At 45.8% G+C, this 71,564-nt stretch overlaps 1 protein-coding gene across 1 annotated transcript; it reads left to right on the forward strand.

Moving 5' to 3' along the window:
- Positions 1-12,961: 12,961 nt before the first annotated feature.
- On the forward strand, positions 12,962-29,527 carry LOC141462855 (carbonic anhydrase 3-like). The gene is made up of 7 exons (XM_074144935.1): positions 12,962-13,123; positions 14,089-14,286; positions 21,340-21,458; positions 22,285-22,377; positions 23,299-23,364; positions 24,275-24,430; positions 28,351-29,527. Exons 1-7 carry the CDS (start codon positions 13,078-13,080, stop codon positions 28,468-28,470), a joined length of 798 nt encoding a protein of 265 aa, XP_074001036.1. The 5' UTR covers positions 12,962-13,077; the 3' UTR covers positions 28,471-29,527.
- Positions 29,528-71,564: the final 42,037 nt, after the last annotated feature.

The following is a 71,564-nucleotide window of genomic DNA, read 5'->3' on the forward strand; positions in this document are numbered from 1 at the left end:
AGAGGTCTCTTTTTTTTTTCTTTTTTTTCCCCCTCTTTTCTTTTTTCCTTGTTGTATTGAAATGTTTTTAATCAGGAAATGAAGCCCCATGATTCAGGTTTGCCTGGAACAGCCTCGCAGTTAACATTTAGGCAACACTGCACATAGAACCATACAACGTCAAGTTAAACAGTGGATCTATTTCTTAATACTTGCATTTATATCTTCATATTATAGGATTGTAAGGTCCAGTTCGTAATGCACCTGTTCAAGTGAGTAGCCTCTTCACTTGGCAATATTTACTGTGACTGAGCTGTTGAATAAAAGACATCCTCTAAAACTTGTTGTCTGGGTAGACATCAAGTGCACATATTCAGCAAAGGAACTCAAGAATACCTTCTGTGGCAGGAAAAGGAGTAGATGAATTCCATTTATGGATGCATAGAGAAGAATTTGCAACTGGTAAATTAAGCATCATAGCAATGCATGGTTATAACCAGTCAGAAGAAGACAAGCTGTTGAACGTCTCCTTGCCTTGGCTTCTGACTCACTGTCTGGTCTGTCTGATGCACAAAAACTGTCAAGCTTTCCTAGTTGGAACTGGTGGAAGGAACATGTGAGAACATTCACATAATCTTAAACCAGGATGTGGGGTTTTGCCAAACAGCCCAGATGGATAGGGCACAAGGCAAGTACTACCTGCAGAAAGCTTTCCCTTCTACTCCTTGTCACTGGGAATCTCTGTGTAATTCATCTATCCTGTTAGCGTTTGCTGGAATTTATGATCTGATTCTGTTTTTTCCACCACTGTATGGGCACCTACTTAAAGCATACAAATAACTGTGTTATTTACACTTTCTCCATTTAGAATGTGCCTCAGATTGCAACTGGGGAAGGAAATGGCATGACCTTCACCATAACAGAAGCTATAAATCCAACTCCAGGTATATAATTACACTGGCCACAGCCCAGAAACCCCACTCTTATGTTTCCAAAATAATTTATGGCTTAGTGTTACGTATCCAGCATCAGGTCTTGCTGTGGACATGATTCGTCCTCATACTTCTCTCCATATATGTACTTGATAAGATCTACAGAGTATTTCGCCAGCCTGCCTCAATGGCTATCTTTCTTACTGCTCAACTTGTGCCAGGGCTGTCTCTAGTAGCGGGATCTGTTCTAGAGTTTGCTCTAATGGTTAGATTTTTTCTCTAAATTTTGACAGGATTTTGGGGAGACCTTCCATCATCAATCTTTCTCCCGGTGATGCTTTCTTGCTTACCTATGGCTGTCCTAGGAAACCACGCTTCTCTTTGCACAGGAGATGGTTGCTGCAGGCTGCAAACTGTACTGGTGTAGCAAACGTGGACTTGTTCTATTTTTTGTACAAGCAGGCTGACAAAGAGTTGCCAAACTTGTTGGAGCACTTTATTGAGCTCCCTGCATTAGGCAGCAGTCTGGTTGACCCATGTCTTGAGCAGCAGGTAGACTTTTGCAGACGAAAATCTTTCTACAGGAATGCATGTTTCTGGTTTCTCTTGCACTACCATCGCCACTACTGTAGAGATACAAGCTGTTACCCTCGACCCAATGCAGTCCTCTGCCCATCTAGTAATACACTTCTGGAGCATGTTTTGGTTGGTTGTTCAACTTAGGCCTGCTGTATTTTCAATGAAGGAAACCTGTTGGCTTTGACAATTAAGCATGGGTGATGTGTGTGTGTGTGTGTGTGTGTGTGTGTGAGAGAGAGAGAGAGAAGATGCAGAAGCAAATATTTTCCAGGGCCTTGAAAGGAATTGAAAGGTAGCAGGCAAAACAATGCAGTCGACAGAAAGGGCTGGATGGCATTCAGAAAGTATCCAAATGAGCTCACAATTATGTGTTGTAGCTGCACTGCATTGCAAAGCGGGTTGATGGGAACATATGCTGAAATACGGCAAGTGTTTCACCCAGCGTGCCAGCCAAGAGTGCCAACACATTTTTAACATTCACCTAGTTGTGTTTACTTGGGTTTTTTTGGTAGTTCATCCACATATAGAAACCTTTACCTAAGAATGTGACAGAATTACTGATACTAACAAAATTTGCATTTTTTTCTTGTTTCAGTATAGACTTCTCTTCATGCAGACTTTTAAATAAGGTAAGTGGTGTGCCACAGCAGCTATGGGATTTTGTAGATCAGTAGCTATAGAAAGAGAACAAATTCTGGCAGAAGGATATCTTATAGAGCTGTAAGAGCCTGTAAGTACCAGATTCTGCTCTTTGACAACAGAAACTGTAGGAAAAAAAACGGGGACTGTGACATAATAGCAACATAATTTAACTCAGCATGTTATTCTTTTTATTTTGGCAGACAAAGATCTGGCTGTTGATAGGTTTCCATTCATACCTACCATGTTTTCCATAGCCTGGCACGAATTTCAGTGAATTGGAAGGCATATGACAAACTGGCGTCTTGGCTGTGACATGTCCCACCAACTATGGCATGCTCAATGAAAAGCACCGTGTGAATGCCTTTTGCGCCCTGCCAGGCGGCTGCAAAACAGCGTGGTGCTTTCTGCAGCTTCTTTTCCGTTGTATGATTTTCCACAAATTCCTAATTAAAATAGAGGGTACGCTATATTAATATTTGCACTAGGCACAAAGCAATTGTTCCAAAACTGTTCTGTAATATGGTGCCACCATTCTGCAGTCAGGCACTGAGGCGAAACAGAATTAAAGCAGGTGTATCTTAGCTTCTCCTTGCCTGTCATGGGCTCCAGCCCACCGACTGCCTCGCCAGCCCTCCACTGCACTCGCAACACTTATTCAGTGTCTTTCTTGTTCTAGCAGGCTCAAAGTTGGATGCCAGAACCAGTTGTATGAGTGTTAAAAGACTGGGAAACCATCACTCCCTTCAACCTGCTGGCTATGCTCTTGCTAAGGCAGCTCAGCCTGTACCAGACTAAGAGGACACCACTGACTCAAGTTCCATTTGTTGTCCAGCGGGATCTCCATGTCCTTTTGCACAAAGCTGCCTGCTGGCCAGTCAGCCCCCAGCACATCCTGGGGAGGTTGTTCCTCCCCAGGTGCAGGACTTTGCACTGCCTTTGTTGAAGTGCATGAGGCTCCCATCGGCCCATTTCTCCAGCTTGTCTGGGTTCCTCTGGATAGCAGCCCGTGATTTCATCCTTGAACTTGCTGAGGTGTTTTTTGTGCCACTGTTCAAGTCATTAAAGTTCTGCCAGTAGGTAAAGCAAATGAAATTTCCTGCCAGCACAGTAACGGATGCTCTACTGGACCAACTCTTGTTCATAGTATCTGAATAAGTAGCTACCTTAATTTCATTTAAATTAGCATAATCTCTTTGACTTGCCTTTCTCCTTTTGATCATAGATGTACAAAATTTCTGTGTATACTGGAGGATTGTACCAACGCATTATTGCTTTTACTGGATGTATTTATTGATCTTGCCATTGGCTCTTTTTGCTTCTCCACTCACAGACACTGTAAGCTGCCTTCCTTTTCCCCTTTCTGCTTTATGGAGTCCTGGCAACTAGCCTATCTTCTATTATGCAAATAATTCTTGTGCCACAAATCTTTTTACATCTTTTTCTTTACTGCTGCCCTTTCTTTTTCATAGAATCATAGAATCATAGAATCATCTAGGTTGGAAGAGACCCTTGGGATCATCGAGTCCAACCATCTACCCTACACTACAAAGTTCTTCCCTATATCATATCCCCCAACACCACATCTAAATGTCTCTTAAACACATCCAGGGATGGTGACAGTCCCCTTTCACTTTTCTGCTTGTCCCAGGAATTTATATCAGTCTCTGTTATCCTTTTCCCATATTCAGCTCCCATTCTCCATATGTCCCTTGCCCAGGCTATTCTCTCTGTCACACAATAGAGGCTTCGTATCCCTCTTCTTCCCTTTATTTCCCTCTTCTTTTTTTTTTTTTCTGCTCAGCCCATAAATCACTCAATGATTTATCAGTAAATGTGCCTGATTGGGAAGATGAACGGGGAAAACACTCAGTTTATAGCTGGGCAGTACGGTATTAACCGGCGTGACCAGCTGGCTGTTTATTTGAAAACTGCAGAGGTATTTAAGCTGCTAGAGTGCGATAGTGGTACCTGTTCCACAGTTATCACATTACTTCCAAGCAGACAGACAGACAAATGTCACCAAGATGATGTCATCATGGCCAACTGGCTTATGTGATGCCAATCCCAATACATTTTTGAAATATACCGCAGTCCTGAGGCTGGATCTATCTAGGCTAGTTTTAGACAAGCTTATTGGCATGTCCTAAAGTGCCTCCCTTTTGTCAGCAAGACATCTCCCTCATTTTTTCATTCAATTTCTTATGTGCTTATGTGTTATTTACTGAATAACATGCCTAGTGTGCAAATACCTGTAGCACAGTAGCTCAACATCAGTTCAGTAAGAAGGCTCTCCTAGTAGCTAAAAAATACTGGGATTTTATCCCCTTTGGACCTTTTCCTGTATAGATATGAAACTAATATGACACTTTCTGACTATATCCTTTTGCAAAGCAGTGCTTCATTCACTCCCTTAAAAGATCATGTAACTGCCAGCACCAATACTTTCAATTATTTTTGAAGACAAACTATGAAATCCTTACGGTATCATTTCTATCTACATTTTGTCATCAATACACAACTATACTGAGTTACAATAATGAAATGACAAAAGGGAAATATTTTCTACTTAATATTTCTTAAGCCAATTACTTTTCTGGGTGTGACCAGCTGATTTTCAAGATTTGGGGTGGGGTGTGTGTGTGTTTAAATTCAATAAAGGTCAAACAACTGAAGTATTTGTGCATCTTCCTTTAAATAAATTTATGGATAACTTTGCCAGCTTTCTTTAGAAGCAGAGGACCTTCAGCTCTCAATTCTTTCTGCTTAAGCTGTTATGTATCCTTACCACCAAAGTTCACATTTAAAGGCTCTGGATGCCACCTCTGAAGATGGTGTGAAACACCTGCTTACAAGTGTCTCATGGCTTACAATTTGGGAACGAGAGATAGGTTAGATACCTTTCCCACAGATCTCTTACCTGTTCCTGCTGCTCTGTATTCCATTTTCTAAATGCTACATTAAAAGTTTATTTGGGGGGTGAAACAGTTGTAAATGGGTGCATTAGCATTCTCAGTCTCTTGCAGAAGCAATTCAGTATTACAAATATAGATATAAGCCTGGAGAAGTAAGCATGGCCATGGTAAGCATAGCCTTTTGGCAAAGGTTCAGCTCGTAAAAGCAATGCTCTTCCATTGCCTTGTTCTCCCTCGTACAAACAACGTAGGGATAAGGAGGAAGAGGCAAAGAGTAAAGGAAATAATTACTGCTGGGCAAAAATAGCTAAATTAAAGATGCAGTATGTATCAGTGTTTATATGAATAATCCAAAACTGGGGTTGGGGTATGCTACATAAGTGGCAGCATGTGATGAAAGTTAAATCTGATCTCACTTGTAATTGCTATTGATCTGCCTTGTAATGGAAGAAGGATTTTTTCTGTTTTAATAGTGGACTTTCTCAAGCTCTCTTTATATTCCTTTCTTCACTGAGTTCTAAAAAGAAAACATGCAAGGAACAAGATTCTTTGAATGAAAATCCTGTAATAACCTAATGCAGCAGGAGCTGGTTCTTTCTCGACCTCATAACAGGAATTACAAAAGTACCACAGGAATTACCCAAGCTTTACTCTTTTTATTATGAAAGAAGGCTAGCAATGGCATTAATTTCTATGGTTATACATTAAAAATCTTTCAACTGGCTCTATAGTTTGGCCCTCTGTGTGGCTGGGTAGCGCCATAGCTTCATAGCTTCTTTCTCATAGTCCCAGCAAAATGTCAATATGGGAAATTTGCTGCGATTTCTGTGAAATATGTGAATAGCTTTACATTTATAATGAAAGAAAAATCATACATTGAGATTTGATGAGTTCAGGAAATGCAGATGTCTAGATCCAGGAATGAAGACACAATTATACTACTGAGAAATAGAGTAATTCTTAGGTTGATACTTTGAATGTCCGTAGCCTTTTATTAAAACATTTTTTTGCATGCCTTGGACCCAAATGAATAAGCTTCAAATAATTTCTTCACCCTTCCTGACAAAGCCCTAGTTTCAGTGGTGATTAGTATAATGTGGAAAAATATCTAGCTGAAGTGTAAAGTCCAAGCATATGTATGAGAAGTAAATAAAACTGCCCAACCTAAATCTGTTGGCCAACTATGTGCCTTTAGCTCTTTGAACTGGAATTATTCTTGTACTTGTTCAAAATGAGACTACACACTCTTGGGTTAACGATCTTTTGCCTTATGGATCTGTAAGAAAAAGTGAATAACCATGAGTGATGGAAACAATATCTGCAGGTGACAGTTTGATAATCAGTCAAGGATCTTGCACTAATTCCTGGTCCCTTGAGCAAAGCTTAAATAAAGTCATTTGGGAGGAATCGCTATGTCAGGATTGCTAGAAATGGCAACCTCCTCCACTCTCTAGAAGTGTGTTATGAAACATGAGCAAACACAACCCCTTATCTATTTCTGGAAGTAATTTTTGTGTCTTTGTCCTCACCACCACCAGCAGCATCAAGGTTTTGGCTGATGGATCCTCACAATTGCAGATATACCCTCCCACCATGTTCCTCAGAGTTTTTAGTTTACTGACACAGAGGATGCTTTTGTTGAGCACTTCTCCATGACACGTAAGGAATGCAGATTCATGCTGTGCTTTTTGTCCCAGGACTTTGCCTCTCGCTAGCTATTGCAGAACTATATTCAGGTCTGATATATTTCAGTCCTTCTGAAAAGGTAGGTAAGGGGCAGGATCTGGAGCATAATTCTAAAAGTGCTCAGGTTAGTCTTACATCCAAACCATTTAATGGAATATTTAAAGGCATTTAACCATAAATGCCTTCTGATAAAGACATGCTATAGGAATCATGGTCAGAGAATGAGTGAGAGCTGGGGCATTTTAGACTGTGAAGTGTGACTGCTGTTTAAGTTTATAAAGATTGTGGATTTCTCTTCTAGATTTTCCTTATGTGTATTTGGATCCTAAGACTAAGAATTTTATCACATCAGTTAATACCAAGGATTGAGAATAAATGGTTTGTAGAACATTTAGAAAATTATCCTGGTAAACTTAATTACCTGTTTAACATTTGACTAGTCCTTTTCACTTTAGACTTACAGTTTAAGCTCAATGTAAGCTAAATATAAAGTATACATTAGTAGAGAGGAGCCACCAAATTGTGGGAATTTCACAGCAGACATGTTCAGATTTTGCTTTTATGAAGAGATGAAGTCAAATTCTTACTCTTCTAAGCCTCAGTGCCAGAGCACACATGAGCAGATTGCTCCACTCTTGAATGGAGACTTATATTTCAGTGTATATGCCATCTGGGCAATACTTACAGTAACATTGCAATGCTATATAACTAGAAAATTTATAGGATTCTGTGTGTTGAATTTGCCTTTTTTATTTTTTTTTTTTAATGGATAAATGTTGCCTGGGGAATTTTAACCTCACTTCTTGACTGCTTTTCCTCTCTAAACTCGACTATTATTCTTAAAATCGATTTTAAATTAGAGACCAAGTCTGTCTTATATTTTTTGTAAGCCTGATTTTACCGTTATCTAAAGCAGCAGTGGATTTATTAGTTACAACACACAGATGGGACCCACCAAACTGAAACCCATGGTCTGCCCTGAAATAAATTTCTGTATCTCATCAAAAAATTAGGACAACAAAACTTTTCGGAAGTGATTTTGTGCATGGGAGGAATCATCAAGAATCCTGAAATTCTATTTCTAACTGTCTCATATATTCTTCATAATTATGAGCTACTCTCAGCGTTCCTCTCTGCCTACCTGTTTCCCATCTGTCTCTCAGACCTTTGAAGAAGGCCTCATTAAATGTTTGTACAATATCTAGCATGATAGGTCTTCTGACTGCTACTATTATATAAGAGCAAATACCAACAATAATAACTTTAAGATGTAATACAACCTATAAATATATGGGTGGATAATACGCATTTTCAGAAGAAAGAAGGAGCCTCACTGGGATCCAAAGGAACTATCTTCTGTTGTCAAATTTGAAAGCATCCTTTTTAAAAATGACGAAGTAATGTTAGTCTCAGCAATGCACGTAGAGAAAATCTGTGGTACAGGAACAAAAAACCTGAATGGCTACTCAGAATTTCACAGGGAAGACACATATCTGAGCATTTTGCTCATTGAAATATTAGGGAGGAAAACCTTTCTTCAAGTGCCTTAGAGATCAAATAGAAAACATTTTAATATATATATATAACGTATTTGCTTATTTTTCTACTTTAAAAGCATTTATTGACATATTGCCTGAAAATGTATTTCAGTGAATCCAGTAGTCTCTGAATTGGAAACATAGCTGAGTATATCGTGATGTGGTTTGTGGCAGTTTGGGATATGTTGTTGTCCAGTGGTGAATATAACTTTGCTCTGTGAAAGCTTTTTTATTTCAGCCCCCACTTTAGAACAAATTTAATTTCGACTGTTGTCTTCTACGCCATCTGTATATTTGCTTAAAGCACTTCTCTTGTCTGTAGCATGCAGGGAACTTAGGCCATGTTCAAGAATTATTTGATTTAAAGGTCTAAGTTAAAGTGTCTAAGGTTAAATCTTTTTCTTAGATTGCTTCCTCCTTCCTTCCACAGTCCCTTTCAGGTTGTCTAAATGTCAGGGAGTTCAGAACAAGCAGTGACTCTGGAAAAGTGCTACTTCTTAGAGCTCAGGACCGAAATTTCAGTATCTACTGAATCTTCCTACCCAAGCAGTAAAGGACAACCTCAAATGTGTCCATTTAAGTAGGTGTAAAAGATACAGTGCTTTACATTAGACTATTCATTAACAAAATTGGATGAGGCTATAGCTTAGAAAATACTAATGGCTCTAAAACAATGAAAGCAAACACCTACTGTGGGTAGCTTTGATTTTTTTTTTCCCTCTTTCTTTCTTTACTGTTGTCCTTATCATCAAAATATTAATTTTCAGATACGGATAAGTAACTATCAGTGAACAGTGTTTTTCCTCTAAGTGCAACTACTGATAGTGGGAGGTAGAGTGTTAAAGGAGACTAGCTTTAAATGAATTAGCACTGATACTGAAAACAATCTTGGTAGCTAAGGTAACATGTTAAAATAGCCCACACCGAGCCCCAGATTAGTTTCTATCATTCACTACTTTTATTTAAAAATACTCTAATCTCTGTCATTGCTTACCCATGATGTTTGCTAGTTTCCATACTCACTCCATTGCAGATCTTCTTGGTACTAATGCCTCTCCTCCATGTGGAAGTCTTCCAGGATTTGGCATGCATAAGTGATGCCTTTATGCACAAAACTGGCTTATGTCCTGCCAGGCTTTTAAACTACCTGCCTTGTGGTTGATATGTCACTGGCATGATTCCTGTCCTGATGTAGGTGTGAAATTGTGATAAGCCTTCAAATTTGATTTGGGGGAGTTTTAACGATTCAGTGACATATTCATAAAATCTTTTTTAAAAATCATTCTGGGAGGAGTTCATCTAGAACAGTCCCTGTTTAAATTGGAGTGAATTTAAAAGATGAGATGAGATGAGATGAGATGAGATGAGATGAGATGAGACGAGACGAGACGAGACGAGACGAGACGAGACGAGACGAGACGAGATGAGACGAGATTTGCCCAGGGCTTTGTCTTCTTGCCATCCTTCTCCTTTGGGCTGGGCAAGGAGGTTCTTTCGGTGGGTGTAGGGTACATACTGGAAAAATGGGAAGAGTGGGAAAGCTTTATATGTCACAGGCGAGACCAACTGATCAACTTCAGTGCATGAGCAGAGGAGGAACCAGAACTCAGTTTCTTATTTCTTTTCATCTCCTCTTCCCAGAGACATTTTCTCATTATGATTTCCCTGACTTAACACTAATGTGGTTTTCAGGAGCAAAAGCAAGCCGGTTTTATAAAAATATATTGAGAAACTGGAAAAAGTGAAGGAGAGCTGGATTCCATCTGAACAAATGTTGGACTGGAAATGGAGGTGCATAGTCCTGGGCTACCACAGATAGGCTGTGGTCATGTTTGCAGCACAGCTCCATCTGGAACAGTGGCAAGTGTGCTGAGTCCCTGGGAGAGGCTCTGGATCTGGAGATTTGTCTGTGGGTCATGGCAGTGAGAAGGTGGTGGGAAATGGAAGTGAAAATTGAGGAAGAGGTGGGAAATAGTATGTGCTCTGTAGGGCATGAATACACAGCTTTTGTCTACCTTGTTGATGTCTCCAGTTTTAATATTGCAAAGTTACTGGAGTGCCTTGGGTAGTTATTCCTTGGCTGACATTGCTCTTCAGCTCTCTTCTGGCTTCTTGGTGTTTACTTCTCTGATGATTTGTGTATACAGACAGCTGTCACTTCCCTCACCGTTTGTTTGCTATGCAAAGCACACTAAGCCTTTATAGTCTCCTCTCGTAAAAGAGGCTTTTTAGTTCCCCTTGTCTCCCCTGCACCTGTTCCAATTCATCCTAATTCAGCTTTACGAGGACAACAGACCTGTTTCAGAGGAGGTCATACCAGTCTCTCCAGCTCCAGTGACATGCCCATGGCTTCTGCCTGTTTTTTTGTGAGCAGTTCCTGCCTGGTAATGCTTATTGACATTTTATGACCAACGAATCCCACTCTTCCTCCTCTTTCACTTCCATTTCAGATCAGAAAAAATATACCAGCCAAGACCATGCTTCAGGACCACCATGTTGGACTTTCTGCTACTGAATCTCACCCACTGTAGTTCACACAGTGTTCAGGGGTACAGGACTTTTCTGTACGACAACCCCACACTTCCAGCCTGTGCCATTTGCATTTTTCTTTAACCGTCTTGTACTTTTGTCCCCACTTCATTACTGTCAAATTAAATAACCTCACTTCTTCTTATTCAGAAAGTCTACTAAAATTTAAACCACAGTAATTCACCTTGCAGTCCAACGTCTTCTCTTCTGCCTAGTCAGTCCGTCATCCATTTTACACCCCTGGTGCTAACACTTGTCTTCTCTAACTCGCCTGGCAATGCTCTATGTGTCAGCACAAATATATTTTAGAAGCCATTTGATTTCTGTGTATCACATGGGAGCCACATAAAGAACGCGTGCACGCTAACAAGTATGCAGACCATTTTAAGTGCAATTCGATGCATAACACCCTGCTAAATGAGAGAATTAGAGCTGAACCAAAACAAACAGATCCTGTGCTTAACTTGATAATAAAGATTTTATCTGGAGCTGGCGGGAACTGGATCTTCAGCTAGTATAATGGTTTCCAGTTTCCAAGAATCCCTGCAGTAGGAAGCAGCACCTTTTTAAAGGCTGGGGCAATTCAAGCTACTGAATTTTTGCAGGGAAGCTGTTTATGAAGGCAATGGGAGATGGCACAGCAGGGAGCGGTGCTGGAACCCAAGGGTGTATGTGGGAATTTCATAGGGAAGGGTGTGAACCTGTGACAGCCATTCCCAGGCAGAAGCTGTTGGACGCGTCCCCTCATCCCCAGCTGACCTCCGGACCAGGGCTGCGCTGCACAGCGCGTGGGAAACACATAGCCGCGGGGGGTTTCTCGGGGGGGTGGGGTGGGGTGGAACCAGCCTCTTCTAACCCGATGTAGTCGCAGGGCTACCAGACTTTCTAGAAACAACCACAAAAAGTCAGAATCACAGAATCTTCAGAATCTTCATGGTTGGAAGGGATCTTTGAGATCACCGAGTCCAACCACAAAAAAATCCAACCAACCAACCAAAAAAAACCCCACAAACAGACAGAAACCAACAATCTTGAGCGCTAGAGCATGCCCTGAAGTGCCACATCTACACACTTCTTAAATACCTCCAGGGATGGTGACTCCACCACCCCCCTGGGCAGGCTGTTCCAGTGCCTGACCACCCTCTCAGGAAAGTAGTTTTTAATATCTAATCTAAACTTCCCCTGCCCCAACTTCAGACCATTTCCTCTGCTCCTGTCATTATTCCCTTGGGAGAAGAGGCCAACACCCACCTCTCTACACCCTCCTTTCAGGGAGTTGTAGAGGGCAATGAGGTCTCCCCTCAGCCTCCTCTTCTCCAAACTAAACATGCCCAGTTCCCTCAGCCTCTCCTCATAGGACTTGTTCTCCAGACCCCTCACCAGCTTGGTGGCTCTCCTCTGGACACGCTCCAGCAGCTCAATGTCCTTCCTGTAGTGAGGGGCCCACAACTGAACACAGCACTCGAGGTGAGGCCTCACCAGTGCCCAGTACAGAGGCACCATTACTGCCCTGCTCCTGCTGGCCACGCTGTTCCTGATACAGGCCAGGATGCCGTTGGCCTTCTTGGCCACCTGGGCACACTGCTGGCTCACGTTCAGCCGGCTGTCCACCAATACCCCCAGGTCCTTTTCTGCTGGGCAGCTTTCCAGCCACTCTGCCCCGAGCCTGTAGCGTTGCCTGGGGTTGTTGTGACCGAAATGCAGGACCCGGCACTTGTCCTGCTGCCCAGCCACCCTACCTGTAACCTGTAAATTCAGTCTCTGAAACCCTCCAGGTTAAGCTTCCTGGTTTGTGTGTACGTCCGTCTCTGTGTGCATGTGCACATACCTCATTAGAATTTGAAAAATATTCCTACATCACCTGTGGCTAGCTCATTCATGCTTTTCCATATCCCCTTTCCAGCAGCCCCTTGCCCCTCACCAGGCCTTCCCCAGCACCATCCCGGCTGGGCTCCTTTCCCTGCACCCCCAGAGCCCATGCCGGCAGCTCCCCCTCCCCACACACACACACACAGCGGGAGCCCCGCACCCCTGGTCCCCCGGCGGGCAGCTCTGAGGAGAAGCTCCGCGCAGCCGGAGGGGCCGGGGGGCGGCGGGGTGACCTGTCAGCGGCGGGCGGTGTGAGGCGGCGCGGCTCTCCCCGCCCCCGAGCGGCCGGGACCCTGCCGTCCCTCTGGGCATGGAGTTGGCGGGAGTCTATAAAAAGCCGCCGTGAGAGGAGGCCACCGTCCTGCCAGAGCCGCCGGCGGAGGCTGAGGCGCGGCGGTGGCACCACCCACCATGATCAACCCCAACTATTACCCGTGGGGCTACGACGACGACAACGGTGAGTGGAGCCCGGCCCGGCCCGGTTTCCCCCCCACACCCCCTCTCCCCGACCCGGCCGCAGCGGCTCCGGGAGAAAAGCCCCGGGCAAAACGGGAGTCCCCCGCTGCCTGAGGGGAAGAGGGGGAAGAGGGGCTCCCGGGGTCGGCGCTGCCGGCTGGTGGCCCACTCGCCGGTGGGGAAGAGGCAAAGCTGGTGGAAGGGGAGGCGGCGGCTGAGGTCTCCCAAGTGAAAGGAAGCGGGTTTTCCTGCTGTTAATATACTCTAAAATGCGGCGGAGCTTTAAAATCCGGCTTGAGGCCAGCCAGCCTTCCGTGTGGCAGAGGGTGGGTAGCCTGGGTGGCCTGGTGTTCCCGCTCGCCACAGCACGGCCTTTTTTCCCCAGGCTGTTTCCACGCGGAGTTCCTGGTAAACCGTGACGATAATTAAATCCGCGTTTCATCTTCTTTATCAGTGGCCTTTTCTCTGGCCAGATGGGTAAGGTGATGCCACAGTTGATTCATAGAATGGTTCGGGTTGGAAGGGACCTGAAAGAGCATCGAGTTCCAGCCCCCCTGCCCCTGGGCAGGGACACCTCCCACCAGACCAGGTTGCTCAAAGCATTTTTGGGTATATCCCGTTATATTTCTAGCCACTGCTGGACTTGGGAGTACCCACCTCTAGTTTCCGTCCTTGGTGTAGTGTCAGTCACCTCACAGTTAAAGTCCTGAGGTTGCTGTGAGAGTTTAGGTTCAGCCAAATGACTTGCAGTATCTAGTATTCCAACTGCAAGGATCTAGTTGCTTTTTATACAATGAAACTCTTGACAGGTCATGACTGACAACCAGGTGATTAGTAACCTACTTGTTAATACGTTTTATTGATGGCCTATAGCTAAGCAAAGCCAAGCTTGCGTTTATTGTAGTCAAGTATAATTCACACCTAGCTGGAAAAGGTTTTCAAGATATTTCTCTGTGTGTTTTCCAGGACCGGATCACTGGCACAAAAATTACCCAATTGCCAAAGGACGCCATCAGTCACCTATTGAAATCAATAACAAAGAAGTGCATTATGATCCCTCCCTACTACCATGGTTTGCTAGTTATGATCCTGGTGCAGCTAAGACCATCCTCAATAATGGGAAAACCTGCAGAGTTGTGTTTGATGATTCTTTCGATAGATCAGGTTAGTTTCGTTTTCGTCTCAAGCTGTCCTTGTGTATCAGTGACTCTTGGGAAGCAGAGTGTGGTCTGAAAGCTCATGGCTGTGAGAAGGTCTCTGCGTACAGCCTGCGTGTGACTTACAGTTTTCTGTGACTCCAGTGCCCTGCACAACTGGTGGGAAAGGCCTGTGACTACTTTAAAAGTCCAAAGGTAAAACCCTAGGGGATGGAGAGAGCTGCAAAGAAGCTTGGTGCAGGATGAATTAAGGTGTAAGGTAAATCTCTGCGCTTGCAAAAGCCATTGCAGTTGTGTTGCTTTCCAGGAGCGTGGAGTCCAGGCTTTGTCTACGAGGGCTGAATTCCTCCATTCAAGGCTATTTGAGATGCCCAGCAGAACATCTTTATCTGTGTATATGGCTGAAGGTACAATATTTGAAAACTGTACCCATATAATTTCTGATAAATGAAGTAATGAACCAGATGTTGCCGCAGAGTTGTGGTGTTTAATCAGTTAAAACTCCCTTTGGCATTCATGAGATTTTGTGTTAATGAGGATTATAGGACTGAGAAATTCCAGTGTTTCAGCTTTAATGTCCGAAATCTTTTATCCACTCGTAGTTATGACAGCATGCAATGTGCCGCATATATAATGCATAGCTTTTAAGAGTTAGTGGGGTTGTGTATTTTGAAGAGAAATGTCTGTTCTGTGTAACAGGTGCTAGAAATATTTAGTTTATGTTGGCAGAACCACTGAGGTTTCATGTTAATACTGTTGGCTATATTTCAAAGGAAAAAACATTACTGAAAGAAGTATGAAATTGCATTAGTACTGAGATAAAAAGGGAAAATCAAATGGATACCTCACTCTTTATTCTTGTATCAAGGTCAACAGAATTATATTATTTATAGTACATGGGACGGTAAGAAAAGGAAAAAGAAATGTCAATTTCAGTAAAGTATTGAAAAGCCTGTCTTCCACAGTATACAAACTTATTTCTTAGCTGCATTAAATGTGCCAGTTTCTGTTACAATGTAACTAGGATTGACAGCTATAGCTACCAGGAGGAATTTTACTAATAGGTTGATTGATCTTAAATATCTACGGGCATGGATTTGACGTAATGGATTTCTAATGAATGACTTGGGTTTCATGAAAACTGAGATTCAAAATGTATGTGAGCTGGACTAGTTAATACACTATCAAAACTCACAGATGACTGTGGAGTCAAGAGTTTGATTACTTTTCTAGAAAAGTGGGAATCTTTAGTGTTATTTGAGTAAAAATATTAATGTCTGATAACACAATACATCAGTTAAGAGATGTCGCTATGGCATACAAGAAGACCTCCTAGACTTTTACTTACCATTTTTTGCCATCTCTGTTATTTGTTGGAGCAGCATCAACTATATCAATGGTCCCATCTTCTGCGTAAATGTCAAAGTAATTAGTGTTATAATTACTCAGATTTTGCACAGTAGGGAGTATTGGTCACAGCGATCTACAGCATGGATACAGCACTGTGGCTGCAAAGAGCAGAAAGGTTTGGAATGTTCTGAATTTTTTTTCAGATGAACTGCTTAGTAACTGTTGTGTTCTGATCTCAGAAATAAAAAGTGACTCACTGGAAAAAAAGTAGGTGTATTTCTCAACTCTTTGAAGGCAAGAAACATTCAGTGTTTATTGTTATGTCTCCTTTGTTATACCATTGCCTGCAGAGTCTGTGGGTGGTGTTCCTTCGCTAACATAATGCTAATTGCAGGACAAATTCCACTCTGCATAATCCTACTGATTGGAGCATGTTTTACGTTTTTAAGGATATGTACAGTGACTTAATTTTGGTGTAAAGGAACCACCTGCTGCATAATATATACATATGTAATAGCAGTCATATAGAAATGAAGCTTTTGTTCCTTTAGAGCAAAGACATTCTATCTATCTATCAGTCACTCTATCTGAATTATTTCTGAGTGAACCAGAAAACAAGGGCTTCCTTTATTTTCCTAACTTTTTCAGAGTGGTCATACCTGTACCTATAGTTATATCTAGAGTTTCATTAGTGGTAGATGAAATAGATTGCTGACTAAATTGCAAAGGTGAGTGATAAAATGAATTACTTTGGATGTCTCAGAGTTTTACTTCCATTGTGTCTTCTCTGCCAGGAATACTTTGAACATTCACGACGGGGACAGTTTCTTAAACTCAAATGATAAGAGAGAAGCTTCCAGGAAAAGTGCCATCCAATGTAATTCACATAGTATGTTGAAAGAGGCCTTATTGCTGTTATCTTTGGAGTTATTCTAGTGGAAGGAATTGGAGAATTGATCTCCAGCTATTTATAAAGTCTCGTGGACCTTAATAATCTGCTATACAGTTGAAGGCTTTGATGACAGATAATTTGCTTTAGGAGCTGTGTCGTGCCTCTGCTGCCTTTCTGTGCAAGTTAACATACTGTTGTGGGCTCAGTTGCCTGTCTTACCGTACCTAGGTGGAAGAAGGACCTTAAGCACTGTAAAATCATTGCAGGTGGAGGCTAGAGTCTCAAAATCCAGGGAGGATCTGGGAGCTGAAATCAGAACCTTCTAGGTAGTTGTGCCACCTTGTGACGGCCACAATAAAACCCATACCAGAACTTGGGTGCTTTGGCAGCCTACGACTGCTATGTTTTTTGGCCTGAATGGCAACTCAGATACTCGTTTAGATCCAGCAGTGACTCTGGTTTTGTTTTGAATTAGGGCTGCAATCTTATTTCTACTGGGAGAGTCCATTGACTTTTAAATTCTGAAAATATTTGTGCCAGAGAAATGTCCTGAGACCACCTAGCTGGTGGGATCATTGTCATGATGTTGTGTGAGATCTGTAGCTTGTGACTACCTTACAGTTTATGACTCTTTGGTTTTCTTTATAATACCTGTGGATAGATGGTTAGATCAAATAATTCAATCATTTAATAAACAGTAAAGATACATAATAAGTCTTGTAGTGGAATCCAGACACAGAAGCTGGGGAGAGATACACTAAGGCTGTGTGTCAAATGGATGCCTTCCTTCGTCTCCTCACTTTGTGTTTTTTTTATCTCCTTGACGCTTTCTGTGGAGGTTCATCAGCCAAACAGATTCCTACTTCTCTTTGTACTGACTTTCTGATGGATGACATTTAAGGGCTTGGAGTACCTCAGTGCAGGCAAACTTTCTTACAAGGTTACCTTGATGCTGTTTGCAGAAAGAGTGGTGCTGTTTGCAGAAAGTGATGCTGTCACAGAAAGAGTGGTCGGGCATTGGAACAGACTGCCCAGGGAGGTGGTTGAATCACCATCCCTGGATGTGTTTAAGAGATGTTTAGATGTGGTGTTGGGGGATATGGTGTAGGGGAGAACTTTGTAGTGTAGGGTAGATGGTTGGACTCGATGATCCCAAGGGTCTCTTCCAACCTGGACGATTCTATGAATCTTTCAATTTCTTGTCAAAGGGATATGTGCTTTTGGAAGTGGATGATGAGAAAAAAACATTAAAGAGACCGTTACTGTAAGCAGTGAAAGCTTGTGGCTTATCGGTCTCTTTTAGCATGACTAGTGCTTGTGTACCCCTTTGTGGGAAATCTCATTTATCTTTGCAAATGAGATTTTGATTATCAACTTCTGGTGAATAAACATTTGTTTGTTGACTGGTTCTAAAACAATGACAAACCCCAGTAACTTTAATTTAAACTGAGGGAAGTTTCTCCATAGACACTCATATTTTGGTTGATTCCTGCAAAGTGTTACTTAACATTTTGTGTACTGATTTCACACTGGAACAAGTCAGTTGGCATTATAAAAATAGCCCAGCTACATCTCAGTGCTTGTGTAGCTGTGGTACTTGCCACCCAACGGCTCTACTGCCTACTGCAAAAGGCAGCAAAGTTCAGTATTTGCCTAAAGAAAATGTCATTGAGAACTGTGTAGAATGTTCCAAAAGTTTTTAGGAAAATACCTTTTTTTCCCCTGCAGTTAGCCAGTGTTTCAGTACAGAGATCCTCTTGTGAGCAGAGGCTTTTTTGTAACATCTAAAATGTGGCATTGGTATTAAAAAGCTGTGGGTTTTATAGTGCACTGTTAGATTCTGTTACAAAGCAGCGTAAGAAAGGTAATGTATCTTTTTCAGTTGTCATGCAGTAATCCTATACTAATTTAATTTCATTGCAGTTTACCAGTTCATTTTATGGATTTGGCAGGATGTGAGTATCATAAATCTAGTAAGAACAGTTAGTTCTTCTCGTGTTTATAAACACAGCTCACCTCATGTGTCTGTTTACTGCTCCTTGTGTTTTCCCACCTGACTTTCACAAAATGCCTTCACAGCAAACGGGGTAGGAGTTTGTATAAGCATAACTTTGTTGGTTTTACTTTAGTGAGGATAGATGACAATTGACTTTAGCACGGATTAACAACTGGACCCCTATCTAAGCTGCCCAGCAGGTGGATGGACTTATTTCAAAACCTTGTGACGTTTCAGTTGTTAATGACACACTGCTAACTAAGGTAAAGTGGAGTGGAAAAACCCACATTCTTTTATTTACCGGTTCTGTCTCACAGTGCTCAGTTTATGATGGATGAAATAAAAGGGGAGCTTTTTTACTGGAACTGCCACCTTACTTTAATGACAGCAAATTTAAGAGAGTTACATTTTGGTAAGTTTTCGGTGGCTGTCCTGCTACTTCCTGTAGAGCAGAGACAGGAACAGAAATGCCACGTTTCCAATATTCCGAAGTAAGTCCAGCCATTCAGCTAGCCATGGGAAAAGGATTAGGCAGTATTTCAGAGGACTAAGAGAAAAGCTGGCTGCCCATATACTGGGGAGTGAGTCTGCAGGCTCCTTTTTTTAAAACTCTTGCTTTTGCTTTCATGCAGTGTCTTACATAGAAGCTCAGAATGAGTCATGGGGCCTTCTAGAAAAGCATCCTTTCGGAAGTGTTTTGTGGTAGGAAAACAGCTATCACAGCCCTAGAACTGGGAGTCTCAGAAATTTAAGGTGAACATTTCCTATGTAATAATTGTTAGAATAATTCCCTGCTAGATATAAATGTAGCTGTATTTTAGCACAACTGAAAGGCAATTTAAAAATACCATAGTTCCTTTTATAAACTTTTACCTCATATTCTTTTTCCAACTGGTATATGGTTTGTATTTATTGGTGTTAGTATTTTCTGCAAACAAAAGCCCTAGAGGATAAAGATACCTTTAGCCTTTAGGTTCCAAGCCACATGTTTAAAAAAAAAAAAGATTTCTTTTACTAACGTTGAGCTATGTAGACATAGTTTGGGACTTTTAATGTTTTAGATATTGGAGAACTTATTTCTTGTTACTGTTTCAATTACTATAGTTTTTTTAAAGCATAGGGAAATTTCATTTACTGACATAAGGAGATTTCCTTTTCTTACATTGTCATTTCATGTATTTCTATGGTTTATACTACACGCTTGCAATTAAAAGAAAGAGAGCACCTTTTTGTCCTTCAGGAGATGCTGGTTTATAGGTGTCTTAGTCTTTGCATCATTCTGTCTGCTTAAAGAGTGCTAAGTAAAAGCTACTGTCTATTTATAGATGAGTGAAGCAGGAATGTGTTGACACGAGGTGATGCAGAGCTTCACCTAATGCCCAATCGAAAATGTCTGCTAAGGGCCCATCAGTGGAAATAATGACACGTTTTTACTTTAAACTGGATTATTTGGTCTTACAGATCTATTTTAATGGAGAATTGATGGCCTTGGCAGCTACTAGTGTTACCGTGTCTGCATTGTCTGTGGGAACAAGTAAAAGGAATTTGTTGAGAGTAACAGCTTGCTTTTAATGTTCAGTAAAAGAATAATCTTAGTACTTTATTTCTTGAGATGATCATAGATTTCATTCCTTTTCTTTTTAGATTTAAGGCTATTTTTCTCTAGCATATAAAGACCTGTTCTTGAGAACTCCTGAATGGTTTATAGGAAAGCTAAAGCTTCTATCTCCAAATAAAGTGAATGAGAATTGAATATTAACTAGTATTTGGTGAATGTGAAGAAGTCCTTCCCTTTTTATTGTGAGATCCTTTCAAATACACCACCTTCAAATACACCTACATAATGTAAAAATGTTAAGATTATTTAGAATACAGGGTATTATTCACCACAGGCTGACCTTTTCTTTAGGAAAATAAGTTTGTATTCTCAGTGATTGCTTTTCTGGCTCATTTGATGTTTTCTTTCTGCTCTTCCACAGCCAGAGGGAGCAGCCATTATAGCAGAAGCAACATCAGTAATTTTATAGGTTTTTAACCAAACAAGTCATAGCCTGCAGTAAGAGACAAAGTTTGTAGCATTTTGTGGGAATTTGTTTATCATCGAGCACTTCAGTAGTTCATCTTAATAATGGCTATTTTTGTGTGCTTTGTTATAGGTAGATATTAGAAAGAATTCGGGGGAAATTAAGACACCTAAATTTATGTGCCTTATGTGGACTTTTAAATGTAGGTGGATTATGTATCTGAAGTCCCATTCTAGTCAACAGAGATGGAGTCACACAATCAATGGAGTTGAAGGGGCAATTCAGGTCACTATCTGTTGAGTATCTTAAGGCAAGCAAAAGTACTCTAGAGGCTTGACTGTTCTAATTCGGTCTTACCTCAGTTACATAAACATAGGCATCTCATGCCATTTTTGATAACCTCATGTATTTCACCTTGCCTCCAGATACTGCTTTAGAAAAATGCAGTTGTTCTACAGATCTTGTATCACATCTTCCAGTCCTATCCCGGTGTCTTTGGCATGTCCCAGAAGGTACTAGATGCACATTTATGCAGCTCTATTAAACCAATGATCTCTATTGACTATAATGGAAATCTAGGCACAAATAATTTTCATCTCCCTGTAAGTGGATACAGCTGAAGATGGTTGCCTGAAGTGCTGCTGAAATCAGTGCAGGTTTCCAAGAGGTACTTAGTACTCTCAGAATGTAGAATATCTGTACAGTATATATGTATGTAAATATTTTATATATATGTATTGCTTTTTTAAAAATTGGAAGATACCCGAATCTAATGCTGATGCAGATTATCAATTGCAGTGTTGAGAGGTGGGCCACTTCCAGGAGTCTTCAGGCTGCGTCAGCTTCACTTCCATTGGGGTTCATCTGATGACCATGGCTCTGAGCATGTTGTGAATGGAGTGAGATATGCAGGAGAGGTAAGACTCTCACTACTTTTTACTTTAAAACAGGGTGTAAAGTAACATTTGTCATTATCGTTCAGGTGGGACAAAATTTGTGATTTGTCTGCTTTGCAAGGAGTTCTTTATTTATGTCACATTTTCCTCTTTCTCCCATCAATCCTCATAAATGTGAATCAGGTTGAAGTAATTCTCACAGCATAAGAAAAGATAAATACTCTGTGAAACAAAAGTTTCCATGTTCTCAAATCAACATGGCTTAAAACATAGGACAGCACGACTGAATTACTGAGAAACAATGCAAACTTACTAAAACAGTATTCTGAAAGTGTAGTATTATAGCAGAAGTATAAAATTGTAGCAACAGAAAGGAGGAAGAATGTGGTACCTTGATTTTCTAGCACTATAGGATTGTAAGGGAAGATGAAAACTGTAGACTAATAATATACAGAGCTTACATTCATATGGATTCTTTGCTAGAATTGATGTAATTTGAAAGCCAAATGGAAATGAATTGCATATCAGCAGCAGGTGACTTCTGAACTGCATGTTCTACATGCTTACTTGAGCATTTTTTCTGTGTTCCTCAGCTTTCAGATAAGGTTTCTGTTCTTTTTTGCCATTTCTGTATTTATTTTAATGCAAATGGTAATATATGGCTGATGTAACTCATATATGAATTGCTGTCCCTTTTTTCTTTTTTCTTTTTTTTTTTGTGGAAGGCCTAGTCCTTATTCTTTGTTGCTCCAAACTCTCCCATGTATATGCACAATTCTAAATTCAGCCTCTGATGGGTTACTGTTTAATAACGGTTTTTTTTAAACATGTTTTTTTTTGTTTCCAGCTACATTTGGTACACTGGAATCCAAAATACAGTAATTACCTTGATGCTGTGAGAAGAACTGATGGAATAGCTGTTTTGGCCATATTTTTGCAAGTAAGTAGAAGCATGCAACTCTTCTTTGTACTGCTACTATAGAGTTTTCTATTCTCACAGGGTTAAAAAAGCAAACCCCCCTGAATTTATTTTCTAGGGATCGTACCACATTGAAGGCTTGACTTTCAGTAATGCATGCTTTTCAAGTTATAGAGCATGAGTCATGTTATTTCAAATTACAGACACTTGTCCCAGCAACTATTGTGTCACTATGTGGCTGGTGGAAGCTGTAAATCCAGATGTATTTGCCCCTGTTTTGGGAACGCGATGTCAGTAGTGGCCCTCTGACCAATAGCAGTCAGCTGTCTTCTGTGCTAGTCATGGACTGATTTCAAGGACAGATACTGCTCCTAGGTTTTTCATTAATTTTTTTCCCAGGCAAAACTAACTCACAGACAATACATACAACTCATCCATTTTTTAAAGTCCTTTTAGGGGCATGCAGTCTTAGACTGAAATATTGGCCTTTGCTCTCCGATGATTAATTAATACTCACTAGAGACAGAAAGATGGATGTCTGTGTTGAGATCAGCAATTGCAAACAGTAGATCTGACTATGAAATCTGGATTTTAGACTAGAATGAAATTTCTTCCAAATTTTGTACTTGAGTCTGAAGAGTTGTTTATCTTTGTTAGGCAAAATTCAGTGTCAACAGGAATAGTTGTATTGTGAAATTACTTACGATGCTGAGCTTTTGTACTGATATAATTTCCTGATTTGGATCATAATATCTGTTGGGGTACAGGCAGAGGGTACAGACAGAAGACATAGCTTACTAAGATGGTAAGAGTTATAGGTTGGGTTGATCCGTTGTAGTTTTATAGTTGATATATGTTTAGATACTCATATAAAAAAATAGCAGAAAGAAGAAAACTGATTGAGCCGAACTTTTTGGTTAGCTTGTGCTTTCTTCTTCACAGGTAGGGAAAACTCCCAAACCAGAGATGAAGAGAATTCTCGAAGAAATAAATGCTATCAAAACAAAGGTAACAATGTTGGGCTTTTCATTGTAGGAAGGTTGCTGCAAATTCTCAGAACAAGAAAAAATCAAGAGGCATGACTTTCCAGTTTTTAAAATTTTGTTCTGCCACATTGCCAGAATATACTTGTGAATAAAACCATGGGTGGCTTCTCCTTAACAGGAAAAGTCCTTTCTTCCGTTTACACATTAGTCTTCTTTGGCTTTAGGGCGCCTTATAATTATGTGAAAATGAGATTCATCCCACCAAACTCTACTCAACTGAAAAATAGGCATGGAGGCTTATTCCCTCAGTGGTCAGTGACAAAAGAAGGGCACCTTTGAAAATTGGTCCTTTCAGTCTTGAAATAGGCTGCCTAATGGACTAGACATCTGTGTCTCAGATAATATTATGTGGTAAGAATCTCACCATCAATGTACATTTCATAGGCAGTCTTGTTTGTTATTAGCACAAATATTATCAATCTAGAGTGCCTGCCTCGCTTCATTATATGGTGACCTAATCCAGTACTCGATAGATAAGCAGAATTTCCATAAGAAAGGAGGCCAGAAGGAAGAGTATTTTTGCACAGAAATGAGCGAAGCACATTGGTACTGGACGCTGCTTCGCATGAGATAGCTCAGTACAAGAAGTAGCATTACGGAGTTGTGTGCTGTGTCATATGAGCTTCTCTGGGCCAGCTGAGGGGGGCGTTCAGTCCACTTATCTTTACACAATACATAATGATGTAGTGTAGACGTGTGCTTAGTTTCCTTAGTTCGTACCTTTGAAGTACCTGAGTCGCTCTCTGTTTCTTAAAATACCAGAGCTGCATCTTTACCTAATCTTGAGTAGAGCTGTTGAAGAGTTTTCTGTTTAGTTTCGTGGGTTTTTTTATTTTGATTGTTTGTTTGTTTGTTTGTTTTTTTTTTTTAAGGGGAAAGAAGCTCCTTTCTCAAACTTCGATCCTTCAATTCTTTTCCCTAAATCTCATGACTACTGGACATACCATGGGTCTTTCACTACTCCACCTTGCGAAGAGTGCATCACCTGGATTGTTCTTAGAGAGCCTATCATAGTCAGCTCAGACCAGGTAAACTTCAAATAGATAATATTTTACTCATTGCTTTTTAGTTAAACGCCATAACCTGATCTTATCCTTTTGACAAGGAAAATGCTTATTGGATTCTGTGGGCATGATTAAAAGGACAGTGAATAGCTGAATGCCTTAGGAACTACCTTAGAACTCCATAGGAACCTGTAAAAATCTTCAAAGGACTGCAGTCTACAACCTAATATGTGCAATCGACCTATTAGACACATCTCTTTATCTGTCTCTGTGTGACTCCTACGTCAGCTAATCGAGCAGATAGATGATGACCTTCTTGACTTGGAACTGCTCATTGTTTCCTAGCCCACGTCAGACGTCATGGTGGTTCAAATCCACAGACAACAGAGAGCTTTATAAATCATTAAAATTGTAACACGGTGTAGATGGCAGGAGTTTATAGCAGTTTGGAGCGTGACTGACAGCAAGCAGGAGTTACTGTGTATGGGAGTTCTTGCTCCCTTGGGCAAGGCACCTCTTGCAACATCAACCGAAAGAAAGAGTAGTTCTTTTGTTTCCCAGTCCCTGTGTTCCCACGATATTAACTCTTGTTTGTAGGAAATGATGGAGCTGGATGTGGCTCATACCTTTTATTTTAAACAGAGCTCAAACCACTGCATTACACCAAGAGCCAATGTGGGAATTCTGAAGCCATTAACTTGTGTTCTCCTGCAACCATTTAAATCAGAACATTGACATATTTAGCTGAAGCTTAGGTTAGGCTTGCACCAACAGCTTTGATTATGCAGGATTTTTTCAATAATTTATATTGTCACAATCTTCCTCGTGTAAAGTGTTCATTGTTTATCATGATGAGAGTTTGAGGGTAATTCCTGGACAAATTAAGCAATAAAGCTGCTGTGAAAAAGTGACCGTCTGCAATGAAACGCAGTGGGACAGTCAGGTACCTTAACCACGTCACACACCAAATGAAGCGGGAGTCCAGTGTTCTCACCTAATGCAGCTGAGCATTTCCGACTTCTTGAATGTTCTACTTTGCGAATGTGTCTTTTATAGCATGCTTCTTTCAAAAACATCTGTTATCAGAATACAAATTTAATGGGGTTGGTGATTCTGTCAGCCCCACGTTCTAGATGACATCACGTGAACAAAAAAATTACAAACGTGTTGTGTCAGGTGCTTGGTACCCATTTTTGTAGAAGGTGTATCAGCTTGTTAATTTGAAAACCTTCTCTGGTCGCTTACCACAAAGAAGTATTTCTTGTTAATTCTTACTCCCCGGCAATCCTATTTATAGAAATTTGAATGCCCTCTTTCATCACATTTCAGCTTATGATTCTACTTGTACCACACAAGTCAGTTTTCTCATCTGAGATTATTCCTCTGCTCAGCAGACTATGATGGTATGATATCACAAATTTCAAGACTCCAGGATAGTGAAAACACGAACATTAATCAAGTGACTTACATATTATGTAGATATTATATGTAATCACGTAACTTTTCCTTTTAGGTTCTCAAGGTGATAAAGTGTTTCGTCGTATTGATTGATGTGCATGTATCACCAAAAAAACCCCCCCTATTTTCTAGTACTTTGTACTAGAAATCTTTTTCTAGTCTCTTTATCTCTCTAGGCTCTTTATCTTTTAAAGAATAGAACTCGGGTATGATGGGAAACTTAGCTGGCAAGAGATGAAATACAGTAATGTATTCGTATAACTTACAGCTTAATTTTCATAGCTTATTGAATCGATCTGCCTCCTGTTTCCTTGCCTATTGGAAAATTAAATATGTGGGCTATTTTGAAGCTGGTACTTGTGTAAAAAATACAAATATGGTCTGACTGGTTTCCACAAAATGAATCTGCTTAGAGGTTTATGTTACAGATGCTCAACTACAGATTTTGTTGGGAAAAGTGTAGTCATTACTGAGCACCTCTGATTTAAAATGTGTTTTTAAAGGAGTAACTAATCACATCATTGAACCAGCTTCATGAAAAGATTTTTTGATCACTGCAGATCAGTTGGGTCATGGCCTTTTTTTTCAGCACATCTAAAGTAAATGAGTTTTGGCAAACATAAAGACTGTCCTTTAACTGGCCCTACTGTAGAAAAAATGCAGGTAAAAAGGAAATTACTACATATAGACAGGACATTGGCTCTTATCCCGAGATACACTGCCAATTCTGCCTGAAAAGCAGTTATGTGAGGCACTGTACACAAATACAATAGAAAGACTTTCCTCACTCCAGAGTGCCTGCAGTCTACATAGTGTATGCGTAAATGAGGATTGTGTTACCAATTATTTCTAATCCTAGAAAGTGTACTACCATGGCAGCCTCATTAATAGTGATTATTTTAAGTGCATGTGCATTTACAGTGGATCGCTTGGATGCTTTTGCAGCCAGATGGTAATAGCCATGAGGGTAAGTGCAGTCACTGTGAGTCAGTACTCTGCAGGAAAAACCAATTCACCAGAAATCCCAGTGAGATGTAGAGCGGGTGGCCTAGCTGCTCAGATTACTTTCGATGAAACAATAGGAATTTAACTGTGGAGTAACTCTATCCAATTGGAGACTAATTTTTTCACCTTTATGTAGCTATAGCCTGAATATATGCTCTTTTTTTTTTTTTCACGGAGTAGGGCAAATCTTCCACAAATAATAGTAAAAAGCAACAATCTCTTCTCTGATAGTACTTTATCAATTTTAACAAAACTGATGAACTAGTCTCATCTCCTGCCGTTCCCATACAAATTATTCTTCATCTGAAATCTGAGGTTTAATTTCAGATGAATAACCCAGCTGATGCATATTACACCAGTTATAAATGTGACCTCATCCTTGGTCAGGCAAACAGAGATAGCTGGCTCTTCTCAGCCCTGTAGTGAAGAGCAATGTTGACATGCCAGAGCTGGCTCGGTCCCTAAACTGGAATTTGTGCGGTGACAGTGAGCCCAGCTTTTACAGCCCAGGCAGAAGTTCTGCTTCTATTGGACTTGAGCTCTGTACTGTAAAAGGTAGATACATCAGCGCGTTGAATCTAGTTGCGAACAAAATTGATGCACGCCATGCGTGAGGCTACATTTTCCAGTGTACACAAGGGAAAACGTATGCATCCTTTCCAGGGTAAGCCATTCCAACAGGGAAGTGTCAAGGGTCTGAATCACAGGCGATGTGCGTTCTGACTCATGCTGTGCATGGCAGTGACCACACATGAACATAATGTATCTGTAAGTGGGTATATGTGTTGCAATCTTTGAAAATCAGAAAGCAGTAAAGGAAGAGCATTACACAGTTTTGAAGAGTATGGGCAGAACTCTTCTTATGGCATCCCTCAAAAAAGCCGTACCTTGGTTAAAAAAAAAAGTGGCCAAGGTGAGTCAAGCTGCAGACCCAGTTTACAAACCATTTGAAACTAGGACTGAATCATTATCGAGATTTACATTCCTGTTATTAATAATGGACTTTTTTGTGTGACTGCAGCAGAATATATCCTCTGCTACAGACCCACCATGGAAATGAACAATTAGTTTATAACTAGCCTTAACACCTTGCCATTCCAGAGGCTTCTTAACAATCAGATACTAAAGCAGGCCTAGAGGTGGAGAGGTTTATTAGGGCATAGGCTGTTCTATTTGCATTTTCTGAGGACTTCCCACAGCTTCTGTGGCTGTACACAGTTCTGTAGGCAGTACATAAATGACAGTACTTCTCACAATCCAGTTCAGCTAGCACCTATTTTTTCTGTCCTGACTATTTCTAAGAATATTACTGATAGGAAAAGAACATGAGTACAGTTCCTGTGAAGGACAGCTTCACAATTTTGAGGGGGGCTTTCTCCCCAGAATCTGGGGCTCGGCCAGCCTCCTTGGTTTAATCGTTGAGGCTGTGGATTTGATCCCAAGGGATTTCCATTAGGACACTGATTTTTGCTCTTCTGCAGATGGCAAAGCTCCGCAGCCTATCCAAGAATGCTGAGAATGAACCTGATCTCCCCCTGGTTGACAACTGGCGCCCGACTCAGCCTCGGTATTTCAGGATGGTGAGCGCATCGTTCCTCTAGGAGCTGGCTCAGGTCTGGTGTCCCTGATTGCGGCAACCTCTAGAACTAAGAGAGGGTTTGTGTTTTGTGTCCACTGTTGCATTTAGACAGAACTCCGGCTGCAGCTGAAACTTTGAGTTGTGAAATGTGAATTTCACTTTCAGAGGATAACATTTACTTAGGTGAATCCTATCATTAAAATAGAAGTAGAGAATCTGTTTGGCTCTTCGTAACAGTTTTAACACTAACTTTTGCTTATAGTACAAAGGAAGAAGGAAAACTCTACTAACAACTACAAAACCATTTCCTATTTCCCACATGTCCCTTGATGCTTGCCTTATTCCGTGCTAAAGAGGTTGCAGTTAAGAGAAGTAATTGTTTTCAGCATAAAATTGTATTTTTCAGTAGTTTTTTTCAGCATTATCCATGCTCTGAGCTGCACCAGTTAATGGACAAGGCATTCTTGGAAATAAATGAGAGCACTCTTGGTATTTGATATTCACATAAAATATGAGAGGATAGAAAATTGCTTCATAACTATTGATAAAGAACTAAGCTTTTAACTTCTTAAAACAATGGAAAAGTGAAACAGGTATATTCTGAAAATTGTATTCACTGAGTTATATGTAATTAAAACTACGGAATGGAGGAAGAGCTGTTTCTGTTTGTGTCACAACTGGTTGTCTGTATTAAAAGACTAATTTGCATTTTAATGTTGTAGCAGTCAAAGTGACATGGATTTTGAGAACTTGGTCTTCCTATCCTGAATATATATTTTTTCCATGCATGCAACTGGCTTTTCTGTGTAAAAAGGATGTTAAGACAACAAGAGTTCTTAATCTTTTTAGTGTGTTTTTTAGGCAGATTCTCACTTCATGTGCAAATATAATTGATACTGCTGCTAATGAGATTTGTACATAAATATCTGAAACCACAGTTTGACATCAAAGTGCAGTTGACCAGGGTGTTCTTGTCCCTTGTTTTGGCATAAAGAACAATGTAACAGAATTGTAAGCCTATACTTGAAATATCAGTATTTCTGCATTAAATAATCCAACAATAATAAATACATGTACTTAAGAATTTTTGTTCTATATGTTTTTTTTCTATATTTTTTTCCAATTTTAGAATAAAATTGTAAAAATTCTGTAAAAATAACAGAATTTTAAGGAAAGACTTGCCACTCTCGTCTATAATACACCTTCATGGAAACCGATGATGGATGGTATCTTTTTCAGACGTTTGAACTACAAGAGTACTAATAATATTTCATGGGACTGCAAGCAAGGGGGGACATGAACTAGGAAGTAGACAGAAAAGGTCTTTTGTACAGTTTTGTTGATTTTCTGGTTACCATCAACCTATGAAATTGTTTTACTTGAGAGGAGAGCTTTCCTGACCCTAGGAACCATGGTATACACATAACACTAGAGAATAAGAGGGCAATGGATATATCAGTCTCAGCGGAGCCTTCTGCTTTAATTCTTTTCACAGACTAGGCTTTAGATTACCATATTATATTAGCAGCACCTATATTAAGTGTTGAAACTTAGCATGGAGGCCACACTTGGATTTCTGACAAACCAAATGCTGCTCAACAGACTGTGAACTATCACTGATATAAAGACCCAATGCTTCCATCAATGGATTTAAGTTAATAATTTGGTTTCAGAAAGGGATTAAACTCTTTTCTCCCTTTCTCACACCATAAACTTGCCACGTAAGTGTGAGTGGTGACCGCGAGTGCCCTGCTCTGCCTTGACCTGCCTTTCTTTGCCATGCCCTGCCTTGCCTTTCCTTGCCGTAGTCTGCCCTGATTTGCCTTGAGTTGCCTTGCTTTGCTTTGCCCTGCCCTGCCTTGTCCTTCCTTGCCTTCCCCTGCCCTGCCCTGCATAGCCCTGCACTGCCTTGACTTGCCCTGCCCTCCCTTGGCCTTCCCTGCTTAGCCCTGCAATGCTTCGACCTTAGCTCGGGCTAGGCTGGGTTGGACTGGCTTACCTTGGGCTGGGCTGGCTTACTTTTGCCTGGGCTGGGCTTGGCTGGGTTGGTTTACCTCGGGCTGGGCTGGGCTTGAGTACCTCGGGGTCAGCTGGGCTGTTTTGGGCTGGCTTACCTTGGACTCGGCTGTTTTGGGCTGGCTTAACTCGGGCTGGGCTTGGCTGGGCTGGCTTAACTCGGGCTGGGCTTGGCTGGGCTGGCTTACCTCACGCTGGCCTGGGTTGGGCTGGGCAAGGCTGGCTTGCCTCGGGCTGGGCTGGGCTAGGATTGCTTACCTCAGGGTGCTGCCGGCACAACTGGGTGTAGCCAGCCCAACCAAGCCCAGACCAGCCTGATGTAAGCCAGCCCAGCCCAGCACAGCGTGAGGTAAGTCGGCCTAGCCCACCCCAGGCGAGGTAAGCCAGCCCAGCCCAGCCCAAACCGAGGTAAGCCAGCCAAGCCCAGCCCAAACCGAGGTAAGCCAGCCAAGCCCAGCCATGCCCAGTGTGAAGTAACCCAGCACAGTTCAGGCCAGCCCAGCCTGAGGTTAGCCAGCCCAGTCAAGCCCAAGGTAAGCCAGCCCAGCTCAGACCAATGTAGGACAGCCTAGCCCACCTTAGCCTTAGGTAAGCCAGCCGTGCCTGAGGTTAGCCAGCCCAGCCCACCCAGACCAGCCAAGCCCAAGATAAGACAGCCCAGCCCAGCCGTGCCTGAGGTTAGCCAGCACAGCCAAGCCTGAGGCAAGCAAGCCCAGCCCAGCCCAACCAGAGGTAAGAGACCCCAGCCCAGCCTGAGGTAAGTGAGCTAAGCTCAGCCCAGCCATGAGGTAAGCCAGCCCAGCCCAGCTTAGCCCGAGGTCAACCAGCCCAGCCCAGCCTGAGCTAAGCCATCCGAGCCCAACCCAGCCCAGGCTGAAGTTAGCCAGCCGAGCCCAGCCCAGACCGAGTTACACCAGCCCAGCCCAAAGATAGCCAGCCCAGCCCAACGTAAATCAGCCAAGCCCAGCCTGAGGTAAGCCAGACTAGCCCAACCCAGCCCAGGCGAGGTAAGGCAGCCAAGCCCAGCACAGCCCAGCACTAGGGTAGCTAGCCCAGCCCAGCCCAGCCCGAGGTAAGCCGGCCCAGCCCAGCCCGAGGTAAGCCAGCCCAGCCCAACCCAGCCCAGCCCAGCCCGAGGTAAGCCAGCCCAGCCCAGCCCAGCCCAGCCCGAGGTAAGCCAGCCCAGCCCAGCCCGAGGTAAGCCAGCCCAGCCCAACCCAGCCCAGCCCAGCCCAGCCCGAGGTAAGCCAGCCCAGCCCAGCCCAGCCCGAGGTAAGCCAGCCCAGCCCAGCCCAGCCCGAGGTAAGCCAGCCCAGCCCAGCCCAGCCCGAGGTAAGCAAGCCCAGCCCAGCCCAGCCCAGCCCGAGGTAAGCCAGCCCAGCCCAGCCCGAGGTAAGCCAGCCCAGCCCAGCCCAGCCCGAGGTAAGCCAGCCCAGCCCGAGGTAAGCCAGCCCAGCCCAGCCCAGCCCGAGGTAAGCCAGCCCAGCCCAACCCAGCCCAGCCCAGCCCAGCCCAGCCCGAGGTAAGCCAGCCCAGCCCAGCCCAGCCCGAGGTAAGCCAGCCCAGCCCAGCCCAGCCCAGCCCGAGGTAAGCCAGCCCAACCCAACCCAGCCCAGCCCAGCCCGAGGTAAGCCAGCCCAGCCCAACCCAGCCCAGCCTGAGGTAAGCCAGCCCAGCCCAACCCAGCCCAGCCCAGCCCGAGGTAAGCCAGCCCAGCCCAGCCCAGCCCAACCCAGCCCAGCCCAGCCCGAGGTAAGCCAGCCCAGCCCAGCCCAGCCCGAGGTAAGCCAGCCCAGCCCAGCCCAGCCCGAGGTAAGCCAGCCCAGCCCAGCCCAGCCCAGCCCAGCCCGAGGTAAGCCAGCCCAGCCCAGCCCGAGGTAAGCCAGCCCAGCCCAGCCCAGCCCAGCCCGAGGTAAGCCAGCCCAGCCCAGCCCAGCCCAGCCCGAGGTAAGCCAGCCCAGCCCGAGGTAAGCCAGCCCAGCCCAGCCCAGCCCGAGGTAAGCCCGAGGTAAGCCAGCCCAGCCCAACCCAGCCCAGCCCAGCCCGAGGTAAGCCAGCCCAGCCCAGCCCAGCCCAGCCCAGCCCGAGGTAAGCCAGCCCAACCCAGCCCAGCCCAGCCCGAGGTAAGCCAGCCCAGCCCAGCCCAGCCCGAGGTAAGCCAGCCCAGCCCAGCCCAGCCCAGCCCGAGGTAAGCCAGCCCAACCCAACCCAGCCCAGCCCAGCCCGAGGTAAGCCAGCCCAGCCCAACCCAGCCCAGCCCGAGGTAAGCCAGCCCAGCCCAGCCCAGCCCGAGGTAAGCCAGCCCAACCCAGCCCAGCCCAGCCCAGCCCGAGGTAAGCCAGCCCAACCCAGCCCAGCCCAGCCCGAGGTAAGCCAGCCCAACCCAGCCCAGCCCAGCCCGAGGTAAGCCAGCCCAGCCCAGCCGTGCCTGAGGTTAGCCAGCACAGCCAAGCCTGAGGCAAGCAAGCCCAGCCCAGCCCAACCAGAGGTAAGAGACCCCAGCCCAGCCTGAGGTAAGTGAGCTAAGCTCAGCCCAGCCATGAGGTAAGCCAGCCCAGCCCAGCTTAGCCCGAGGTCAACCAGCCCAGCCCAGCCCGAGCTAAGCCATCCGAGCCCAACCCAGCCCAGGCTGAAGTTAGCCAGCCGAGCCCAGCCCAGACCGAGTTACACCAGCCCAGCCCAAAGATAGCCAGCCCAGCCCAACGTAAATCAGCCAAGCCCAGCCTGAGGTAAGCCAGACTAGCCCAACCCAGCCCAGCCCGAGGTAAGCCAGCCAAGCCCAGCCCAGCCCAGCCCGAGGTAAGCCAGGTAAGCCAGCCCAGCCCAGCCCAGCCCGAGGTAAGCCAGCCCAGCCCAGCCCAGCCCGAGGTAAGCCAGCCCAGCCTGAGGTTAGCCAGCCCAGCCCACCCAGCCCAGCCCGAGGTAAGCCAGGTAAGCCAGCCCAGCCCAGCCCAGCCCGAGGTAAGCCAGCCCAGCCCGAGGTAAGCCAGCCCAGCCCAGCCCAGCCCGAGGTAAGCCCGAGGTAAGCCAGCCCAGCCCAACCCAGCCCAGCCCAGCCCGAGGTAAGCCAGCCCAGCCCAACCCAGCCCAGCCCAGCCCGAGGTAAGCCAGCCCAGCCCAGCCCAGCCCAGCCCAGCCCGAGGTAAGCCAGCCCAACCCAGCCCAGCCCGAGGTAAGCCAGCCCAGCCCAGCCCAGCCCGAGGTAAGCCAGCCCAGCCCAGCCCAGCCCAGCCCGAGGTAAGCCAGCCCAACCCAACCCAGCCCAGCCCAGCCCGAGGTAAGCCAGCCCAGCCCAGCCCAGCCCAGCCCGAGGTAAGCCAGCCCAACCCAACCCAGCCCAGCCCAGCCCGAGGTAAGCCAGCCCAGCCCAACCCAGCCCAGCCCGAGGTAAGCCAGCCCAGCCCAGCCCAGCCCGAGGTAAGCCAGCCCAACCCAGCCCAGCCCAGCCCAGCCCGAGGTAAGCCAGCCCAACCCAGCCCAGCCCAGCCCGAGGTAAGCCAGCCCAACCCAGCCCAGCCCAGCCCGAGGTAAGCCAGCCCAGCCCAGCCGTGCCTGAGGTTAGCCAGCACAGCCAAGCCTGAGGCAAGCAAGCCCAGCCCAGCCCAACCAGAGGTAAGAGACCCCAGCCCAGCCTGAGGTAAGTGAGCTAAGCTCAGCCCAGCCATGAGGTAAGCCAGCCCAGCCCAGCTTAGCCCGAGGTCAACCAGCCCAGCCCAGCCCGAGCTAAGCCATCCGAGCCCAACCCAGCCCAGGCTGAAGTTAGCCAGCCGAGCCCAGCCCAGACCGAGTTACACCAGCCCAGCCCAAAGATAGCCAGCCCAGCCCAACGTAAATCAGCCAAGCCCAGCCTGAGGTAAGCCAGACTAGCCCAACCCAGCCCAGCCCGAGGTAAGCCAGCCAAGCCCAGCCCAGCCCAGCCCGAGGTAAGCCAGGTAAGCCAGCCCAGCCCAGCCCAGCCCGAGGTAAGCCAGCCCAGCCCAGCCCAGCCCGAGGTAAGCCAGCCCAGCCTGAGGTTAGCCAGCCCAGCCCACCCAGCCCAGCCCGAGGTAAGCCAGGTAAGCCAGCCCAGCCCAGCCCAGCCCGAGGTAAGCCAGCCCAGCCCGAGGTAAGCCAGCCCAGCCCAGCCCAGCCCGAGGTAAGCCCGAGGTAAGCCAGCCCAGCCCAACCCAGCCCAGCCCAGCCCGAGGTAAGCCAGCCCAGCCCAGCCCAGCCCAGCCCAGCCCGAGGTAAGCCAGCCCAACCCAGCCCAGCCCGAGGTAAGCCAGCCCAGCCCAGCCCAGCCCGAGGTAAGCCAGCCCAGCCCAGCCCAGCCCGAGGTAAGCCAGCCCAACCCAACCCAGCCCAGCCCAGCCCGAGGTAAGCCAGCCCAGCCCAACCCAGCCCAGCCTGAGGTAAGCCAGCCCAGCCCAGCCCAGCCCGAGGTAAGCCAGCCCAGCCCAGCCCGAGGTAAGCCAGCCCAGCCCAGCCCAGCCCGAGGTAAGCCAGCCCAACCCAGCCCAGCCCAGCCCAGCCCGAGGTAAGCCAGCCCAACCCAGCCCAGCCCAGCCCGAGGTAAGCCAGCCCAACCCAGCCCAGCCCAGCCCGAGGTAAGCCAGCCCAGCCCAGCCGTGCCTGAGGTTAGCCAGCACAGCCAAGCCTGAGGCAAGCAAGCCCAGCCCAGCCCAACCAGAGGTAAGAGACCCCAGCCCAGCCTGAGGTAAGTGAGCTAAGCTCAGCCCAGCCATGAGGTAAGCCAGCCCAGCCCAGCTTAGCCCGAGGTCAACCAGCCCAGCCCAGCCCGAGCTAAGCCATCCGAGCCCAACCCAGCCCAGGCTGAAGTTAGCCAGCCGAGCCCAGCCCAGACCGAGTTACACCAGCCCAGCCCAAAGATAGCCAGCCCAGCCCAACGTAAATCAGCCAAGCCCAGCCTGAGGTAAGCCAGACTAGCCCAACCCAGCCCAGCCCGAGGTAAGCCAGCCAAGCCCAGCCCAGCCCGAGGTAAGCCAGCCCAGCCCAGCCCGAGGTAAGCCAGGTAAGCCAGCCCAGCCCAGCCCAGCCCGAGGTAAGCCAGCCCAGCCCAGCCCAGCCCGAGGTAAGCCAGCCCAGCCTGAGGTTAGCCAGCCCAGCCCACCCAGCCCAGCCCGAGGTAAGCCAGGTAAGCCAGCCCAGCCCAGCCCAGCCCGAGGTAAGCCAGCCCAGCCCAGCCCACCTTAGCCTTAGGTAAGCCAGCCCAGCCTGAGGTTAGCCAGCCCAGCCCAGCCCACCCAGACCAGCCAAGCCCAAGATAAGACAGCCCAGCCCAGCCCAGCCGTGCCTGAGGTTAGCCAGCACAGCCAAGCCTGAGGCAAGCAAGCCCAGCCCAGCCCAACCAGAGGTAAGAGACCCCAGCCCAGCCTGAGGTAAGTGAGCTAAGCTCAGCCCAGCCCGAGGTAAACCAGCCCAGCCCAGCCCAGCCCAGCCCGAGGTAAGCCAGCCCAGCCCAGCCCGAGGTAAGCCAGGTAAGCCAGCCCAGCCCAGCCCAGCCCGAGGTAACCAGCCCAGCCCAGCCCAGCCCGAGGTAAGCCAGCCCAGCCTAGCCCAGCCCGAGGTAAGCCAGCCCAGCCCGAGGTAAGCCCGAGATAAGCCAGCCCAGCCCAACCCAGCCCAGCCCAGCCCGAGGTAAGCCAGCCCAGCCCAGCCCAGCCCAGCCCAGCCCGAGGTAAGCCAGCCCAACCCAACCCAGCCCAGCCCGAGGTAAGCCAGCCCAACCCAGCCCAGCCCAGCCCGAGGTAAGCCAGCCCAGCCCAGCCCAGCCCGAGGTAAGCCAGCCCAGCCCAGCCCAGCCCAGCCCGAGGTAAGCCAGCCCAACCCAACCCAGCCCAGCCCAGCCCGAGGTAAGCCAGCCCAGCCCGAGGTAAGCCAGCCCAGCCCAACCCAGCCCGAGGTAAGCCAGCCCAGCCCAGCCCGAGGTAAGCCAGCCCAACCCAGCCCAGCCCAGCCCAGCCCAGCCCGAGGTAAGCCAGCCCAGCCCAGCCCAGCCCAGCCCGAGGTAAGCCAGCCCAGCCCGAGGTAAGCCAGCCCAACCCAACCCAGCCCAGCCCAGCCCGAGGTAAGCCAGCCCCACCCAACCCAGCCCAGCCCGAGGTAAGCCAGCCCAGCCCGAGGTAAGCCAGCCCAGCCCAACCCAGCCCAGCCCGAGGTAAGCCAGCCCAGCCCAGCCCGAGGTAAGCCAGCCCAGCCCAGCCCAGCCCAGCCCGAGGTAAGCCAGCCCAGCCCAGCTCAGCCCGAGGTAAGCCAGCCCAGCCCGAGGTAAGCCAGCCCAGCCCAGCCCAGCCCAGCCCGAGGTAAGCCAGCCCAACCCAGCCCAGCCCGAGGTAAGCCAGCCCAACCCAACCCAGCCCAGCCCAGCCCGAGGTAAGCCAGCCCAGCCCAACCCAGCCCAGCCTGAGGTAAGCCAGCCCAGCCCAGCCTGAGGTAAGCCAGCCCAGCCCAGCCTGAGGTAAGCCAGCCCAGCCCAGCCTGAGGTAAGCCAGCCCAGCCCAGCCCAGCCCAGCCCAGCCCAGCCCGAGGTAAGCCAGCCCAGCCCAGCCCAGCCCAGCCCAGCCCGAGGTAAGCCAGCCCAGCCCAGCCCAGCCCGAGGTAAGCCAGCCCAGCCCAGCCCAGGCTAGGGAAGCCAGCCCAGCCCAAGTTAAGCAAGCCCAGCCCAGCCCGAGGTTTAGCCAGCCTAGTCCGATGTAAGACAGCCCAGCCCGAGGTGAGCCAGCCCAGCCCAGCCCAGCTCAGCGCGAGGTAAGCCAGGCCAGCCCAGCTGATTTACCTAGGGCTAGGCTGGGCTGGGTTGTCTTAACTCTGGGTGGGTTTGGTTGACCTAAGCTGGGCTAGGCTTGTCTGGCCTGGGCTGAGCTGGCTTACCTTGTGCTGGAGTGGGCTGGTCTGGGGTTGCTTAACTCAGGCTGGCCTGGGCTGGCTCACCTCGGGCTGGGCTGTACTGGCTAAAGTGAGGCTGGGCTGGGATGGGCTGGCAAACCTTGGGCTGGGATGGGCTGGGCTGGCTTAACTTGGGCTGAGCTTTGCTGGTTTACCTCTGGATGCGCTGGGCTTTGCTGGCTTACTTCAGGCTGGGATAGCCTGAGTTGGGCTGGGCTGGTTTTACTCGGGTTGGGCTGGGCTGGATTACCTTGAACTGGGCTGGGCTAGGTTGGCTTACTTCAGTCTGGGCTGGGCTGGCTTACCTCAGGATGCACTGGGCTGGGTTGGGCTGGGCTTGCTTACCTCACGCTGGGCTGGGCTTGGCTTGCTTACAGAATCACAGAGTCTTCTTGGTTGGAAGGGACCTTTGAGATCATCGAGTCCAACCAACACAAAAAAAACCAAAAACCACAAAACGCCACCAAACACCAAAACCGAACCAAACCAAACACCCACAACCACACACCACACCCACCCACAAACAGATGCAAACCAACAATCTCGGGCACTAGAGCATGCCCTGAGGTGCCACGTCTACAAGTTCCTTAAATACCTCCCTGGGCAGGCTGTTCCAGTGCCTGACCACCCTCTCAGGAAAGTAATTCTTCCTAATATCTAATCTAAACCTCCCCTGCCACAACTTCAGACCATTTCCTCTGGTCCTGTCATTATTCCCTTGGGAGAAGAGGCCAACACCCACCTCTCTACACCCTCCTTTCAGGTAGTTGTAGAGGGCAATGAGGTCTCGGGATGGGATGGGATGGGATGGGCTGGGCTGGGCTGGGCTGGCTTTATCGGTCTAGGCTGGGCTGGGCTAAACTGGGCTGGACCAGACCATTACAGCCCAGCCTGAGGTGTGCCAGCCCACAGCAACACAGCCCAGCCCAGCTCAAGGTAAGCCAGCCCAACCCAGCCCAGCCCAAGCCAGCCAAACCCAGCCCTGCCACACAAAGCACGAGGTAAGACAGCCCATCCCAGACCAGACCAGCCCGACATAAACCAGCCAAGCCCAACCCAGCCCAGCTGGAGGTAAGCCAGTCCAGCTCAGCTCAGCTCAGTACAGCACAGCCCTGACCAAGGTAAGCCAGCCTAGCCCAGCACAACGTAACGCAGCCCAGCCCAGCCTGAAATAAGCCAACCCAGACTTACCCAGCCCAGCCCGAGGTAAGCCAGCCCAGCCCAGCACAGAACATCCCTGCCCGAGGTAAGCCATTCTAGCCCATCACAACATAAGCCAGCCCAGCCCAGCCAGAGGTGAGCTAGCCCAGCCCAAAATAAACAAGCCCAGACTAGCCTAGCCAAGCCATGCCTTGTCAGGGGTAAGGCAGCCCAGCCCAGCCCAAGGTAAGGTGGCCCAGCATAGCCCAGCCTGAGGGAAGCCAGCTTTGCAATTCCCTGCCTTGCCCTGCACTGATTCGACCTGACTTTTATTTCTTTGCCCTGCCATGCTTTTCCTTGCCTTAACCTGCCATACCCTGCCCTGCCTAGCCCAGCCAAAACTTTCCTTGCCTTGCGTTGTCCTGTCATGTCCTGCCCTGCTGTTCCTTTCCTTGCGTTGCCTTTCCTTACATTACTTTCCCCTGCCCTGCCCTCCCTAGCCCAAACTTTCCTTACCTTGCCCAGCCCTGTCTTGTTTTTCCTTGTCTTGCCCTGCCTAGCCCTGCCCTGCCTGTCCTTGCCTGGCCCTTCCTGGCCCTGCCCTGCCTTGCGTTGCCTTGCCTTGGCCTTCACTGCCTTGCCCTGCCCTGCCCAGCCGTGTCTTCTCCTGCCTTTCTCTGCCCTGCCTTTCTCTGCCCTGCCTTTCTCTGCCCTGCCTTTCTCTGCCCTGCCTAGCCCTGCAGTGCCTCAACCTGCCTTTCCATGCCTTGCCTTGCTCTGCCTTGCCTTGCCTGGCCCTTCCTGACCCTGCCATGCCGTGTCTTGCCCTGCTGTGTCTTGCCTTGTCCTGCCTTGCCCTGCCTAGCCCTGCCTTGCCCTGCCTAGCCCTGCCTTGCCCTGCAGTGCCTCGACCTGCCTTTCCATGCCCTGCCTTGCCCTGCACTGCCTTGACCTGCTTTTCCTTGCCTTCCCTTGACCTGGTTTGCCTTGCCTTGCCTTATCCTGACTTTCCCTGCCCTGCCTTGCCTTGCTTTTCCTTGCCTTGTCTTGACCTGATTTTCCTTGCCTTGCCTTATCCTCACTTTCCCTGCCCTGCCTTGCCTTTCCCGGCTCTGCATTGCCTTGCGTTGCCTTGGTGGGGTTCCTTTCCCCTGCCCTGCCTGTCCTTACCTGGCCCTTCCTGGCCCTGCTCTTCCCTTCCTTGCCCGGCCCTTCCTTGCCCTGCCCTGCCCTGCCATGTCTTGCCCTGCTGTGTCTTGCCTTGCCCTGCACTGCCTTACCCTGATTTCCTTGCCTTGCTTTGTCCTGACTTGCCCTGCTTTGCCTTGCCTTTCCCTGCCCTTCCTTGCTCTTCCTTGCCCTGCCTTGCCTTGCCCTGCCCTGCCGTGTCTTCCCCTGCCCTGCCTTGCCTTGCCCTGCCCTGCCGTGTCTTCCCCTGCCCTTCCTTGCCTTGCCCTGCCCTGCCGTGTCTTCCCCTGCCCTTCCTTGCCTTGCCCTGCCCTGCCGTGTCTTCTCCTGCCCTTTCTTGCCTGGAAATTCCTTGCCTGGTCATTCCTTGCCTGGCCCTTCCTGACCCTGCCCTGCCTTTCTCTGCCCTGCCATGCCGTGTCTTGCCCTGCTGTGTCTTGCCTTGCCTTGCCCTGCAGTGCCTTGCCCTGATTTCCTTGCCTTGCCTTTTCCTGACTTGCCCTGCTTTGCCTTGCCTTTCTGTGCCCTGCCTTGCTCTGCGTTGCCTTGCCTTGCCTTGCGTTGCTTTGCCCTACCCTTCCTTGCCCGGCCCTGCCCTGCCTTTCCCTGCCTTGCCTTGCCTTTCCTTGCCTTTCCTTGCCCTGCCCTTCCTTTCCCTGCCTTACCCTGCTGTGTCTTGCCCTGCCTTGCCCTGTCCTGTTTTGACTTGCCCTTCCCTTCCCTTCCCTTCCCTTCCCTTCCCTTCCCTTCCCTTCCCTTCCCTTCCCTTCCCTTCCCTTCCCTTCCCTTCCCTTCCCTTCCCTTCCCTTCCCTTCCCTTCCCTTCCCTTCCCTTCCCTTCCCTTCCCTTCCCTTCCCTTCCCTTCCCTTCCCTTCCCTTCCCTTCCCTTCCCTTCCCTTCCCTTCCCTTCCCTTCCCTTCCCTTCCCTTCCCTTCCCTTCCCTTCCCTTCCCTTCCCTTCCCTTCCCTTCCCTTCCCTTCCCTTCCCTTCCCTTCCCTTCCCTTCCCTTCCCTTCCCTTCCCTTCCCTTCCCTTCCCTTCCCTTCCCTTCCCTTCCCTTCCCTTCCCTTCCCTTCCCTTCCCTTCCCTTCCCTTCCCCTTTCTATTTTAGCAAAGGCTGCTAAAAACAGTTCTTAGTTAAGGGAAGCAGGGAGGATTACAATAGCTTGCCTTTGGGCACCTTGTAATCACAGCTTCAAAAGCATTGAGAAAAGCCCTGAATGTCGGGGAGTCGGACCATTTTGCACATCTGAGATGCCACAGATTTCTGCTGTCATCCTAGGGGAGCGCTATTCCCTTAGCTAGAACTAGGGATTCTCAGAGGTACCTGATGGTGATTTGGGTAAGGATCTCACTTGGGATCTCTGTAGCTTGGGTAGGGTTTTCTGTTATGAAATCTGACACAAGTGAAGAAGTGCTCAAGCCAGTTTCCAGACATGAGCACCAGAGAGATTCACAGTCATTTTTACTCGTTGAAATTTGACATTATTGAAGAAAAAAAAAAACAAAAACAAAAACCAAAAAACACCCAACCAACCAACCGGAAAAAAAAAACCCAAAACCAAAACAAAATACTACTGCATTGAACATAATGATACTTTCAGTCATTAAAAATCTATTCCTTCATTATGTGTTCAAGGTATATTTGGTCTGATGGTTCCCCAAATGTTTATAATCTGCTATTGAAGGAGGTCTGAGACATGATTCAAATAAAAAGATGCTGATGCTTTAGAAAAACATGAAGATACCAGGATTCCAGGTAGTCTTCAAATAATCCAGGCATTAGAACTATATTTTTGTATGAGTAAACTATGCTTCCAGCAGTTTATTCAAAAGTATTTTGTTGTAGAATTAATGAGTAGTGCAGCTTCTGTTACCTTCCCCAAATCCCCCATTTATCCAGTGCATTATTTAGCAACACAAATTGATATGCAAGAGAATATTCACCCCGAAAGAATAGACCCTCATGACTGAGCAGTCAACTTTCCACGTACGTAGACAGTAACACACTTTTTTTTTCTTTTTCCTGTGACGTTAAGGATGTGTCTACATCAGCTGTGTACTTCAGACCAGGAACACCAGGAACGCCGTTTTTAAATGAATCTCCCTGCCATTCCCATTTATGACTCTCTGGCTGCGATTGTGGAGTAGTTTCAGGTGAGAGTGAACTGGAAGTGGACCTGCCCTCCAGGAGGGCAGCTGGTGGACTCTATCAAATGTTTATAGCATGGGTGTCGGGTCCCAGCAGCAACCATTCTTCTGGCCATATCAGCTCCTACTGGTTCGCGCTGCTTGCTAATCTAGACATAGCATAAAAACCCAGTCATGGACCAGAAAACTGTTGTGTTAAACTATGGGGAAACACAGGGAAGAAGAAGACAATTCTTCACATAAAAAACCCCATCAAATCATGGGATGTTTAAAATGAGAGACAGCGGAGACATGAAAGAAGACAATGGACAGCCTTAGCCATCAGAGTAGGGTGTGGAATCAGAAAAGAAGCCTATCGGGCTTCATTTTTGAAGGCATGATGGAAACAGGCAGTTTTAAGGTGTTTTCTGGGTGTTTTTTGTAGAGCTTCTCCCAAGCATGAAGGGACGTCTGAATTCCTGCCTGCTTGAAAACATAAACAGAATCACAGAATGATATTGGGTTGGAAGGGACCCCTGGAGATCATCTAGTCCAACCCCCCTGCCAGAGCAGGTCCACCCAGAGCAGGTTGCACAGGAACGTGTCCAGGTGGGTTTTGAATGTCTCCAGAGAAGGAGACTCCACCACCTCTCTGGGCAGCCTGTTCCAGGGCTCTGCCACCCTCACATTAAAGAAGTTCCTCCTCATGTTTTGTTGGAACTTCTTATACTCAAGTTTGTGCCCATAAACAGACACTTGCTGATCAGACAGAAGAGATGGCACTTTGATTCCCGGTTTCGGCAGCACTTTGATTCCCGGTTTCAGCTAGTAGGTCAGGAGAAAGAAGCCTGCGAAGGACTTTGAAAGTCAAAGTGAAAACTGAAGTGTGTGTTTAATGTGACACAGAAGACACTTGGGATTCAAAGAGGTGGTGATGCAACCTAAAAGACAAAACAGGAAAATTATCTTAGCAAACAGCGGAAAGGTTGTGTTTGTCAGTGCTGGAGGAAAGGACACTGCAGCAGTGAGGGTGAGAGACACTGAGAGCCTCAAGTCATTCGTAGCTGGTTGGATGCATAATCTCTGCACCCTCGTATCTAACAGAAGGAACTGGAAAGATTTACATCAAGCTTGGATGAGGCCCAGATGATAGGCCTGGCAATCCCAGGCACAAATATGGGTTGGGTAGAGAATGGCTGGAGAGCAGCCCTGAGGAGAAGGACTTGGGGGTGTTATTGGATGAGAAGCTCAACATGAGCCAGCAATGTGCATTGGCAGCCCAGAAAGCCCCCCCACATCCTGGGCTGCATTAGAAGTGTGGCCAGCAGGTTGAGGGAGGTGATTCTACCCCTCTACTCTGCGCTCATGAGACCCCACTTGGAGTACTGTGTCCAGCTCTGGAGTCCTCAACACAGGAAGGAAATGGACCTGTTGGAACGGGTCCAGCGGAGGGCCACAAAGATGATCAGAGGGATGGAGCACCTCCCCTATGGAGACAGGCTGAGAGAGCTGGGGTTGTTCAGCCTGGAGAAGAGAAGGCTCTGGGGAGACCTCATAGCAGCCTTCCAACATCTGAAGGGAGCCTACAGGAGAGCCGGAGAGGGACTCTTTGTCAGGAAATGTAGTAACAGGACAAGGGGTAATGGCTTTAAATTGGAAGAGGGGAGATTTGGATTAGATATTAGGAGGAAATTCTTTCCCGTGAGGGTGGTGAGGCACTGGAACAGGTTGCCCAGGGAAGCTCTGGATGCCCCATCCCTGGAGGTGTTCAAGGCCAGGCTGGATGGGGCTTTGATCAACCTGCTCTAGTGGAGGTGTCCCTGCCCATGGCAGGGGGGTTGGAACTCGATGATCTTTAATGTCCCTTCCAAGTCTGACCATTCTATTCTATGATTATTGGTAACTGGTATTAGCCCTCTTGCCTAAGCAAAGGGTGTTAAAATACCATTTTTTCCCATGCTGATCTTGAAGTTAACAGTCAGAAATCTGGCAACAGGCCAAGATTTTTGTTTGGCCAAAAAGCATACCTGCATGAAGATTATCCATCTGAATGGATATTTAGAGATAATATTGGATTTGTGTATGTGAGAGATGCGTAAGGGAGAAGGAAAGGGAACAAGGCTAGAGAGTTTCAAGAAGCCCTTAGAGAGGCTGGGGGAGATAAACAGCATCTTCCAAGGGACAAGTCATAGGACATCTCTTACTAAGGACTAATAAACATAAGTTAAATACTGTGGTTTTCTGCATAGTCTTATTTTTGTTTGTTTGTTTATTTAGCAGTTTTGCAATGAAAAAAGACATGTTGGTCTGTTTTTTCACCTGAATAACTCCTTTGGGAAGTACAGGTGGTTTGTACTTCAAAAATCTATAGCCATTTATTTTCTGAATATCCAGCAGTAGTTGACAACAACACACCCAAGAAATGCTAGGTAGGAAATAAGGAAAATATGTTCAGTATAAATATGAAAAAGAGCCATGACGGTTGTAAAAAAGCTTTTAGTACTATATATACCTTCTTTATACTCAGTGTACCAACAGAAAAAAATCTAATTCTTAAAAATTCTTAGATCAGCCGTGTTTACCCAGAAATGATAGTAAAATACCTTCAACTTATCTTTCTTCTTTCGAATGTCCAAAACTGTCTGGCCATGGTATACAGTTCACCAGAAATAATAAAAATTGGATGATCACTTATATTAACTGTCTTTTCTGATACTAATTCATGGTACATAATGTGTGTTTGGAAGCATATACATCTACCCTGTCCCCTGATACTGTTGATTTATGCTTATTAAATCCTAATAAACTTTTTACTACCAGAGAATGGCATTTCTGAACTAGGATCTTTTGTGTATACTTGGAGATATTGGTAAATTTGTTATGAAAGCTTCCACTAGGATTAAGAGAGAAATATTTTATTTTCCAACACCTAGCCTGAATGTCCTTCCATTTACCCAGAACAAGCCTGTGTGACCCAAAGTTTTAATCTGAATGTGGGTGTGAGAGATAGATGGGAACAAAAACAGCAATTTTTTCCTCCTGTTATAATACTTTTACTGCCAGTCAAAATTACAGTGTTTTATTTTTATTTTGAGAACAAATACTTATTTACAGCATATGAAACAAAGGCATATTCTCTGTATCCATGCACAGTTAATGGCAGAGCATGGTAATTTCTGGTGGGAGCCTGTGAAATGGTCAGGTGGCATGAAATACATGACAGAAATGTTCACTGAGAGGCCAAGCATCTCTCTGTATTTATTCCTGACAGTGTATGAATGTTTCAAATAGGGTTGGTTCTCAGTAGTGTCTCTTTTGGAGTCTTGAAGCTTTCTGGAATTTCCAAGAAAGATGACACATGAAACTGGATAAGGACAAAATTTCATACATGATGCATGGGTAGCATTATTTGCCTTATTCGGAAGTGTGGAATACACAGGAAGTATGTCTTCCTGACCTTCTTGGAGATGGTTTCTCTTTCCAGGCAAATATAAAGGAGAATAGGAGAATACCCTGTGGAAGAAGACCATAAGGAACACTGCTTCTCTTGCCAATGTAATACTTACTGGTACTGAAGACAAAGCAGAGCACTTCTAAAAATCTTAGACAAGGCAGTATTCACTGCTGTGCATTATCCCGTATTTATCTGATCTTTGATTGACTTTCATTGGTAAGAGGCAAATATTTCCCCATCTGTAGCTGTGCTGCCAGGATAAGACTTTTCTCCTATTGTCACACTGATACTGTTAATACTGTCTTCTGACAGAAGATATGGTTCTCTAGATCTTGTTGAACTTTCTTACCACAACATTTCCTTGGTTTTATTAGAACTAACTTCAGGTGTTTGAATATTCTTGTGCCCTGGGCCCAAGGCTGAACATCAGCTCTAGGCTTCTAGCGTCAAGATCAAATAGATCTCATGAGAGAAGAAGTACCAGTCTGAAAAAAGCTCACAATAGATGTATCCTGAGTTTTTATAATCAAATAGTAAAATTTCCATTCTTGATATATATATATATATCTTTTTTTCCAGTTAGACTGTATCTGAATGTTTAAAAAGAGATAAAGACTCAGATTACCATTCCTGCCTGAAGATTTGAATTTCAGAACAAGTGAATTACTTTAATAAAACTGTAATAGAATCACAGAATCACGGATTGACATGGGGTTGGAAGGTACCTCTGGAGATCATCTAGTCCAACCCCCTGCCAAAGCAGGTCCACCCAGAGCAGGTTGCACAGGAACTTGTCCGGGCGGGTTTGGAATGTCTCCAGAGAAGGAGACTCCACCACCCCCCTGGAAGTAGTCTTGGAGTTTCTGACATTAAATGTTGTTACGTCTTGTGTGTATGTAACGGGTGTACTGTGAAGTCCTATAATGTATTGAGCTGATTCATTTTACTGGTGATGGTGGATCAGCACTGGTGCCGTTTATTTTAGATTTTCAGATTTTCCCTGCCAGTACAGGTTTTTTACTCACCAGGGTACATCCGGAGTGTTACAACATAGCGCTGAGCATGTGAATTTTCACTTGCCTAATTGAACTGAGAATAGTCTCATCAATGACCGTATGTATTAATGTAACAGCATCCATACTAACAGCATTTTTAGACCTTGTTAGATCTATAATATTAAGAGGCCTATTCCAGAGCTTTTGAGCATTAGGGTACCTCTCACCATGCCACAGAAAGGAGCAAAAAGCAAGGAAATATTCTTCATTCTCTAAGCAATCCTGCTTCAGCAGGGGAGTTGGACTAGATGATCTATATGGTCCCTTCCAACTCTAAAAAAATTCAGTGAAATTCAGTGAAATATGCAACCAGACATCTCTCAGGTAGTTACAGTGGAAAGCTAACAACAGTTCTGCAGACAGGCCCCGCAGAACCAGACTTGAGCTCTTGTTGCTCTGGCAGGTATTCCAGAAAGTATTTGGCTGTTGCTGGGGTTTCCATACATGTCTGTGATATTTTCCATAGTTTGGCACACACGTGAGGTTTTTGCTATAACCTGATACCTTGGTAATGGCAGTTCACAGTCTGACACCACGTGACATACCTCTTTTGTACTCATATATACACTAGGTGTCTCAAACAACAAAAAGTTGTACGTTCCTCATACGTATAGTAGAAATTTTCCATCCCCTCATATTCTTTTCTGGGCCAAGATATTTAAATAAAACTCACAAGTCCATATCCTCCCCGTCTCATTCAAGTGAGAAGCCCTGTTATCTTCAGCAGGGCTAATGACATTTAGAAACTGTGATGTGGGAAGGCTTTTAATACTTAAAATTAATACTTAAAATATTGCCTGCGTTTTTCCCTGTGTTACGTCCCATTAGAACATTACCTGACTTTTAGAGATAAACAGATCAGATGAGGCGGTACAACATTATATTGTTGCATCTGAACAGGTACACAGAGAAATGCCATCAAGATCAGCCAACTAAGCATCTGAGGAGGCTGCTGTGTGCTTGCTCAACACAACTCTTGAAATACTAAGTAGTTAGAAATTTGCTTCTTTGTAAGCTAATGTCAGGCAAGAATATTCACAGAAGCAGAGCGCATGAGCAAGTCTCGACTCTGGCAAAATGGCTTCCTTTTCAAAGACACAGAAGCGGTGTATAAGATTGCCCTACGTATGGATGACTTTGCTTTGTGTCGCAGATAAGCACAAGACCTATTTCAAGCATTTAACACTCCTGACACTCACACCTTTTTTGTTATCTTGCATGTGCAGAGAGGAGGTGAAGATCTCCAAAGATACCGCATTAGCAATAAATCACCTCATTTTTCATGTCATTTGTATTTACAGTGTTTTGACATAAATCTGTGAGGTAAAAAAAAAAAAAAAGACTTCTCAAATCATGTTTTATGTTATATCATCAAAATCTTTATGATCATTATGCAAATACAGTTTATGGGAAGTAAAACTCTATATTTAACCTTTATTGAACCTAGCCTGGTTGTGACCAGCTGACTATAATGTTGGGTTTTAATGTTAAAACCAACAGCAGAAAAGGAATATAAAAATTTCCAATATTTTCAGATCTAAACACCAATGCTACTGTTTTCCTTGCTCCATTTAATTTCAGAATTGCTCTTCCTACTTTTTTTCCCCCCAAATTTTAGCTTCTCTTCTAGCAGTCCCAACCTGTCCTTCGATTAAATTTTATTCTTCTCTCAAACTAAATCTTATCATACCATCATTCCACCTTTCTTGGGATGTTAGCACTTGACATTACTGTATGGGATCATGTTCTTAGGCATCATCTTCTGTTCAAAGTAGAAATCCTTACTATTCCTTTATTTCATGTTCCTCTGCCTTTGTTTGTATTCCCAGGCAAATGATGTATAGCAGGAATATTCAAAATTGCAAGTTCATTTAGCCAGTTTTGCAAATCTCAACTCTAAATTATTTCTTCCTTCCTTCCTACTCAAATGCTAAGAACATAGAAATACTGTCAGTTGAGAAGGGGCTGCTTTCCTTATTGACTGTGATGTGTCTGGACCTGAAATAATGGGAGGTAAGTCAATTACGTAGCTGAAAGTTCATAAACCTCTTAGCAGTGATCCTATTCCTGCTTGAAATGCTCTGACCTTTGCTATCATGTTTCTTCTGGAAGTTGCCTTATTAGACAACTGGCTGCTTTTAATTCCCTGATGGTTTAAATGAAACAAGCAAAGGACTGCAAAGTAACTGTGACCTCTTGATCTATCTAGTTTCTACTTAAATTGACTAGTTTGGTCACTCAGCTAATGATAGGTCCTGCAGTAAGCTGGTGTGGATGTTGATATTCCTAATAGTCTTCATTAAAAGTGGGTAAAGAAGCTCTCAGTTCAAAATAATTCATAATTCTCAGTTCAAAAATAATTTATGATAAGCTTCAGAAAGAGTATCTGAAGAGATACTTGCAGAGATGCCCTAGGAAAAATATTGTAGGTACCTGTATATACAGTTAAAAGTGTCATGTCTTGATTTTGCCCATTTAGTGATAAACGCAAAACCAGAGAGACAGACAAACGGACAAACACTCTGTCAGTGCTGCCCCACGGTGACCAACCAACCCTTACACACTTCCTTACTGCTTTGGTATCGACTACTCTTTTGTACATCTCAGGTGAAGGATAACACTGTTGGGCCATTCATGAATAATTCATTTTGCAGTGAATCAGGGTAAAATCCACTACGCACAAATTTCAGAAGCCTCTGTGACCTGGGAGAATTGCCAGTGGAAAAGATTGCTCTGGCCTGTCTTCAGAACAAATGCCTGAGCAGCAAAACCATCTAAGCTTTGTGTCCTCCACAGCTGTGCCTGGAGGTACGGTCCCTCGGTGGATTCCCTGGACTTCAGGAAAGGTTGTAGCCCTTCCCCAGAGGGGACAGGCATGGGTCTCCTCCCTTCTTCTTGACTGCTCCATCCAACCTGCAGGAAATGAAAACTTTGAGACAACTTCTTCCTTTATCAAATTTGGCCAGTAGATTCAAACATGTTTAGGAGGGGCTGGCTGCCAGATATGGGCACATACAGATATGCACAAGGGCATTTTGTTTTGGTTAACAAAACAACTTCGCTTGTCAGGCCTTAAGATCAAAATGGCCTTTATAAAGAACAGAGAAATATGAGGCAGGCCACACAAAATCTCATGATCGCAAGAATGTTTCTGTCTCTTATAAGGGGATATGAACACTCTGTGGGCTTACTGTCTTGCTAAAATTTATTAATTCAAATTGTAATTATATAGCTTCTCTAGATATGAGCTGAAGACAAAGCATGAGATAACGCATTTAATCGATGGTGTATAATAAAGAGTGAGCTTGTTTTAGTTAGTGATTCTTGTTTGAAACTGGTAAGTTCCTGTTATTTGCTATTGAGATTTTAAAATGGCTCTCATTTCCCCCCTGTCTGGTTCTCTTGTAAGGAAATAAAAATAAAGAGATTCTTTAGAAGAGACTCTGATAATAGGGAGATCTTTCTAGACCAGCATTTCAGGAGCTGACACTTTCCCATATAAATTTTTTTTCATAACAAAAAATAATAAAATCAAGGCAAATTCTTAGCTGAGGCACATACTACAGCAATATGAAAGAGAAAGTGTGATGGAAATGATTCGTTTCTTGTGAAGGTCACCTATTTTTTACTTTCTCATAAAAATTTCTATCCTAACTATTTGCTTCTGCGTAAGGCCATTAAGAAAGGGGAATGAATATCAGTAGCCACACTCTCCCCTTTTACAAGCACTAACAGGCTGCTCTTTGACCCTCCAATCTGACAGACCAGCTCTTTTATAGCCTTTTACTCATGACATTGGTGTGGGAGGTTTCTGAGGCCAGAGCTGAATGCGTCTGAGCAGCTGTTCTGTTAGGGATCGCTTATGATCTTTGTGTGAAAAAGGTGATTCACTAGAAGATTAAGTGTATATTTGCTCTACATACAAGCCACATAACTGACATACATTCCTTTGTTTATTCTGGAAGACCTATGAAGAGATACAGATGGGTTTCACCTCAGATACTTCGGTGCCTTGCTCTGTCCAGCCAGGGCAGGGTGCGTTTCCCACAGTATCTTTATGGAGTGTAACATTGGTATTAGTCTTGCACTGCAAAATCATTCACCCTAAGAGTAGAATCCGATGGTTCAAGCCACCAAGGTACGTCTTGGCCTTTGGCAGGTTCTTCTTTTCATCCGGAAGATGGAACACAGAAACTTCTCCGCGGAGAAGGTCTGTAGAATCATGCCAATGCTTGGCCCAAGGAATGACTTATAATAAGCAGCCACTGAGCATAATGAACACAGCATCTCTGGGAACTGGGACATGGGTCTCCTCATATCCATGTGAAATTCCCAAACGGTAGGCTGCCTGTCCTGGTAAGGGAGTTGAGCTTCCTTTTTTTCCTTCTCTCTCTAGCTGTCTGAATACTTCAAATTTTTCTTCAGGAGCTTTAATTCTTGGAGGACAGAGACTCTCCCAGGACCCAGTTATCAGCATATTAACCTTGGCTGGGAGAAGATTTTAGTCTGAACACCCTCTGGCCGGACAACCACAAGGTCTCATACATGCACAGTGTCCCAGCAATCCTTTTAAAGGACAGTGGCAAAATGTGCATTTGGAGAAGGTTTTTTTCTGGACTTTTTATTAGGTTTTCTGAACAAAATACTATTATGTGGCTTCTTCTGGGGTCTCGCAAGAAATATGGCAAAATTCTGAGTCTAGGGTATTGTTGCCTGCTGTTGAAATTTTAGGTGTCAGGGTAACTGTCAGTCCAGAAATGAAGGCCACTCTATTTGCTCTGCGACACCCTTTTTATTTAAATTTTGTATTTCAGCACCTATCATAGAATCACAGAATCATAGAATGGTTAGAGTTGGAAGGGACGTTAAAGATCATCGAGTTCCAACCCCCCTGCCATGGGCAGGGACACCTCCACTAGAGCAGGTTGATCAAAGCCCCATCCAGCCTGGCCTTAAACACTTCCAGGGATGGGGCATCCACAGCTTCTCTGGGCAACCTGTTCCAGTGCCTCACCACCCTCACAGGAAAGAATTTCCTCCTAATATCTAATCCAAATCTCCCCTCTTCCAATTTAAAACCATTACCCCTTGTCCTGTCACTACACTTCCTGACAAAGAGTCCCTCTCCGGCTCTCCTGTAGGCTCCCTTCAGATATTGGAAGGCTGCTATGAGGTCTCCCCGGAGCCTTCTCTTCTCTAGGCTGAACAACCCCAGCTCTCTCAGCCTGTCTTCATAGGGGAGGTGCTCCAGCCCTCTGATCATCTTCATGGCCCTCCGCTGGACCCGTTCCAACAGGTCCATGTTCTTCCTGTGTTGAGGACTCCAGAGCTGGACACAGTATTCCAGGTGGGGTCTCACGAGAGCAGAGTAGAGGGGTAGAATCTCCTCCCGCGACCTGCTGGCCACACTTCTCTTGATGCAGCCCAGGATGGGGTTGGCTTTCTGGGCTGCCAGTGCACATTGACGGCTCATGTTAAGCTTCTCATCCACTATATTTGACTCAGTTTTGTTTGGTGTAAAGGTATAAAGAACAAATACGTGAGAAGAAAATTTATCTTTGAGCTGATTGGAAATGATCTCTCCTCACACACTAGGATTGCCATTGTATTTGTTTCAAGCTACTACAAGCTCCTAGTTTATGGAATCTTATGGCCTGTGTGTATAGGTGAGATGTGCATTTATAATTGTTTGCATCATGAAGATGAATAAAATCTAGATATTAGCACCCGATTGCTTAGTGGACTATAACCTCTGTCTCCTGAGCACAGTCCAAGTGAAGGCCCTAAAGCAGAATCACTATTTCAGGGTTTCTGGGAGTGTTCTCCTCCTCCACGCTCCACTGTGAACTCCAAACGTGTAATGACTTTCCAGCACATCCACCCTGTGATCACTTATCTAAAATGGCTTCTCCATAACAATAACATAAACAGTGGATAGTTTCAGCTGTAGAAATGCGGGGTTTTTGCTATTCTTTTCTTAGGTTCTTCAGGAGCGGGCTACATTGAGTGGTTTTCCATAGCAAGTAGGGAATGTGGATTCACTTTCTTGTTACCAGCTGTGGTAGAACTGTCTCAGTTCTGATATATTTCAGCCTTCTGCATTCAAAAAAGCAGGGAGGACACAGGAATTGCAGTACTATTTTGAAAAAGGTTACTTTTATGTTTGCACATAAATTCTATATGCCTCCTAACAGATGTTGCACTGAAGATTAGCAGATACGTTCCCCTCTGACAGAAAATATGGATCCTGACAATTTATTGGAATAGACTAGAATTGGTGATCATTTTTTAAGTTTAGAAGTTATTTTTCTATTAGTCTCAGTAAGTGTCATGGTTTTAAGCCTGTTTTGACAAATCAGTGGGTGCTAAGTACTGTGAAGGAGTGACAGCCTTGCTTGCACTCCTGGCCTTGAAGTTTCATCCCAGTTCTTTGCATCCCTCATTTTCTTTTTTCCTCCTTTGAGCTGTTCCAGTGTGCCTCTGTATGTATTCCCTTCAGACCACAACTGAAGGTCAGTATCTGTCAAACTTAAGCTTTGCCTTGAGAGAGGAGAGTCACCAATCCGAAGGAATTTCACAGTGAATGAGTTGGGAGTTGATAAAAACAAACAAGCTTAGTTAGGTCAAACTTTCGTTCCTGGATTACTCCAAGCAGGCTGTGCCTGGGCACATTTGTGCAGACAGCTCAGATCAGATTTCCATTCTTGACTAGAGCCTTGAGTTTCAGCAAGCGCATCATTCAAGTGAGTACATACGAGAGCGCGGCAATAATCACCTTAGGAAAGAGAGAGTAAGCCCCGTGCACGAGCTCTGCACGCCTTTGTTTTAAAGGAAGCAATTAGAAATGAAGAGCAACGCTGGTTTTTATAGAAAGGCTGGGGATCACTGACACACTACCTGTTTGTTTTTTTCCACAACATCTATAAACATTTCTTAGGTTTTATTAAGTATATATGAAGCATTTCATAAAGTCTATCTTTGAGGAAATGTTTTGCTCAGTTTGCATTCTTGACTTTCCTGGTAAAGCACCCAGAGAGACTCATCCACAGGCAGAGGCCGTAGATGAAGTAAAACAGTGAAGGAGCAACTAAGTACCTCAGGGCTCCTTAGTACTTGGGCTTCCACTGTTGTGAGCTGCACACAGTCACCTCCTGACCAGACTGTTTAGCTCTAGATGACTCCACCCCATATTGTTCTTATGTATTTCTGCTCCACATGGACCATTTCCCCTCTTCTCCCGTTAGTGTTCTCTTCTTCTAGAAAATGCCAATGGGCGCAATCTGCAAAACATGAGAAAGCCAGTCTGGGCTGGTAGGAGAAGGTGAATTTTCAGATAAAGGATTCCTAGGCAAAAATTGAGGACACAGGATTGTAATAATCGGTATCTAAAAATGGTTAACTCTCCTTATGGAAAACTTACATATCACCCTCGCTATAAGTAATTTGTAAGCTTTCTGAAATAATGTAAAGAAGCTAGGTACGTGTTCTTAAAGATGCGTAGGGACTTGCATATGTTCAGTGTTACTATGGATGGACCATAAACAGGGGATGTAAAGGTTCACCAATAGACAGAATACAAAGATAAGTGCTCCAAAGGACAGGGCTAGGGATAACAGAAGGGGTAACAAATGCATGGAGTTGATTGTATATTGCTTGCATTCATTTAAAAAAAAAACAAAAAACAAAACAAAAAACAAAACCAAACCCAAACACCTATGTAGAAAAGCATTTATGTGATCACAAGACAGAAAAGAAAGAGATCAAATAAATGCTTAACTACAATTCAGTCTTTATTTTTTGCACCTGGTAATGACACACACAATGATTTACGTAGTGTACGGATAGCATAACAAACCCCAGACATAAATTTTCTTCTCGGGCACTTATCAACATAGCAATGGGAGATCACATTATTGCCAGCAGAATTACCACATGGGTACAGCCACATTTATCATCTCACCTCACGTGGGTCACATGGATTGCAATTAAAAAAGTTAACACACATATATATAAACACAAACATGCATATTAAAGCTCATAGGTATTCTCACTGAAATTGCTGAATTTTTAAAGATTAGTATCTTTTGTAATTATTGTATTATTTATTTAAAGTCACAAATATATACCAAACTATTCAGCAACAGCCACACCTGCCTTCCTCTCTAATTTATAGATCCTGTATCCTGAGACAGAGGAAGAGCTGGAGGGAGGCAGGGAGCTTCAAACTCAGATAATTATAACAACATGTAAGTTGCGGGACTGAATTCCCTTGGGAGATCATCAGGGATCTGGTGCAGCTGGGTCAGAAAATGGAGTAGGAGAAAGAAAGTGTAACAGTTCTCATTTACCTGCTACGTTCAAAACTCCTAAGGAAAAGCCAGCAGAGAAGTAGAGCAGGCTCAGCTGTCTGAGCTGGCTGGAAGGACAGTCATGCACGTGGGATCCAGTGTCCCTTCCTTACACACGGAGGCAGAGGGAACCACTGGGCTGATCCTGATGCTGCCTCTGCTAGCCTGAAAACTGTTGCTTGGCAGCTCCCACTGCTGTATTAGTAAGTGCTGTGTTGATAGACAACTGTACAGCACTTCTCAGCCCTCGCTGAAACATCCCTGTGGCATCAACACTGTTTTGGCCACAAATCCAAAGCGTAACACCATACCAGCTGCTATGAAGAAATTAACTGCCTCACAGCGAAAACCAGTACAACAGACTATCTGGAGCCCACACTTTATAATACTTAGATTCAGAGTTTAGATCAGCAGGGTCAGAGTGTCTAAAATCAGATCCAAATATCTTCAGAGTGTAGTACAAATAAATGGTTTAAATTTGCAGCCACCAGTGGTGAGGGTTACCATCCTTTGACTCTGAAGAGAGAGGAACTGGTTGGTTGGACTAGATGATCTTAAAGGTCCCTTCCAACCTAGGCGATTCTGTGATTCTGTGAATTACTGGAAACCCTTGTCAATTATGAAATGCAGGATGATGTTACCTCACCATGGCAGGCTTTGGATAATATTAAATACACAACACTATAGCAACGGGGTCCCCAAAGTGTGTCCTATGCTGTCCTTGCAGTCCCCAAACTCTTCCTGTGCAGCCTGCAGAGGATGCTGCTGTACGAGAGAAGGAAGAGAGGACACATGGCCCCAGCACCAGCGCTCTCCCAAAGCACACGTCCCCCTCCTCTTCCCACTCTGTGGGGAGCTGGGCACACCAGCAGCTCTCAGTGAGACATAAAACGGAGAGCCATCCACAAATATACAAACTGTCACTTTCTTCTGTGTGTAAGGCCTAAGGAACACTTCTCCAGGGCACTAATTAGCTCAGTCCACTGGAGAATGTGGAGTGAGTGAAATTAGTATATCAGCATTTCTGCCTCACCAGCCCCATGAATGGTGGATGGTTTGCCCTGGCTGATGCAGTGACAGGGGCACATTGTGCTTAGCATGGGCTGGAGCAGATAAATGAAGTGGTACTCCCCATCCAACTCACTTCTGATTCTCACAGAATGATACGGGGTTGGAAGGGACCTCTGGAGATCATCTAGTCCAACCCCCCTGCCAAAGCAGGTCCACCCAGAGCAGGTTGCACAGGAACATGTCCAGGTGGGTTTTGAATGTTTCCAGAGAAGGAGACTCCACCACCCGCCCTGGGCAGCCTGTTCCAGTGCTCTGCCACCCTCAAAGTAAAGAAGTTCCTCCTCACGTTTAGGTGGAACTTCTTATATTCAAGTTTGTGCCCATTCTCCCCAGCTTTCCCCAATTTTCCTGAGTCTGCACATGCTTGGGAGCCATGCCACTGGATTTTGGAGAAAGGGGATAAAAGTGACTGCTGGGAAGCGCTTTGGTCACTGAGCACAAAGAGTTTTGTCCTTGTGTTTGTTCTGGTTAGATGCTGGGAATGAAACCCAGCATGTGATTTCCTCCTCACGTGGAAGACTGTAGTCTAGCCTCTCAAATGCAAAGCACAAAGCTTTGAAGGTACGGGCAAACATACCTTTGATGCCATATACTCGCGAGTGCTTTACCTTGAAGCCTCACCACTCGTTTAATGGGGGTTTTATTGAAATCTTATTAAACATTAAAAAGCATTGGTTCCAATAGTTCAAGAAGTGTTAATGAAAGCAGGTAAGTAAGGAGGAGCAACGTTAGTAAAATTCTTCAGCACATTGCCCTTCTCCTGTCTGGGGCTCATGGGGTCATTACATACGTTGTGATTGCAGCCATGTATTTAATTGCAAGATTTTGACAACAGGATTTTCTTCCACAATAAATACAGTCTCTTTATGGAGACTGTAAAGCTTAAACAGAACAGAAGTCATCTTGAACTGATGCAAAATTCCCAGGGCATTGGAACAAACCATGGTTATAGTGGGATTTTAACCCACTCTCACTATATTTTTAAAACATGCACAAAATCAAATACTGTGTATTCTATGAGAATAACTTACTTTTAGAAATATCTAACAGTAAGCAATTGGCCAGGAGCATTGCAATGTACCGATAACAAATTATCTTTAAGCAGCCCTTTGCATCCCAATGATGCCAAAGTGCTTTGTAGCTTAAATATTTGGCCGTTGTAACCCCATTTCAGCTTGAGTGATTTCAGAGGATTTACACTTATATACACGAGTGAAGGGTGCGATGATTTTTTGTTTCATGGGCACTGACATTCAGCCATAGGTGAACAGCTGCCTACTTCCTCACAACACTGCTTCATGTGAATTCAGATTGTCATTATCCGATTGAAACCTGGAGGAATATGAGATAGCCCTGAATCATGAACTGACATGTTTGGGCACGTATGAAGCTGCCTGGGACCAATTAGTAGCATTATTATTGATCCTTATATTGGAACACATAAGGCGATTATTTACCTCTTGATTTTTCCCCACTTAATCTGTCCCAGTACAGACCTGCTGTTGTGCCACTTTGACCCCTAATCATTACCAGTCCCACCACCAAACGCTTCAGGGTGGCAGTGAGACTTCCTCCACGTAGTTTCATTGCATATCACAGTCCTGATAGTCCTCCCACATGTAGTAGAAATCTCACAAGACATTAAGTGGGAAAAAAAAAAAAAAAAAAGTGATTCAGAACCTTGTGATCAGGCCTTATCTAGGACGGGGCGGCTAGCTTGAGTCAGTTATTAATTACTCGCATCTGTTTCTGTGATAGGTGGGCCTGCCAGAGCTCTTCAACACTTGGATCCAGAAGGCAACTTTCATGGGTGCTTGGCTCTGGTGTTCTGGTTGGGTTTATGCCATCTCTGATTTCTCTGACAGAAAGTTGCTGCATTTCAAAACAGAAAACTCCATCTGCTGTGTGGGAAACTGAATTGTAGCTAACATCAACGTTATTTCTCTTGTCTTTGGTCAGGGAAGGAACTGCCATTCAAAAAGTACTATCACAAACCTATAAAGATCCAGAGAGGCTGTTTGTTTCTCTCTGAATCCTTACCACTAAAAGGTAGTAGCAACAAAAGAAAGGCAGTTGGTCCTGCCACGAGCTCCATGAAGGCGGAGTTGTTTCCATGCAAGCAGCCCATTGGGACCCATATTGCCCCAGAGGCACACGGCCAGGCAGGTCCACGGGGTGACTTCCACTGATTTCAGGAAACTCTGGATCAGGCCTAAGGGCTGTGCACAACTTCCCTGATGATCCCAGATTTCCACAGCGCTTGGTGTGGCCCCAGTGCTGCCACAGGCCTGCTGGTGGATTCACAGCATGCAGCGGAGTCCTGCAAAGCCCCAAGCGGAGGTTGGGCTCTCCTGCAACAAGGCATGGGACTCTCAAACAGTGGCTGGAGGAGACAAGGGGACAGCTGCAGGACAACATAGGGCTGTCCAAGGGCTGTCACTGCAAAAGCTTAGAGATTTGCGTTTCCAATAGCCAGCTCCCCAGCAGAACACAGATCCCACTCTGCGACAGCGTGCATACTTTGGTGACTCACTTGTAGCAACTGCTGATTAATTTGTCTAAACATTTTCCATTTTATGCACTCCCAGCCTCTCTGACTCCTCTCACTGGCATATATCTACCCAGACCTGTTCCCACAGAGGCAGGCTTGAGGCTGCTGTGAACTGAGGAGGCTGGTGGCAAGGAGAAGGTGGCCATGGTTCAGGAAACCAATTGAATGTACCTGACATTTGGAACATGCAAAATTTAAGAGATTTCAGGTAAAAAAGCAGAATGCAGTAAGTGAGCTTTATTCATTCGTCAAAATGTCAAAGTTGCTCTTTAACAAATTCCTCAACGTTGCAGCATTTTTAGGGCCCTTCCAGCATATCTATATAATATCTATACCATATCTAATATCTATACCCAGTGTTTTTCTTCTGGTGTATGTCCAGGAAGGGATGAGGAAAACTGCGCTTTTGTCACTGGGCTCAGGAGGTTTTGAATGGTGTGATCCCAAGTCAAAAACCATTAATCGTCACTGCATGAGTTATCTCAGTGAAGTCAGAGAGGCATTTCTCATATCTAACATATGTCTGAATGCTCTGATGGAATGTCAGAGATGCACCCCCATGTAGCCCTGAAGGTGATCCAGCCTGTGATAGGGGTCACAATGCAATACTCTCAGAGCCATTCTGGCAACCCCATGGGTCACTGTCCACTCACCAAATTCTGCCTAAATAACCAGCTATAAAACTGTGAGACACTTTTATAAAGCATTTTTTATTTTTCCAGGGCAGCAGCTTCTGGGGCAGTAGCTTGCTTAAATGCCCACTCAAGCCGCATTGCTTTTCCTTGGTCACTCTGTCAGGAGACAGAATTTGAGGCTTTAGAGTTTTCACAGATTTATAAAACAACCTAGGAAAAAACCCCTAGAGCTAGCTAATAAAAACATTACAAGTAGATTCCAGAAAAAAATACTGCCCTGCTACATGAACAGCATTTCCAAACTTTTTGGAGGATCCATGCCAGCCAATCGGACCATATTTGAGAATAAAATTGTTTTGTGATCCTTGAAGATGAGTATCTTATACACAAATGAGCTACACTCTCACGTCTGCTCTCACATCAAGCTGTCAGACAAAGTGCTACAGTAGCAATAAAACAAACACCAGATCTTCTTTTTTTGTTTGGCTTTAAGAAAAGTGTACTAAGAGCCCCAAATACATCCTCATTATGTTAGTTTTCTTAAAATAAGATTAGTGAGAAAACAGTTTAGCACAGTTGGCAGGCCCTGATAAAGGGTCTGGAGATATTCCTCTTTTTCGATGGAAAATCATTCTTTGTTAGTTTTCTTATTATAAATTTTAGTTGTTAGTATTTTCTTTTTTATGTTGAAAATGCTGGTGGGTAAAGGAATTATACTATCTTTGGTAGGACATTATTAACCTTGACTTTGGGAAGCTGCAGTTTGGTCATGGAGCCGATGAACCAGCCAGTAAAGCCTCCTTTCAGGGACAGGATGCCTCTTGCACCCTCTGCCCTCCCAGTACAAGGCAGAGGACAGGCACAGCAGGCTTCAGTGCTTTCCACCCAAAGTGATGAATGAGGAACTTTTTTCTTCTCGGGTGAGTCTGAGGCCGGTGTGGGAGTGCTTGGCCCCAATGGCCAGCGGGCAGCTGCCTGCGGTGGCCTTTTTCATTATGGCTCGGTCTTGTATGAATGAAATCTGCCAGCGAGAACAGCAGGGCACTGACACCTCACCTTGTCTTGCCTCTGCCAAAACAGTGCTGGAGCTGCATCACACCGCCTGTAGCCCAGGAGTCATGGCTCAGCTGGGAAATCCTGCCAATAAAAATAAATTGGCACCCACAGTGAGAGAGCCTGCAGACCTTTCCATTCAAGAGTATTATTAGATAGGTAAAGCCATGATAAACTTGACTCAATTCTTATTTTAACCAAAGCTAGCTCATTTTACCTTCTTTCTGCTGACAATCTCTTCCATTGCTCAAGGCACGCGAGGGAGTCTCCCACGCTTTCTGCAGTGACCAGAGGCAAAGCTACAGGCACCTAAAATGGAAATGCAGAAGTTAACAGGTGGCAAAGGACTCCCTGAAGCAATAAGCTACTGATTGCCAAATGTCCACCTTAGCTCTTAAAAGCAGATCACTTGGATTGGTTTGCATTATCCCCATTTCGCACAGGCCCCTGCCCCAAAATGGACTTCACGAAGCCCCGATGAAGTAGCATCTCAGCTCAGCTTTGCTGAGGTGGACAGCTTCTAACAGGACAGCTCTAACGGGATCATGGCACAACGTGCAAAAGGGAACCTCCATCAGCCTCTCTGTTAACTTTTGCAGAGCTGCAGACTGGTGACCTTGCTTGCCCTTTCATCACAGGATTTTAGTCCACAGCAAGAATTAAATCCTTTTTTAAAAGACACAAATGCATAGGACCTTCTCTGAGATGGAGCAAGTGTTTCTCGCTTGTGTTAGTAACACCACACTCCTACTTCCCAGTCCACACTTGTCTGCTTTGTGTCTGTTCCAGAGGCACAAGTTCGGGGCATTCAGCGCCTCCTTTCGTCACTGTCCTGTAAATACTCGTTTTCTGCCTCGCTATCTGTGGCATAGATTCATAGATTCATAGGTTGGTCCAGGCCAAAAGGGACCTCCAAAGGTCATTGTCCGACCTCCCCGCAGTCAGCAGGGACACCCCCAACTAGACCAGGTTGCCCAGGGCCTCGTCGAGCTTCACCTTGAATATCTCAAGGGAAGAGGCCTCAACCACCTCCCTGGGCAACCTGTTCCAGTGTTCCACCACTCTCAGAGTAAAGAACTTGGTCCTAATATCCAATCTAAATCTCCCCTTCTCCAACTTAAAACCATTGCCCCTCGTCCTATCACTGCAGGCCTTTGTAAACAGACCCTCCCCAGCCTTCCTGTAGGCCCCCCTCAGGTACTGGAAGGCCGCTATGAGGTCTCCCCGGAGCCTCCTCTTCTCCAGGCTGAACAACCCCAGCTCCCTCAGCCTGTCCTCATAGGAGAGGTGCTCCAGCCCCCTGATCATTTTGGTGGCCCTCCTCTGGACCCGCTCCATCAGGTCCATGTCCTTTCTATATTGAGGGCTCCAGACCTGCACACAGTACTCCAGGTGAGGTCTCACCAGAGCAGAGTAAAGTGGCAGAATCCCCTCTCTGGATCTGCTGGCAACACTTCTTTTGATGCAGCCCAGGATGGGATTGGCCTTCTGGGCTGCGAGAGCACATTGCCTGCTCAATCTCCTCCTTCTGAAAGGAGCCTCGTTTCAGAAATGTGACCAGACCTTAAAAAAGGATTGACATCTCGTCTAGTGTGTGAAGAAAGCCCAGCTCGGTGTCACTGATGTTTCTGCAATACGGAGTACCAGTGACATCCTACCCTTCTGTTCTCAGGCTTTGCCCCTGCATTCCTGTGGACTGCTGTGCCCTCTAGTGACAGCCACGCTGTCTAACTCTGCTTCTCTCCCACTGAAGCGTCACTGACTGTAGCTCTGAGCAGAAGCAAGATGCTGGAAACCTGAGGAGACCTACCAGCAGAGCCCAAGGCACAGAGCCAGCTGCTATGAATCACCACCTGAATGCCTGGGGTGGTGAGAGCCTGGAGACAGGAAAAGCAGATTTGGAGGAGGAGGCTGTCAGGAGGAGCGTGGCCCAGGGCGAGTTTAGGGGTGCAAGAAGAACAAAGGGTAGAGCTGCCATTGGAAGGGGGCTGCAAAAGGGCTGCCACTGGAAAGGGGACACTGCAACTCCAGACTGTGCGTTTCCTGACACTAGACCTTTGCCACAGCTGAGCTTTGACCCAGATGCTAAAGATGGGTCAAAAAGTAATCCAGGAAGACATCTCTTTGTAGCCTATCACCCCCTTCCACAGGCAGCCTCTTTGCAGCCCCACTCCAAAGAGAGCTCCATGCTTTCTCTCTCTGCCCCAGCTCTAATCCTAACCCTAACCCCAGATTTGGGTCTCATCTGAGCCTGTAGACCAAGGCACTGAGACACAGCCTAGGAGGGAAAGATCTCTAGGGAGAAAAATTTTGTGGCTTGCTTGTTCCCTTGGCAGCCCCTTTACAGCCTCCCTCCAACAGCTGCTCTACACTTTGTTTTTGTCCCAAATTTATCCCTAACCTTAATCCTAGACTTTGTCCTTGACTGAGCCTGAGACCAAAACTCCACTATACACGGCCCAGGTGAAAAAGTTCACTGAGGAGACCTACTTTCACAGCCTACCTTTTCCGTTGGCAGCTTCTTTGCAGCCCCACTCCAGTGACAGTTCTGTGCTTCATCTCCTTCACCTTCACCCTTACCAAGAACCTCTATCCTGGCACCATTGAAAAAGTTCATAGGGAGAAGTCTTTTTGCATCTTTTGTGCTAAGCCACGGCTTTAGTTGTAAAACAGGTTTTCCTTCGTGAACTTTTGCACCTGGGCTTTGGCTGGAGATCTGACAGCTCCTATGGCTGCGGCTGAGAGAAAGTACAGAAATGCCACTGGACAGTGGATGTAAAGAAGCCTCTCATGGCAAAAGTAGGCTGCCATAAGAGTTTTCTATTTGTAATTTTTTCACCTGATCTAATGTTGGGTTACCTAGTAAGGCTCAACCAGCCCAAGGTCTAGTTTTAATGTCAGGGTTAGGGTTTGCATTAGGGTAGGCCTGGGAGAGAGAGACAAAGCCTATAGCTCTTGTTGAAGTGGGAGCTCTCTGCACATTGCTGGAGCATCTTCCTTACGTGGAGGGGCTGAGAGAGCTGGGACTCTTCAGCCTGGAGAAAAGTAGGCTGGGGGAGAATCTCATCCATGTGTACAAATACCAGATAGGATGGAGTGAAGAAGAGGGAGCCAGACTCTTCTCAGTAGCGCAGACTGACAGGACAAGAGGCCATGGACACAAACAAAAGAAATTCTATTTGAACACAAGAAAACAATTTTTAGGGTGAAGTTGATGTAACCCTGGAACAGGTTTCTCAGAAAGGTTGTGGAGTCTCCATCCTTGGAGACATTCAAAGCCTGACTAGACGTGGTCCTGGACAAGCTGCTCTAGCTGGTCCTGCTTGAGTGGGGCGGGTTTGGAGTAGATGCTCTGAAGAAATCCCTTTCAACCTAAATGACTTTTTGATTATTGTAAAAACAAAAGGCTAAAAACAAGCATGGCTAAATTTATCAACATCTATTTAAAGTAATTTATATAATTCCATTTGCTTGAAAAATTCTGTCAGCAGCATTTGTATGTGTGGATGCCTTTGACTTGGTGTGCCTGCATGTATGTTTTTGAGAGACATCTTCTTGGCCTTGGACTTAGTGTGTTTGAGGAAGTTTTTCATGTTTTTCAGGTTCTCTGGTCTTTTGTTGAGCTTTGTACTAAGAACATAACTAAGATCAAGAATTTTACTCTGGGAACACAACACTGGCTTTGGGGGCTAGAAGAAAAAAACATATAATTTTTAATTCTAGGCACAATTAACAATTGGCAGCTCTTGGGAGCAAACTGTGGTTCCCGTATCTTCCTCATGGGCTACAGCTGAAAGCTTCGTAGAAGGTAAACCTTCAGCTTCATCTTCCTGTCCCTACATTGAGATAGGAGCCAAATCTCCCAGCTAGCTGTGAGCAATAATGTTTTTCTTTCTCCAGAAAAAAACCCTGTATATTATTTGTATCTCACTGACTAGATATGGTATTTTTGCTTTTTTCCCCCTCATATGTCAGAAATTGGACACATCTGGGCATATGATGACAGATATGCTGGACCACCAGTGCTCTAGTGAGACCCATGCAATGTCCAGTTTTGCCTCCTGAGCCCATCCATCTGAACTACTTGGAATCTGTGTGCAATGCTAATAACCTGTGAAACAATCACTATAAAGCCATAAAACAACATAGCATAATGTAACACCAAAGCCAAGTTTGTAATAAGGGATTTTGGTGTTTATAGCCAAGCAAAGAATTACTCTCGAAAATAGGTCACAAAGTCATAAGTAAATCTTTATTGCTTCTGTCAGAAAAAAAATTAAATAGGAGCTCATGAGGAGTGAATAAACACATACGCAAAATGATTAACCACAGAAATAATTGTATCATTGTTTGCACTTGTTATGAACAGCATAATTTATATCTAACTAATCCTTTGTAACATTTGCTTGTATGTGATCAGTGGCAAAAATTTACCCCGTTACCACAGAACACAAGGCTGTGTGTGCACTTCAATGACAAAGTGAATTATCATCTGTTGTTCCCGCATTCGTTAATTATGATCCCAGTGCAGCCAGGGCCATATTGAACAAGGGGAACATGTAGAATTGCATTTTGTAGCTCCTTTGACATTTCTAGTTACTTTATCTTTACTATTTAGTTTTTATAATAACTTTGGGAGACAAAGTTCTCCCTAGGTGTTCATTATTACAACAGGATTGTGGTGAGAAAAATGCTTATTTCATCAAAGAAATATTCATTATTCTGCCATCCAGAGGGACCTGGACAGGCTTGAGAGGTAGGCCTGTGCAAACCTCATGAAGTTCAATCAGGCCAAGTGCAAGGTCCTGCACCTGGGTCAGGGCAATCCCAGGAACAAATACAGGTTGGGTAGAGAATGGTTTGAGAGTAGCCCTCAGGAGAAGGACATGGGAGTGTTGGTGGATGAGAAACCCAACATAAGCCGGCAATGTTCACTGGCAGCCCAGAAAGCCAACCACATCCCGGGCTGCATTAGAAGAAGTGCGGCCAGCAGGTCAAGGGAGGTGATTCTACTCCTCTATTCTGCTCTGGTGAGACCTCACCTGGAGTACTGTGTCCAGCTCTGGAGTCCTCAACACAGGAAGGACACAGACCTGTTGGAGTGAGTCCAGAGGAAGGCCACAAAGATGATCAGAGGGCTGGAGCACCTCTCCTATGAAGACAGGCTGAGAGAGTAAGGATTGTTCAGTCTGAAGAAGTGAAGGCTCTGGGGAGACCTTGTAGCAGCCTTCCAGTACCTATAGGGGGCCTACAGGAGGGATGGGGAGGGACTCTTGATCAGGGAATGTAGTGATAGGATGGGGGGTAATGGTTTAAAATTGAAAGAGGGGAGATTTAGAAGAGATATTAGGAAGAAATTCTTTACTGTGAGGGTGGTGAGGCATTGGAACAGGTTGCCCAGGGAAGTTGTGGATGCCCCATCCCTGGAAGTGTTCAAGGCCAGGCTGGATGGGGCTTTGAGCAACCTGGTCTAGTGGGAGGTGTCCCTGCCCACGGCAGGGGGGCTGGAACTAGATGGTCTTTAAGGTTCCTTCCAACCCAAACCATGCTATGATTTTATGAAAGCGATCGTTTTCCTCTCTGTGTCAGGCCACGCATTCTTCTGAACACTCTGCACAGCTCTGGCCAGCTACCAGATGAATGATCTGTTCCTCTTTCAAAACTACTAACGATAATAGTGAAAAAAAGAGTGATACCTGAATTCCAGCTGAGATCAAAAACAGGCGGCAGAAAATTGGACCAGTGAGTCAGCACATATCTATTGTATTCTAAATTAATTTCATTCAAAAAGGAATATACCAAGGTGGGCAAAATGACAGGATGTTGATGTTTTTGTCCCTGAGGAATAGTGACTCAGTAATGACTCTGCTGTCGTCTGAGCCACAGATAAATCTGTAGCTGATGCTATGCCACGTAGATAGCTGAGTCAGAAATAAGGCTCAAAACCAGATCTGTGCTTTGCAGCCAGAAACTGATGAGATCACACCTGCATGCAAAGACAAGTTTCCAAATATGAAACAACTTCGGTACCACAAATGGAGAAATGCCTTCCAAGCAGCTCTACATTCAAATGAGCTAGGTGAATACTGATATTTAAACACAGATGTGCAATAGCTTTTGTTAACTTTAAAGACAACGGTTCGCATCACATTTGCACTTGAGTGATATCATTGCCATCCCTTTTTCATAACTAAATAAGCAGACATATTTGTATGGCATACCAGTGTGGGCCAAGATTTTTACGCAGTGGCAAAAATGCTGACCCTAACTTATTCATAAAGTACCCATTAATCATCATGAGACATAATGTTATATATGCAATAGTACAAAAGCATATAAAACATCTTTTAACTGGAAGAAATGGGAGTTCCAGTTCATATACCAGCCAGAGTATTTAAATTTTGAGCACTTATGTAGTGCAAATTTCAGTGGAAAAGAATTATCTGAATAAGAGAAACAATTGCTGGAAGTTTAATGTAACAAAATATCAAAAATTTCAGTATCCCTACAATGGCTGTGGAGTGTCCCTTAAGACCAACCTATAATGAAACTTTGCCTTAAGTTCTCTGCATCGTCCTAAAGGACAGTCAAATCGACTGTCCCTAGCATGAAGCTTTGTTTTGTGAATTCTGTCATGCACGTGTTATCGACAGCAGATACACCATATGCCTTGTGTAGCACCCAGGCACTCCGCAGGCGCCGTGCTTCAAACACGGGGCGTTTGGTAGTGAAGAGAGTTAACCCCATTTGACAGCAACTGGGTTGCTGGACTCCTATTCCTCCTCTTTACTTTCACGGAAGGTCAGTGTCTAGTCAAAATCAGACATCTAGTTTTGCCCAATGGTCCGTAATAAAGTACAAGCATTTGAGAAGCGGTGGGTTTATCCCACAGATATAAAGCACCTCTTTTGGCACAAGCTCAGCCCTTCTCTGGAGGTAAGCTCTTTCTTCTGCAGCACAGCTCCAGCTCACTTTTTGGGAGTGAAGTGAGGTTTCTGGTACACAGATAACTATTCTCCTGTACTTCTGCTTTAGGCTTTGGGGCAGTCCATATCAAACCAAATGAAACACTCAGCAGTCACCTGAAAAAATGCACTCCGTATGCCTGGAAAAACACTGGTTATTGTACCCTCATTACCAAAACCACTTGGAGAGCAATCTTGTTCTCTCTTCATACTACATTAAACAGATGTAGTCCATAATCCCAGAACTGCAGCCTGGTGACTTAAATCTACACAGACACACTTGTTCAGCCTCCCAGGAGGGGTGCTCTAGATACTGACCTAGACTCCTCTTTTAACTGATGACCACAATCCCTGTTAATTAGCCATCTCTACCTGGTACTAACGTTTCTTCCTCATTAAGACCTGGAGGGGTTGAGTAAACACTGACTGTGCGTTTATGGTTATGTACTTGTTTGAAATCCAGGACACAGCAAAGTTTTTCAAACAGGAAACACTATACCCAGCCTTGAGCAGAGACCAGCCAGTGTCAGCTCCTCTCCTGACGCCAGCCAGTAAGGCGGCTCATGCTACAAAACGTGGCAGGGAAAAGTGACCAGGACAAAGCTGCGGACCAGCTGCAGGTGCCTTGTCTCAGACTGACCCAGTTGCTGGGTCTTCTGGCCATATCAGGCAGTATGGGGCTCCAACGTTGGCACCACTGGTTTAATTACCCAGAGAGACTTAGCTGACAATTGTATTCAGCTAGAGCTCTTTCATGCTCCCAGAACCTCAAAGAAAAGGAGAAACAGCATCATACCCCATTGCTACTAAACTATGGGACAGACACAGGCTTCTAAACCCTTCTACTCCCCTGTGGGGAAAGTCACAGACATAGGACAAAGCATCCCCGAGGACAGTATTTCTGCAAAGGTTATGGCTTCTTCTCTCCTGTCAGGGAGCCTGCACACTGCCTTCTTGCTGCTACCCTTCCCCAGCTCTCCGATATGCACCCTGTGCTTCAGCCAGAAGGTTGCGCCTCCTCTGCAGTCAGAGCAGGGACTGACACCTAAGTGGCTTTCCTGGAGCAACCATGGCAATCTTCTTTGGGAGAGGCATTTCACCAGGGCAGAGCCTTGCAAACAGCGGCCCAGAGTCTCAGGTCATAGCAATCAGCAAGTCATCACTGTGACATGCTGACTGGTACAACCCTGATTTCTGTCCAGTAACATGTTTCTACCCTTCCCTGCCCTCTGCCATTTATACGCACATTGGTATCAAACACTGAAATCACAGAAGCATGTGAATCTACACGTTCATATTTATTCAGACAGCATAGCAGGTAGCGTGCCCTCCAGGCAAATTTTATAGCAGTTGCTTTCCAGGATAGTTTCAGGGCAAAGTATATGGTTCAACATTGAATTCTTACTGTGCTTAATAAATTATGAGCTGAAGAGACAACAGAGTTGGCTTGAGCAGGCAGAGGGACTCCTTTTTTCTCTCTGCCGACCTCATAAAGCATCCCAGGAAGGGCGGGACGTGGGCAGGACATGTCTGCAGCCCCTGGGGCTGCACTATTTGGGACTCTTAGTTTCCTCCCACCCCATGTTTTAGACACTGGGGCTCTGCAGACAGCTGCTCACTAAAAGAGGCAGATGCTATTTCTCTGGCACCCAGAAAAGGCAAACTCCTCTCTAGCTGTTCATGAGAGTGCCTACCACTACCTTCTACCTGGATGTTATATGAAGAAGTACAAAGTTGGCACTAAAACAGTGGAGTTAAGGAAAAAAGATACATACGGAGTTCTGTGAAAACTCCCCTTCTGGAGTCTGTCACCAAGGTTCATCCTCTCGCTCCTAGTCTCATAACAAGAGATAGCCTTTCCCTTTGTGCCACTGCTTTGGCTAGAGACAACAGGCACTTCTGATCCTTACGGTAGTGGCACAGGCAGACCCACAGCAAGAGAGAGGGACTGACTGTGCACAGCACAGATACGGGCATGAAGAATTTAGAGAAAGCCACACATACCCACGAATAAAACACAGTGGCTTAGGGACTTCCTCGCTAAGCATATGGCAAACCCACATGCCTGCTGATTTGAAAGCCAGGCCACAGCTTCATCACTAAATTGCTAACAGAAAAGTGAGGACCATCCCTGCTGAAGAGTGGAAGATAGGACCCTCAGCACAACCGCTGTGGTTAGAAAGGTTGCTTTGTTGACACAGCACTGGCTCCAGCTATGACCCCAGAGCCTGCACGGACGTCACCGAGCCGACACAGAGCAGTGCTAGGGAAGGGCAGGCTCTCACCAAGCAGCCCTGCCTGGCACCAGGGCCCCACTTCCCAGCTTTGCTTGGGCCAGCTGGGCACTGTCTTGAGCCCTGCAACTGTGTCCCATGGGATGGTCCTCCTGGCTTCAGCGGGATGGTCCAGGTGAACTGCTGCTGTGGCTCAAGGTGGCCTCCCCCTGCTGATGTGTCCCACATCAGCACAGCCAGGTCGTGCAGCAGCAGTGCTTCTCATGCCTGCTGGTGTCTGCTCTGCAGGGAGGCTCGGGCCCGATGGAGCCTCGTGCACCCATCTCTGCATGACCCGATGGCAGATCTGAGCTGGTGCTCAGCGAGGACATGCGGATGACCCACAAGATGAGGGACAGGCACCTTCTCCTCTTCAGGGAATCACTGCTCATTGCAGTGATTATGCGTGATTGGGGTGATCCACCAGGTCAGACACCAGGCCAGGCTGGATGGGGCTTTGAGCAACCTGCTCTAGTGGAGGTGTCCAGGCCCATGGCAGGGGGGTTGGAACTAGATGATCTTTAAGGTCCCTTTCAACTCTAACCATTCTATGATTCTATGATTTAGCTAGTGCTAAATGGCGATTAATAGGTAAGAAGCAGCACTGGAGACAGTTGTAATGGGTCTTGAACATGTATAGTTGCTGATAGCTGATGAAACTGAAGAGGGTAGATACAAGTAGGGATGTACCAGAGGTAGTTAAACAAACAAACCCCCCACATCTTCGCAGCAGCGTTCAGCATACAAGCTAGTGTGGAGAAACATTTCTGGTCACAGTCAGCAAATTTTCAGCCCACTGATATCACACTCATTGCACGAAATATCACATTTTAAAGAAACTTTGCTCTCTTTTTTTGAGATGAAAATATTTGATGAAGCTGTCAAAGATTATGCATTTTTCAGAGTTTAATGTCCAAATAAAGAGCGCAGTCTTTGCCTTACACAAGTCAGTAAAAGAAGAAGTCTTCCCTTTGAACTGTCATTGGGATGAGTGCCATATGTCTCATGACAGGTCCTGTACCTTACACAAAATGACACTCTCCAGAGACTCAGGGCCACTTTTAATCATGAGATTTCATCTGTTTTGTAAATGCCAGTAGTCTTGGTTAGTGATTAATAAATCGCCTGAAAGAACTGGAAAATAATTGCTCCTCTTTTTTTGTTACGTGTTGTTGGTTTCATTTTGATAAACCATGCATGATAATTTAGTCTTAGAAATCGCCACCCATTTACAAACATCCATAAAGGAAGACCTTGAACCATACTGTCCTGCGTGTTTTTTCGTATGGGGCTTTGGAAGGCATTCTTCCCCAGAACACAACCTCTACCATTAGATACTGCGCCCTGTGGCTCTGTTTCTCCTGGTGAAATTGTGTGTCTTGCCCTGAGGTGAAGCGGAGAGTCTCTTGGATCTAACCAACGGGGTGATTTTGAAGAGATGTCACTCTGGTAAGTGCAGGTGCATTCATCGGGTTAAAAAAGCCTGGTATTTTTTCAGGGAGGCGTCACCTCTGGCTGGCTGGAAATGGCAGCCTGTCCCACACAGGGACTTTGAGAAAGTCCTTTTACTTGTAAAGTTGTTCACTGCAGTTCGTTTCTACTACGTCCTGACATTTCGCGTTTGAGACACCCGGGACTCGCTATTTCTAACGCAGGCAGCGGCGAGAGGCAGAATTTCCTACGGATTCAGCCCAAAGCAGAGTCACCCGTGACTGGCAGCTGGGCAGCCCGCACTTCCCTCAGACAGAGGTGGAACTGGAGGAGGATTCCTGTCACCTCCCGTTTCCATGATGATGTCCCAACGCCCAGACCCACCGCCTGCCAACCAGCCCTCACAGGACGCAGCCGTTCGCCCGCCAAGCGGCAGCAGCGGCCCGACGGTCGGGGGCGGCTCCACCCCTCTCCTCTTCTCGCCTCGGCTCGTGTCGATTCGGCTCCACTCGGCTCCATCCGGTTCCACTCGGTTCCACTCGGCTCGGCTCGCTGCTCGCGGCGCCCTGCCGCCCTCCGGCTGAGGCGGGCGTTTGGGGCCGGCGCAGCGGCCGCCCTGGTATCGGCGTTACAGCAAAGGCTGTGGTTAGTCTACCTCGCCTTGGCAGCGCTCCTGACAGTCTGTACACAGCACCAGTTGCCCTCTGTAATAGTATATTTTAATTTATACGGAGAAGTATAAATTCTCTAGCCCAGAGAAGGGCAACAAAGCTGGAGAGGGGTCTGGAGCACGACTCTTATGAGGAGCAGCTGAGGGAGGTGGGGGTGTTCAGCCTGGAGAAAAGAAGGCTGAGGGGAGACCTTATCGCTGTCTACAACTCTCTGAAAGGAGGGTGTAGTGAGGTGGATTTCAGTCTCTTCT

Source organism: Numenius arquata, chromosome 3 (assembly GCF_964106895.1).
Source record: "Numenius arquata chromosome 3, bNumArq3.hap1.1, whole genome shotgun sequence".
Lineage (NCBI taxonomy): Eukaryota > Metazoa > Chordata > Aves > Charadriiformes > Scolopacidae > Numenius > Numenius arquata.

Coding starts and splice junctions, on each gene's coding strand:
- LOC141462855 (XM_074144935.1), top strand. CDS start 13,078: ATGATCAACCCCAACTATTACCCGTGGGGCTACGACGACGACAACG. Junction 13,124..14,088: donor GGGCTACGACGACGACAACG/GTGAGTGGAGCC, acceptor TGTGTTTTCCAG/GACCGGATCACTGGCACAAA. Junction 14,287..21,339: donor TGATTCTTTCGATAGATCAG/GTTAGTTTCGTT, acceptor TATCAATTGCAG/TGTTGAGAGGTGGGCCACTT.